Here is a 60,948-nt window from a genome sequence, read left to right as displayed (position 1 = left end):
ATTAGGACTGAGACCGTCTTATGTAAAGGATATGACAATACTCATTCTGTTCTTACAAAGAATCCGTAGGGATTTTGTGGATTGATTCAACCAACTTGCGGAATTTTAAATATTTTATGATGTTGGTTGACACGCAAACACACCGGTCACGTGTTGTGCCATTGTCCACCTATAAATGCTGCTTATGCTACACTCCTAGCACATATCATATGACAACGAGCTCACTCCCCAGATCATCATATTCAGTCAATTGGATTTAACTATGCTAGAGAGTTTACATCAAAAGACTTTCGATGGATATTGCAATGGGCTTGATGTTGGACATCACATTCCCATGTACACACCCAATTGGTCTCGCGGAAATGACTACGATGGTAGTCCTAACATTGGTAATGCGCACCAATCTTCTTACATCCGCTTGGGGTGATGCAATATCGCATGCAGCTATGCTAATTCGTCTACGACCTACCGCCACTCAATGTACCTCTGCGTTACAGCTAGTGACTGGGTACATGTATTTTGTACTTACGCATATTTGAGTGAGCCATTTATGTGCCCATTGCGCTGCTATAGCGCACTATGATAGGTCCTTATAGCCGAATGGGCCACTCAGTTGGATTTGAGACTCCAACAATCGTCCGCCACTTAATGCCCTTGCAAGGCGATCTTATTACCGCTAGATTTGCAGGTTGTCACTTTGATGAGACAGTCTTCCTGTCGTTAGGGGGAGATAAGAACACGGATGTTCAGCAGGAACGACAGAAATTGTCGTGGCCTGTCCCCACTATGTTTCATCTCGATCCCTATTAAAGTGACGAGATCACACAAATATGCTGCAAACATGCCTGCAAGGAACGACGTCCCTACGAGAGGATGTAGGACCACCCTACAAGGAGGTAGGCATGGTGCCAACGCCAAAGAGAGTGGCACTATGGCGTTATAGGCCATGGCCCCAGCTATGATGCATGGGAGGCCCGTGGGTTCGAAGGATACATTGGCATAAACCAATCCTTGAATCATCGACACTCAAAATCCGTCTCATGAGAATCTTCCAGGTTATGGTTATCGTTGGGGGACACCCCAATGTCAGAACCTATTCCTGAGAATATAGAGCTCCATGAAACTTACACTAGTGTACATGAGACGTGGGATAGAAACTCCATCATAATTGATGATGCAGTTGCGTATTTCGTTGCGCATGAGTTTGTTGAGTCTAATGATATCGAACCACGCTCCGTTGATTAATGAATGACAATGTAGAGAAATTTGGCCTAAATGAAAAGATGCGATCCAGGTTAAGATGGATTCTCTAACGAAGAGGAAGGTTTTCAGCTAGAGATGCCAACACCTCATAACATAAAACCTGTTGACTAATGGGTCTCCGTTAGAAAGCGTAGTGAGAAAAAGATATGGTAATCTCGCCTTATGGAGCAAGGCTTCTCTTAAAACGCCCGGAAATCGACTACAATGAGACATATTCTCTCGTAATGGATGTCATTGCACTCCACTACCCTGTCAGTTTGGTAGTTTCTGAATAACTGAACATGAAGCTTACAAATGTGGTCACTACGTATCTCTATAGGGATCTAGATACGGAATATACATGAAGGTTCATGGCGAACTTCATTTACCCAAGTCAAGAGGTTGTAGACCACGGAGCGCGTTTACAATAAGGTTGAAACGCTCACTAAAGTGACTACTTGATTGGGAAGGGATATGCCCACGCGTTTCTATAACAAGTTTCGGATTCTATCGCGGTTCATGTTGGACATAATCTTCATTAGAAGCCCTTAAAGAGTTAAGGGAAACCGCTAAACACTTGAAATCTGAGTTTGAGATGAAGGATTTTGGGAGAACACGATTATGTCTAGGTTGGAACTTGAGCATCGTGTCGATAGATGCTTAGGCATTTTGACAAGGTCAAGCCTTCAAGCACCCCCATGATCGTCCATAGTCTTGATCCTGAAAATGATCCTATTCGTCGAAAGGATGATGACGAAGATGTGCTAGAGGCAGAAGTGCCTTACTTAGTACAATAGGCGCATTATTGTACTTATCCCAATGCACAAGACCGGACATCTCATATGTTGTGAACTTGTTCGCTAGATATAGCTCTGCGCCAACGCGACGCCATTGGATTGGTGTAAAAGATATCTTTAGATACTTAAGATGTATGAGTGATGTGGGCTTGTTCTATCCCTACAAAGAGATGATGGATTCGGACCCATCACACACCAGGAACGCCGCCAACAATGGCCTGCGTCCATTATCCCCATCCCAAAACGACATGCGTTTTGGAAGGTTTTGCTGATGTTGGGTATCTCTTTGACCCACACAAAGGTCATTCCCAATCTGGTTAAGTGTTCACCATGGGAAAAGACAGTGACATCTTGGAGGTCTACAGAATAGACCCTAGTCGCTATATCTTCGAACAATGCAGAGATCATTACTCTTCACGAAGTGGTTCGTGAATGTATATGGATTGGATCCATAATTACGCATGTTCGAACAATTGTGGTTTGAAGTCTACCACAGATGAGCCTACGAGCGTTTAGGATAATGCTGCTTGTTTTGAACAAATGAGGCAAGGCTACATCAAAAGCAACAACACTAAGCATAATCAGCAACAACAGACTCTCCTCGAGATCAAAGTGAACTAGATTCAATCTAAGGACAATGAGGCAGACTTGTTTACTAAGTCATTGCCCAAATCCACGTTCGAGAAACATGTGGCAAGAATTGGCTTGCGGAAATTATCTGAACTCCCATGATCGTAGTCATCAGGGGGAGGCGCAAACATCAGGGGGAGATGTCTACATGTTCACCTCGAAATGTGAAGGGTGTGTTGTGCTCTTTTTCCCCTTCGACGGAGGTTATTTTTGTCCCACTGGGTTTTTGTTACTCGGCAAGGTTTTTAACGAGGTAACGAGAGAAGCACCGCGTTTGGACAACACAAGGGGGAGTGTTTAAGGATATCTTTATTTGTGTTTAATCCAAACTCTAGGTTGCTTGACCTAGTGGTAATAGGGTTCAATTAAAAGAATCTAGAGATTATCTTTCCTTGTATGATTCTAACTCTATGCACTGTAATCCTCTATATAAAGAGGCCCCTATTATCAATGAGAATACACAGCAAATTCCTCTCAATTCTCGTTTCCCTAAAACAATATGTAATTTGTTAATAAATGAAATGGCGGCTGCTGTCAGCCCTAAAACCCCCAGAGTCTCTTACGCAGCCGCTCTATCTGATGCCTCTCCCCTTCCATTTGCAATAGACACTCTGCCTACTCCCTTCGTGGAGGATGGAATAATCTCCATCAGAATTTCAGAAGAGCCGTTCCTCCGTGGACTTGAAAGTTGCAAAAACAACTTGGTGGGTCGTGTAACTTCTCCTATCAAGACACCGGATCTGATCCAGCAACTGAAAAAGGGTTGGTCCTCCCTGAATGAATGGACTGCTGCGCCGCTTGGAAAAGGGTTTTTCATGCTTCAGTTTAAAACCCTAGATGATATGCAGCGGGTATAGGCAATGGGTTCAGTTCGTCTGCAGAACGGAATGCTCCGACTTATCAAGTGGACACCATCTTTCTCCCCTTCGACCTATAAAAATACCTTTGCACAAGTCTGGGTTCGTTTTTGGGACTTGGGTTTTGCCTTTTGGGATCAACACACTCTCTATGAAATTGCCTCAGGAGTTGGTACTCCATTGAAACTGGATCCCCGTACAAAAAACCGTACTATTGGTTTGTATGCCAGAATCCTTGTGGATGTGGACTTTTCACAATCTCTTCCGGATAAACTCAGAGTCACTAGAGCTAATGGTGAAGTGGTAGTCATTGGAGTTGAATTCGAGTCTATGCCGGTGATTTGCAGTAAATGTGGGATTGTTGGCCACGTAGCTTCTTCTTGTCGAGCTGTGGTGAGTGAGGACGCAGTCCCATGTGTTCAAAAGGAGCGTGGGAGATCCATGGTACGCTCTAGCAGCAAGCACCGCAAGCCGCGGTCTCGCAGAAATCATGCCTCGGCCCAAGTTACGGTACATCCCTCTCCAACGCAACGTCCGCTTCATCCACTGAAACTTGGGATAACATCAGGCTCTGGCAACCCTACTGTGCTTGAGAAACCTCTGATAGAGGTTGACATTCCATCAACAAACCTAGGGCACAGTGCTCCCTCCATGAAGGCTGTGGTTCAATCATTTGACCAACCTCCCATTGGTCATGTTCTGGATAATACTCAAGTCCCAGAAAAGACTGGGCAAACGGAGGATATTCCAATGCGGCAAGTGGAAGAAGTTCAGGCTTCCTCCTCGCTTAGTGTGCCTCCAGGTTTTCAAAAACCTATGCTGGTAACAGAACAGGTGAGTAATTCATTAGATGAAGTGAGTACAGCTGGTGTTAACACGATAGAATTGGAGGAGGTAGAGTTCACTCCAGTCATCTCCAAGAAAAATAAAAAACTGCTTAAAGTGGCTACAAAGCCTAAGGCAGCAACACGTAAGCCTCAGTCTGTGTGTGCTCTCTACAAGGGGGCAAAACAAAAACTTTATCAATGAATGTTATGTTCTGGAATGCCCGAGGCTTTGCAAACGAAGACACACATCGGGCCCTAAAAAATTTGGTACGTTTATATAAACCGTTCTTAGTTTTTGTTTCTGAACCTTTTGTGGTCCCTGAAGTACTTCCCAGTTCTCTCTGGAAATATTTGAATCTTAATTTATGTGCTACTAATGATCGGGGGTCACAAGCTCCCAACCTTTGGTTGTTATGTCCTATTGATGTTAGGCCCGTTCTGCTCTCGGCAACTGATCAGCAAATAACGGTATCTTGTTCTCTGGATGGTATACACTGCACCGTTACAGCGGTTTATGCTAAAACTACCATGCAGGGTCGCCGTAAACTCTGGCAAGATTTATCTGATATTCATCAAAATAGAATTCAAGGGCCGTGGTTGATGCTGGGTGATTTTAATTGTGTTCTTGGTGCGCATGAGAAACGGGGAGGGAGAGTTCCTAATGCAATTGCTTGTCGGGACTTCCAACAAATGTGCACTTCTTGTGGCATGCTGAATATTGACACTAAAGGAGTGTACTATACCTGGTCAAATGGCAGAACTGATGTTAGACTTGACAGAGCTTTTGGTAATTCAGACTGGTTCGAGGCATGGGCAAATTTCGAGTGTCGTACGCTTACAAAGTCTTCTTCTGACCATTATCCTATCATGGTTTCTTGTTCTCGATTGGATTTTGTTCCTCATGCTCCTTTCCGATTTCAAGGTATGTGGTTTAAGCATCCAGGTTTCTTTGCAATGGTAAGAGAGTTTTGGACCAATAAAGCAGTTTATGGTTGTCCAATGTATATCCTTGCAACTAAACTGAAAGCTCTTAAAGCTATGCTGAAGGTTTGGAATGCCGAATCTTTTGGTGACATTAATCTGCGAGTTAAAGCCTCCAGAGCAGTGCTAGATAGTATACAACAGGAGATTTCAGATTTGGGGTCTTCAGAGGCCAGACTTAGACTTGAAGACATGGCATCCTTGACTTACCAAACAGACTTATCAATGCAAGAATCTTTCCTGAGAAGCAAAGCGCGTGTTCGTTGGTTAATTGAAGGGGATCGCAACACTACGTTTTTACATAATATGGTGAAGATTCGTCGAGTTCATAAAACTATGACGTCAATTAGAGTGGGGTCCCAAGTATTTCATAGTCAAGATCAGATTGCATCCCAAGTGGTAGATCATTTTGAGGCATTATTCAGTAGGGACTCCAGTATCATTGACACAGGGCTAGTGGCGCGCACAATTCCAACTCTAGTAACTGAGGCAGAGAATTTAAGTCTTACCTCTAAGCCATCAGCAGAGGAGATTCATAAAGCAGTGTTGAATTTAGATGGTTCCAGTGCGCCAGGTCCTGATGGATTTGGAGGTATTTTTTTCCAAGATTGCTGGGAATTGGTAGCCTTGGAGGTAATTGCTGCGGTAAATAGTTTCTTTGACAATGGTTTTATTCTCCCCCATTTCAACTCCACCTTAATCATTTTGATTCCTAAGAAGGAAGAAGCTGATAGTATCTCAGATTATCGTCCCATTGCTCTGGCGAATTTCATTTTCAAAGTAATCACGAAAATTTTAGCTGACAGACTTGGGTTGGTTGCTTCTAGGATTGTTTCCTCTAACCAAAGTGGATTTATCAAGGGTCGTTCAATAGTGGACCCAGTTATTCTTACATCTGAATGTGTGAACCTTCTGGACAGAAATGGTAAATGGGGTAATATCGCTATCAAACTCGATATCAGCAAGGCTTTTGATACATTAGATTGGGGTTTTTTACTGCGAGTTCTTCAAGCTTTTGGGTTTGATTCATTATTTATCAGCTGGATTCATAATATTCTTAAGTCTGCTTGGTTGTCAGTTTTAATAAATGGCAATTCATGTGGTTTCTTTCAATGCTCAAGGGGCGTCAGACAAGGGGACCCTCTTTCGCCGCTTCTCTTTTGTTTAGCAGAAGAGGTTTTAAGTCGAGGTTTATCAACATTGGTCTCAAAGGGCAAAATCTCCCCCATTGCAGCTCCAAGAAAGGTACGCCCTCCTTCTCATGTATTATTTGCTGATGATGTAATGGTATTTATGCAGAGCAACCCTCGTGGTCTTCGTGCTCTTATGAAATTCTTGGATGAATATGCAATTAATTCGGGTCAGGTTGTGAACAAAAGTAAATCATCTGTTTTTTTGGGGAAATATGCTCAGCGGCGCAAAGTTTACATCCAACATGTTTTGGGCATCAGAGAAGGATCATTGCCCTTCACCCATCTTGGTGTCCCTATCTATAAAGGGTGTCCGAAGCCATCCTATTTCAGAACCATTGCAGACAAAGTAAGATGTAAACTCTCTTCTTGGAAGGGTAAGCAACTCTCACAGGCTGCCAGACTTCAGCTCATTTCTTCTGTTATTCACAGTCAGCTCTTGCATAGTTTTCAAGTTTATGCTTGGCCTAGGTCTATTCTTTTAAAAGTGCAGCAATGGACACGGAATTTTTTCTGGTCTGGTGACCCCCTAAAGAAAGGCTCGGCACTTATTGCTTGGGATACATGTTGTCTTCAGCTTGAGCAAGGAGGTTTGGGTTTAAAGAATTTATTTCATTTTAACCAGGCTTTGCTCCTAAAGAATTGTTGGAACATAGTCAATGGCTCATCCCCTTCAGCAGCCCTCCTGAGAGAGCGTTTTTTTTCTCATGATTTGCTCCCTATTCAGTATTATCAACGCTCCTCAATGTGGCCTGGTCTTAAAAAATTATGGGGCTCTTTCTACTCTAATCTCCAGTGGTTGGTGGGAGATGGTAGCAGAATTTCTTTCTGTTCGGACAATTGGTTGGGTGCTTCCATCTCTTCCATTCATCAGATCACGCCAGTGGTGCAGTCCCTTATGCCATCCAGAGTTAGTGGTTTTATTAAAAATAAGCAATGGGCAATTCCTCCTATCTTTTCTTTTTTCTTTCCAGATCTTGCTTCAAGAATTTCTAATGTGGTGTTGCCTCTGGAAAATGAGAGGGACCAAGTAATATGGCCTTCTAATGCAGCTGGAATGTTGACAACCAAAGATGCTTTCATGTTTCTCTCGCCACCTAGGCCTTTAGTTCCATGGTGCAATTTGATTTGGAATAAGGCTTTACAGCCCCGCAAGAGCCTAGTGACTTGGAAGGTCTTAAAAAAGAGGATCTTAACTGATGACCTTTTAGCAAGAAGGGGTTTTTCTCTCTGCTCTCAGTGCTCTATTTGCCGAATTCAGGGTGAGTCTTTACATCATCTTTTCTATGAGTGTGATTTAATCCATGTTTTTTGGAGTTGGCTTGTTCCTTTTTTCCACAAAAGAATTATGCCGGGTACATCTCTTGTTGATCTTCTATCACCAGATTTTCTAAATGGGATGACTAGTGCTTCAAAAACTCTATGGAGTTTTGCTTTTTGCAATGCTCTGTGGTGCATATGGTCGATGAGAAACAAAATTCGGTTTCATGAGGCTACTTTTAATTTAGCACTGTTTAAGCATTGGTTTCTAGTTTCCTTGAAAGAGTCTGCCTCCATTCACTTTATGCCATGCTCTAACCCTTTGAGAATGCAAGGCCTATTTGATGTGCTAGGTCTTTCGTCCTTGACTGTAAAAGCTCCAAAATATATCCCAGTGCAATGGATCCCCCCCCCCCCAATGCATTGGTTGAAGGTGAATACAGATGGTTCTTTTCGAGACAATAGCACAGCTGGATTTGGGGGGATATTTAGAGATTATGAGGGTCAGTTTAGAGGAGCTTTTGCTAAAAAAGTGGAGACTCTCAGTGCAATTGATGCGGAAGTGTTGGCAGTTATTGAGGCTTTGAGGATTGCTTGGGTTAAGAGTTGGACTCACATCTGGCTCGAAACCGACTCCATGCTGGTGGTTCAGTATTTCAAAAATCCAAAGTTAGTTCCATGGAGGCTACGGAGGGCATGGTCTAACTGTTTGTCTTCCATCCGTATGATCCACTTTCGAGTCTCTCATACTTTCCGGGAGGGGAACACTGTAGCTGATGCTCTTGCTAATCATGGTGCTCTCAATGTGGGTTATAGCTGGTGGGATGACCTTCCATCCTTTATTGCTGGTCATTATGGGCGCGACCTGTCTTCTATGGTTTATTATAGATTTCGGTGATGATTTTGTTTGTCTTTGTTTTTTGTCTTTTACTTTGTTTTTGCTTGTTCTATGCAAGAAAGGCTTGTATTTTCCTTTTTCCGGTTGGGTTTTGGTTTGGTCCCCCCAACTATGTTGTATTTTTTCTTATGTTTTAATAAATTAAGGGGATTGGGGGTGGGTTCCCAGAGTGTGGCAGACCCTTCTCCTTAGGGATTGAGGGTGGGACTTGTTCCCTACATTGTCTGCTTCCGAGGAACTAATATCGCCTAATCCCTTTTATTTTTTTTTTTAAAAAAAAATGGTAGTTTTTAAGTCCTAGGTATTCTAGGATTCTGTGGATATCTTGGAATAAAAGCTCTTTCCTAATAGAAGTCTAATTAGGGTTGTTTCTGTTTAGTTTTGAGATGTTGCCACTGGTTGTATACATATTGCAGGAATAGACTCGACAAAGGGTGACTTTGACAGAGGCAAGAATTTTGGTTTGAGTCTTGCATGTTTGTTTGAGTTTGTATCTTCACAAAGAGTCAAAACACTTGATCCATGTATAAGTGTTTTTGATCATAGTTTCATATGCATAATACTCTCTCGAGATCAGTAGGGAGACTGTGAAGAAAGAAGAACAAGATTTGAAGATCGTTCAAGTGAAGGAGTTCTAGAAGGAAGACAAACTTTGTATTAGATTTTGTGTGAATCTTATAGTCGAGCTAGTGCTATTCAAAGTTTGTAAAATAACATATCCTTTTCAATATGATGATCTTTATTTTGGGTTCTCAAGAGTAAGAGCCCCGCAGTGTTTTTAAGTTCATACTTGAGGTTTTCACTGCGTAACCAAAATTTGGTGTTTAGTTTGTTATTTTTGTTTCTGCTGCCCAGTAAGAATTGATCAGCACTGCAATCCTCGTTTTCCAGAAAATCATATTATGTCCTTGTATTTTCACACTGAATACCCAGAAATCCAGAATCAGTTGCAGGCCGCACCAACTCGCCAAGACGCCAACTCCAATTCTCTGAAGTCAAAATCAAACAATCCCACGCTGAAACGCACAAGCAGCGCTGCAGCAGGTTTGCCTACAAAACCAGAAACCAAGAAATTTAGAGTAGATTCATGGGATGAGATTTCCCTTAATTGAAATTTAAATCTCCATAAAGAGTTGAAGATGAAGGATAGAGTAACTGTACCTGTGAAGCAGACCCCAAATCGGAGTATTCAATCGTTCAAGTGTTCAACTCACTTAAGTCACTCCAACTAATCAAGCTGTCACTGACCTAGTGACCAGCTGCGGCTGCTATGGCCTCTGTTGGAGATTGAGAGTATGCGATTTCGGATTTCCTACGGTCTACAGATTTTTTTATTTTTTTTTTGCTGGTATGGGCTGAAGGGACATATACTTGAAGGTTTTTGAGCCAAAATGTTATCTAGGCTATAGCCCATATAGCCTTCCATGTAGTTCTGCGCCTCAACTATAGACTCTTCTCAATCGAATCGTCAAGTATAGACTCTGCTCTGTGTATTATCAATTCTGGGTTTTCATTTTAAATTGTCTTTTGGGTTATTTTTGTGATGATTATCTTTTGCATGTGTCCCGGTTGTTTTTTGTTTAAAGTTTTTATATTTTCATTTCAATCATTTCATTTTAAACCAAAAACTGCAGCCGCTGTTTTATGATTGGTTATGGTTGTTCTCTAAGTTTGAATCTTGAAGTTGATTGAAGGTTCTGTCCCTTCTATTTTTTTTTTTTGACATTGTGATTGCTATTTCGTCTCTCTTTTTTACTACATAGATTAGTGTTATGGCAAACAAGATTGATCTGTTCAATAACAACGGCCAGAAAATATGTCTGCAAATATAAAGAAATGCAAGATGAAAATCTTAAGCAATGTTTAAAGTACTGTATAAAATTGAGCTTAAATTCATTGAAGAAAATATATATACCAATCAAGAATTTATGAATGAAAATGAAATGGGACCAACAAAGTAATGTCGATGGCCTCTGACATTAACAACCCAGATATTATAAGATTCCCCAACATTTCTGATACAGTTTTGTATATTTTCTTGGCAGCCATCAGTGTTCTGTTCAAGATGTCATGCCAAAGTCAGAAACAAAACAAAGAAGGAACTGATATTCATTGGAGAAAAAGTCTAAAGCTGTGAAAGACTGAAAGTGATGCTCAACTAGAAACTAAACTTGGGGAAACCGAAAGCTAATCAACTCTTTGTTTTATTCATCAGCTTATATGTTTACTTGTATGATTTACAGTTTTCTTTCAATTTCACTTTAGACCTTACTGGAACATGTTGTGCATTTTAATTTACTAACAATGAACAGAAGCATGGCCTTCATAAAAAAACCTGTTGCATTTCAATTTCAATTTTACAACTGATAGTACCATTCAGAAGTGATGAATGAAATTAGCATGACTCTGTTTTTGTGCTAAAATTGATTGTACCAGCAACAAAACTCTACCAAATCTTTGCTGAAAAGGTCAATCAAAATCTTTGAATTGATTTAAATGTAATTGTAGCTACTTGGCCTTAATGGTGCTCTTAATTCTTCATTGTTGCAAGGCAATGCTAGCAAGTCAAATTGTCCGCATAAATTCTTTTTGGAGCCTAAAGACTACCGCGGTGGTTAGAGTGAAGGTTCAGTTGATTAACCCTCAAGTTGGGAAGAACGAGGCCAAGCTTCTGGACTGTGTTGTGGTCACTGAGCTCCGCGAAGCCCCTCTCTGCTTACTGCAGGTAAAATTAGCTCAATTTAGTTATTTAGTTCAATTTTCTGATTATTTTAGTTCTCCACAGATCAAACTTTTGGAGAAGAAATGATGTGTGATTGAATTGTGAAGGAAATAATTGTCAGAAAATTTTGTAAGTTACTGATAATAACAGGTCTATTCATATTAAAATTAAATCTTTGTTCTATGAGATATTTGTAGCAGTTTATTGACAAAGAGTTGAAGTCCTTCTCAGCTCCATGTTTTAAATTGGCAGTTCATTGAATGAAGCATCCTTGATATATCTACATCTTATAGCCGGTCTGCATAATATTAGAGCTTTGTTGGTGCTTATGTTTTGCTTCATTGATATTATTCAGAGGATTTTTTGTGAAAACCAATGTGATACTAAGAATGAAAACTGACTAGACATATCTTAAATGGGTCAAGGTCATATTTTCAAGCTTTCCCTAATGTCCTTCAACCACAACATGTGCTTAAGGATTTTCGCTTGAGATATTGGGAGTTAATTCAAATTTATTCAATTTTGTTCAACTGATTTGGGAACTTGGTGTGGAAATGGTAGTTTAAAGTTGAAGCCTTTGTGACTAAAAAGACCACTGTTGTCTCAATCTATTTTAATCTAATGCCTGGAGTGAAGTAAGATGCAGATGTATGTCTTGCTCGATGACTGTAGAGGAAAAAAAGGGTATTTAATTTTGAAATTTGTGTGATTGCTAGGAAGGTTAAAGCCTATCGCATATGGATTGATTGGTCGTTCGCAAAAGCTTTAGTTCTGTTCAATTCATGAATTCAATTAGCCATTTGGTGTATTCTCAAAAAAAAAAAATTAGCCATTTGGTGTAGAAACGGGAGTTGAAAATAGTACCATTCTTCTTTCTTTTTCTTTTTTTCCTTTTTTTTGGGGTCATTAAAGTTGAAACCTTTAAATTATGAGTTTCTGACTAGATAGTAGAAACAGGACATAGCCTCATCTCTGTTCTGTAGCCATATCTATGAATCACTTGAACCGAGACATAGCCATCAGCTATTGAACTAGATGGATTGCATTTACTTCACTCCATTTGAATCCCATGTTATCTTCTTAAATGTGTGTAAATGCGTAGTGCGGAAGGCTTTTTAGTTTAAAGTTTTGATACTGCGGCATGTCCTACTGTTTTGCTTCAAACAGACTACTCATAGGTTTCATCGAAAGAAATTTTCGCTTAAAAAAGGCTAAGGTTGATATTGTAGTGACTTTTGAACCGGCTATGATGTTGCTTTTTGTTTGCTGAGGATGGTATTAAGTTGTTTACACTTGCACAATTACATATTATTAACCCACACAACTTCTTAGGTTATATGAACCTCAAACAGTTGTCTCAATGCACATTTTGAGTGCGAAATAATATCCATACTCAAACGATGTATATGCATTGCACATAGAATACCCTACTCATTATAATGCTCCTACATTGGTTAATGAATTATCTAACAAATATTGGGAGCTTATTGATAGATTTGAGTTACAGGGAAGTGGTGGTTTGGGGAAAGGACATAACTTGGTAACTAGCAGCAGTTAACAGCAGCTTATGATCTTCCGACGTTGCAAAGTGTAGCTGAATAGTCTGTTGCTGATTTTTGTCTTCTTTTTTTTATACTTTTTTTAATTTTTTTTTTAAGGTTATTGAGAATGAAAACTGTATCAGTATGGTGCTCATTTCAGGTTTTGGGTAGAGAGTTTACTTTTTTTTTATTTGATATCAATACTTTATCTTCACATGGTTTCTCTGTTTTGTGTACAACTCAATTTTCATATTTAGGTTATAGGCAGGGAGACTGTATTATGAAATCAATAGCAAAGCTTATGAGATTCTATGAACATAAATCTTTGTGTTTGCTAATCAGTTATCCTTATCTTGAGAAAAAGTAAAGATGGGTCAAGATTTGTTCCCCAATCTTCTATTCTTTCTTTGACAACTATCCCTAACCTTCCCTGCTTTTGATTGATATGAACCCGCAGTAGCCTAGTACCATATCTAAAGTCAGAAATACAATTAAGAGGGATCATAAATTTTCAACAATTCTTACCCTTAGATGAGGCACACACCAGAAAAAAAATAATTGCAAATACAGTATATGAAATATTCTTCTACAAGTTCAACAATGGTTTAAAAGCCAAACTCTGGTGTGATAAAATTACATACAATCATGAATTGAGAAGTTCTGTTAGTTGCAAAATTAGTTTCTAACTAGCTTCTAGTGAATTATGGTATGGTGGATATGCTAATTTCTCAACTATAAGACTCACTGGTGTATATAAACGGATGATGATGTGAGCAAACCTGTATTGCTATAAATCATATCAAACTAAGATGCTGATGCTGATTTCCTATGTACGTTGGGTTTGAGAGCTGGCGTCCCAGTGCGAGAGGTCTTCAAAGCTTCTGCATATTTCACCAACTCAGATTTCTCTGCAGAATCAGAGTCATGATCAAATTGATCTTTTGGAGGGGAATCAGTAGAACCTTCCCCACCCAAGATAAATCTCTTATACCCTGGGAAAACTCCCACATCACTATGTCTCTGAACACTGCGTGTATCCTTAGAATCATGTTCCTTTGGACTCCTCCATCTGGGAAGATCTAAAGAAGCTCGAGAAGAACTATGAGATGAAAATATGTTACTCTGACCCTCAGGTCCACCATAAGCTGCTACTGATTTACTTGAACTGCCATATGGAGAATAGTTATCTTCTGAATGGTGTTGATCATGGGTGTCTTTACCCCGTATAATCCTCCTAAGCTTGCTGAACAACTTATGCTTACTTGAGGTATGAGTTTTTGTAGCAGATGAATGATCAGCGGAAAAGTCATCATACTCTCCCGAGTCTGTAAGAAGGGAAGTTGGGGATGTCCATCTATCAGATTCAAAATCAATGTGACTCCCCTTATCCCCTGCCCCTTCAGTGTTTGCATATTCAAGTATTAGCTGCTTGGCTTTCTCTTCAGATTTATGGCTTAGTGATTTACTCAAGTCCCTTGCCACAGTTTTACCAGTTGGGGGCTGATAATTCCGCAACTCATAACGTAAGCAAGCATTTATCCACCTGAGGTAAACTAATTCTTCAACATCAGAACTTCGATCAACACGAAGTTGCTCAATTTCCTTTGCCAAATCTTCATTTTCTTGTCTAAAGCGCTCCCTCTCTTTTTTCAATGCTTCTGCCTGGAAAAGAAAAAAAAAGCATACACAGTAATATATGTCATTAAACAATAATGATCAGAGGGAGACAGAAAACAATTAGTAACATATGATGAAATTCATACCTCTGGCACTTCCAGAATAGAATTTGCTAGGATTTGTGTGGATTCCAACCTCCGAGCCAACTCAGAATTTTGCAGTTGCAACCTCAAATTAGATGCTCTCAACTCTTCTGTTTCACCCTCCAAATCTTTTAGCCTTCTCAGCTTTAATTGAATCTCTAAATTAACGGCGGCAGCTTCATTGTCTTGCAAATTTTCAACTCTTTTCTTAAGACTTAAGATCTGTTCTTTGTTGTGTTCAGCTTCGGATCTGAGTTTCTTTTTAAGCATCTGAATTTTTGCCCTAGTAGCCTCAAGCTCAGCCACCACTTTTGCATGATTAGAAGCTTGTCCCTCTAGTCTACGGTTTTCTGCCTGTAAGGACTCGATCTTGAGACTAAAAAGGTTAGCCTCCATACTGCTTATCTTCAACCGATTTTGGAGCTCCATTACAGCAGTCTCCTGCTCTTTAAGGCCATAATACTCTAGCAACTGGACCTCAAGATGCCGCTCCCTCTCTCGAAGCTTTCTAACCATGTCTCTGAGGTGTCTGATTTCTAGCTCATAATCGTCCTTTTCTAAAGTTCTAAATGCCCTTGGAGTCTCCACATCTGACATAGGAATTTCAACATTCTTCATTGGAGAAAATCCAGACTTGGGGCCAGCAAAGTCAAATTCATTCACAAGATCATTGAACTCTGGCAACAGCAAACTATCTTTAACCCTAATATGTTTATTGCTTGGAGAAATACTGGATGTGCAATCATCAACACTGACCTTTGGCATGTATGTGTCTTCCTGGTAAAAAAAATTAAACAAATTAATGAATAGTCCACTGAAATTGAATCCAGTAGCAACATGACCATTGATTTGATTCTTCATACTAGGCTGTAAACTCATTCCTAGTCATTTCAAAAGACATAATTTGGACTTTGAACTTTTGAAGTATGTGTTATGAATATATTCCCTCTTGTGGTTGAGAAACAAAAAAAAAAATGGAAAATGGAAAGTTGCAATAGGATGTGTGTGATTAGTAACTACAAGATGTCAGAAATCCTAATTTTCAGAAGTGGCAGACAGACAGGAACATTTGAAATTTATCGCATGAACGAGTTATGTACTTGTGATCAACACCTCAACCTTCCTGTTTGGTTGCAACACATATCAGGGGAAAACAGAGGGTAGAAGGAATTAAGAAAATCCTGCATATTTGATTCTATAATTGGAAATGTGACACAATTATTTAGGATAGTCATTAAGCAAAATGAGCTTTCCTGGCTTTTCTCATCCTCTGTATGTCAAAAATAAGATGTAATGCTAGCAGCACCAATCAAACCAATCATTTTGTCTTTTTGTTTAAACGAAGCTTTAAAAATCTGTTCATCTGTTCATGTGTAACTAAGAATTTGCTTCTGGTATAAACTTGAGTCATAAAAAACAAAACTAAGCATTTATGTAATAAATAAACTTGATGATCCAGCTAAACATACATATTTTTCTGATGCAATCCTAGCCTTGGAAGAACTGTGTGCTTTCCTGCTGGCATTATTAAGGACATCCTTCTGCCGAGGTCTTACTCCCAAATCAGCTTCATTTTCTGTATCTATACAGAAAATATAACCAAAACGTTGACTAAATCAAACTCATATAATAAAAGGAGAGCTCAACTGAAACAGAACAAATAAAGGTGAAGACGAACCCGAAGAGCGTGGAGGAGGTTGAGAGGGCTTGATCCTTCTGGTTCTGAGACGAGAATAGAGAAATCCAGCAAAAGACAGAGCCAAGGCCACCCCAAATTTCAGTAGAAGAGGCTTTATATCGCTGCTCTTTACCGCCATTATCATTGAAGACCTCTAATGGAAACTAAACTCATTAACCCACAACGAATGATCACGAGTCCTCTTCTTCATCATCCTCCATCTACATGACCACAAGCAGAAAGATATCCCATAATCATGTCAGATTAACCCCTAAGAAACTAATAATAAGCAAAACCCATATATATACTAAACCATAACCCAAAGAAAACATTAACCTCATCATATTGAACAAAAAGGAAAAACTTTTAATGGAAGTAAAAGACTGATATTGGTCAAAGGTATATACCCAGAAACAGAATGAAATTCAAGAATCACATAACCCAAAACAGATTAAGCCAAAAAGGATCACAGGAAATCAAAAATAAGCAAAACCCACCTCAAATTCCAAAGCTTTATACACACCCATATCAGAGAAAATCTCAAATGACCCTTGAGAGATTAACAACACTCTTAAAACATAGAACAGCAAACTAAGCAACACCCGTTTAAAATGAAACGAAAACTTACTATATATTGAAGGGAGCGTTACCCAAATCAATAACGATCAAAAGGGCGGCAACAATTTGATCTTGCTTACGGTTTGATTATATATCAGTTGAGGATTTGCTTGTCTCTCTTGGGCTGATGAAACAGTTGGTAAAGGTATGAACAAAACTGTAGGCCAAGAAGCTTTCTTTATGAACACTGCCACTAATATTTGTCTTATGTCATGGTGGATGGTGATGTGCAAAAGAGAGAAGGGAATGAGATTCTTGATTCCAGGTGGACAATCCAAAAGGGAAGAGAGAGTTGGTTTGGAAACCTCAAATGGAAAAGGTTTTTGGTTGGTTTATTAAATTTAGAGGAGACTTTGGTCTTCAAATTCAATGGAGGGCCTCGTTAAGCGCTCTCTGTTCTTTCTTGTTTTTTACGGTTTTCTTTTCCCTCCATTCGTGTGGGAGAGGAGGAACTTCGAATAAACTATCAAACAAGGACCAAAAATGAGCTACCTCAACTTGTATGGAAATTCTGATTAAAATAAATAAATATAGAGTTTACCATAACTTGTATTTAGTTTACTTTGTGATTTATCAAAGCATGTGGCTCTCTTGGTTTTAAACGAATTTATGAGTGCAAATAAACAAAGACACAAGTCACACAACAACGAGGGAGAAAGTTCAGCTACTAGTCCTAATAATTTTACTTATAGATGCTAAAAATTTATTTGTAAATTTGATGAACAATCGGCCATGCATTAAATAATTTTAGCAATTTATGCCTTTAATAATTGAAGAGAACATTTCGATATAAATTCATATGTTCAATTTCTTAACCTTTATTGGACAAATTTCTAATTTTGATGTTGCTCTAATTTATAATCAGTGAATAACTCTAATCTAGATATCTTCAACACATCAGCGTGTGTCGCTATTTTCAACACGTACTAATGGTTTTTCCAGTCCATGAAAAGAATTCAAAATGGAAGTCGGCATTATTAACAAGCAGTCAAGTTGTATGAAGTAGCCTAGGTGTAGAACTCGTGAAACGAATCATGATCGAAGACTAGTAAAGCTCAGTTTGGTTGACTGATCCTGGGTTCCAAACTTATGATACAGATGGTGATAGGTTTGCTTTTGAACTGGACGAGTCTGGATGTTTCAGTTTTAAAACACATCCTAGTTCATTTCCACGTGCTTGGGAAACCAACATCCAGCTACAGCCAGCATACATTAACTCTCTGCTAGCTTCATTACATAGTGTTTAATTATTGATGCTAAAACACATGCTTGCCCCCTAATTGTACTCAAAGTTAAACTCAATATTTAATTTATTTTTATTTAGTTTCTTAAGTGCACTTACATATTTTATACATTGCATACAGATTATTTATTTTTTACTTTAAAAAAAAAACTATAAATTTTATTCACTTCACTTATATCAATGAAATTCAAACTTGTGACCTCCACAATATTGATATGCGCCTGACAAACTCAAAATTGAGTATGATCCTTAATAAGACAGACTCAAAGTACGTGATTTTCTGTAATGATGATGTCATACTAAGTTCGATCGTATCGTATAAATTGTCAAATACTCTCCATTACTTCATACACAAATTGACCCCAAGAAAATGAAAATACTAGAATACGTACGCAACTGTTGGAGGTCTGAACAGATCATGAATCTCTAGATTTGTCGGAGCAAATAACTACTAAATATCTATACATAACATCCTCACCAACCTCTCCCTCTCATGATGGCAACTCTATCAATTGAATAGATATTGGTCCAAAGCCTCCTTTGAATGTCTGGATGGTTTAAAGTTTGAACACGTTGAGGAGCTCCTCTTCAAACATCATTAGAATAAAGTGTTAGTTAACAATAGTTCATCCCATGAACCTTTCACCTTCATTTCTCTCTTATATCTTCCCCTTTTTTAACAAAAAGACGAGACCAAAAACAAAGCACTACAAGCGTCTATTTTAAAGATTTAGTTGATTACATGGATGTTTGAGATTTTTGTTGAAGCTAAGGCTTAGTTTGGTATTGAGGTGAGAATAATCAGTGGTAGAAAAACTCAGTGGTGAGAATAATCAGCTAAAAAAAAACTCATTTATGTGTTTGGTAAATTGTAAATTTAAAGGTAGGTGATTAAAAAAAACAATATCAAAGTGTTTGATAAATAAGTGAAGTAACCATGTATAATGACTAAAATAGATATAAGACTGCTGTTTTTTCTCATATATTTCATGATAGACCACAATATTTCAAAGTTTTCAGTTTCTCGTACTAATATTTTCGTTAACGATAGAAATGAATAATTAGCATGTTCATGCCTTTTTCTTTGCTCATTGATTCCTCTAGATTGAATTAGACTTGTCCTTTATCATTCTTTCAGCTATGGCTATTAATTTTATGAGTTTTAGTCTTGAATGGAAAATGAAATGAAGTTTTAAGAGGAAAAAAATTATCAAGAGTGATGGCTATTATATGCAGATCATATATAAAATTCCTATACAGCATCTCATCCACCACCACTTTTCCCTTCTTCCTTTTGCCTTATCTTGAGTACCCAGATACCAAATTGAAAATGGGTTCTCAGTACGAGAAAATACTTGGGACACAGATACAAGACCACGAAATGAAGCAGAGAACCCAATTCAAATAAGCCGTAAGTGAGTGCAAGAGCCATCGATTGGATATCGGAGTGGTCATGGCGAAATGAGTCGATGGCGAAGGAGACCCAATTGAAGACACGGAAGTCGAAACTGGTGAAGGTGGGGGATTTGAGGACATGGAGAAAGTGTTTCAGCTGTGAAGTGAGTTTTTTTATGTTGGTTTTGATGCGAGCTAGTGGCTAGGAGACGGTGAGAGTTTGGAAAGGTGGGTTATGTGGTTCCATTGGGAGGGTTGAATTTGGGAATGGAGAGGAATTGTAAAGTCTGAGAGTCGAAGAAGAGAAGAACTGGAAAAACAAGGTAATGAAACATAAGATGTAAATTGTAATGTTCCATATGGGTGTTTTGGGTACAAAAAAAATTCATTTAAGTTAGGCAGCTTTCTCGGTGCGTTCCGTAAACGCCTAAAAAAATAAGCAAGGGTGGAGCTGCTTATCATTTCCGCGGTCAAAGATTGCAAAATTAAATAAAACTCACATTTTAGGAGTTCACCAAACGGGTTAGCAGCCTAGAATGGTAAATATAAGCAACTTTTTTCCTGAAAACTCAATACCAAACGGAGCCTAAAAGTTGCATGGTATGCTTTTCCAAATAGAACTCATAAGATATTTAATATCTCTTAGAGCAAGTTCACCCGTTGGGTCACCAGGTCACCAGGTTACTAGGACAAGAAATTGTTCATTGCCACTAGACCTTTATTTCCACTCGTTGGGTCAAGGTCACCAGTCAGTTACTGTTCATTGAATATTTTATTAATTTTTTTAGTGTAAATGAGAAATGTATGATGAACATTTTGGAAATGTAACCGAAGAAAATTTTATGGGTAGACAAATTCTATATACACCGACAATTTTTTTTTTGTTAACTCCACTGATACTCATATCACATGTACACCACCGACAAAGTTTTTGAAAAGAGTGAAAAATTTGAAAACTTCACCGACACTTTTATCACATGTACACCACCAACAATTTTTTTTTAAAAGAGTGAAAAACCCACTGACACTTTTATTTGTATGAAAATTTTCAATAAATAGACATGATATTTAGACTACATACACACACCATCTGAGCTTAATAAACCTTCACCTTTTTCTTATTTCTAGCATTACACATTTCCTCAATTTCCCTCATTTCAATGAATAGGTTGTGGGATAAAATTCGATGGTCTATGGATGAAGAGATGATGGCCACCAACGCCATTGTGATCGCTGCAGTTGCTAAAGAATCTGGAAACCAAACTCGAAGGCGGGGTTCTCATTCAAGTCATGCACCAAATGAGGAGAGACTTAGAGAAGAAAGGGCAAAAACTTGATGGCCGACTACTTTGTCGATCGACCAGTATTCAAAGATTGAGAGTTCCGAACACGTTACAAGATGAATCTCAATGTCTTCAAGCGTATATCTACTGAACTTTACCAATATGATCATTACTTTGTTGAAAAGTCAGATGCTACCGAGAAAGTTAGACTACTTCCAGAGCAGAAGATGACAGCTTCCTTGCGAATGCTTGCTTACGGTGCTGGGGCAGATCAGTGTGTTGAGTATTGTCGGATGGCCAAATCCACCTCCATTGCAGCCCTTCAGCGATTTACACAAGGAGTTGTTGATCTTTACTCAGCAGAATAGCTCCGCACTCCTACTGTTGTCGACCTCAGATGACTTATTGTCAAAGCTGAGAGAAGAGATTTTCCAGGAATGATTGGGAGCATCGACTATATGCATTGGCAATGGAAGAATTGTTCTTCTGGTTAGGCTGGAGAATATAGTGGTAGGAAACATATCCCCACTATCATCTTAGAAGCAGTCGCATCTTACTACACATGGATTTGGCACACATTTTTTGGAATGCCCGGGGCATGCAACGACCTCAACGTTCTGGCAAAGTCCCCGTTGTTTGATGAGCTTACCACCGGTAGAGCACCTCAGATCCAATTCCAAGTGTATAACAAAATTCAAATTTTAGGCTACTATTTCGCTAATGGTATTTATCCTCGATGGGCGACTTTCTTGAAAATAATTTGAAATCCTACACACCCTAAGGAAATCAAGTTTGTAAAGGCTCAAGAGGGGTATAGGAAGGATGTGGAAAGATGTTTTAGTATATTACAGTCACACTTTGGTATTGTTACAGGAGCTGTTCGTGGGTGGGGTAAAGAGAACCTTTGATACATCATGTTGACTTGTATTATATTACATAATATGATTATCGAGGATGAACGACCTGAAGACATCCAAGATGAGTTGGAGTCCGATGATGAAGAGGATAACGATATGAGGCCCAGGATTGCGGAAGTATGGGAGGGACCCACCGGTAGAGACTTTGATCATGTTGGTAGAGATGGTCATAATATGATTGGTTTCATGGACCGATACCAACAAATTAGATATGAGTACACTCACTTGAACCTCCAGGAAGATCTCATTCAGCACTTTTGGGAAGTTCAAGGCAATAGGCGTACCTAGATGTGCTATTTGAATAATTGGCTACTGTCTGGTTGTGTGTTTTTAATTATGTTTGTGTGTTTTTCATTTAGCTTTTATGTTTTTAATTATGTTTTTGTGCTTTTCATTTAGCTTTTATGTTTTTAATTATGTTTTTGTGCTTTTCATTTGTAAGTGTATTATTGCTTGAGGACTTCCTTCCAATGTAACACATATTCAAAAAAAAAATTCATTTCATCAATCTAATATTACATAACTGGAAAACCAAGCATTGGAATAAGAACAATACAATTATTTAAAACATATTTCTCCCTAATTTTCCTCATCCTCATCTTTAATAGGAATCCAATTTGTGTTGAAGGGGTCATCATTACGGTTGGAGTTGGTGGATTCACCCGAAGAGAAAGGCGATGAAGTGACACCACCAGTGAATGGTCCGGGTTGGGGGAAGCCACCAGTGAATGGTCCGGGTTGGGGGAAGCCACCTGTGAAAGGAGGTTGCGGATAGTATCCATCGGTGAATGGTGGTTGTGGGAAGCCACCGGTAAATGGTTGTTGTGTGAGAAGCCACCGATTAAAGGAGGTTGTGGATAATATCCACCGGTGAATGGTGGTTATGGGAAGTTAATTTGATCCACCAGTTGCATCTTCATCTTCTTTCTCCGCTATCTTTTTTTTCTTTCTTTGCCAATATTTCTTTTTGGTTGGCATCATCTTACTTGTGTCCATCTCCATAATTCGCTCTTCCCGCTCTTGAATTTTAAATGCCTTGTTTCTCATATCCATTTGCAAACGTATATAATCTCGTTGTTGTTGGTCATGGAGATGTCGAGCATATTCCTCATCGCGTTTCTCCTTGGCCGACAACATTGATATTTGATTGATTGTTATAGTCTCCACAACAGATGTCAGAGGATTAGAATCATTAGATGCCTTCTTTCCTTTCCGGATAGCTTCTTTGGCAACTTTCTTTCCTTGAGGCCTTACCGAATGATTGGGAGTTACATCGACATTTACCTCATCTGCATATATGTCAAAGTTGACATGAGAATCAGGAACGGATTCTTGTGTGCGCATTCGTTCAGTTCCTCCCCTTGAGGCTCCTCCAGTCAAAGAGGTATGGCTTAGAATGTCACTAAATTGTTGAAAGTCCTTAACAATTTCGTAACATTCTAAACTAATGAAATCACCACTTTTTGGCCTTCCTTTCGATTTAGTCATTGCAGATCTCCACAAATCTTGTGCTTGATGTTGCTATGTTAATTTTTTTTTAAATATAAATTTATTAGTACAAATATAAACGAGGTACAATGTATCAACTAATTAAATCCACCTAAATCACCTAGTAACTTTAAGTATAAGCTGAGTATAATGTATCAACTAATAATTTTAAGTATAAAGTATGATTATGAACTACTAATTTGAAGTATAATGATCAACTAAATATTAATATGTCAACTAATAATTTAAAGTATAATTATCAACAAAATATATCAACTAATAATTTAAAGTAAAATGTATCTACTAATTAAATTTTAATATAAACTAAAAGAATCATAAAAATTAATATTCCTATTACACGTACTACAAATTCATACCTCATCAATCGTATTCGCACCACTCTTGTACTAAGTTTTCACTTGCCGTAACGAACAATGCCAAGCATAAAGTTCGATTTTCAAAATTTTCCACCTCCCTTGAAAAGTTTGCAATGATTGGACATATCCATTCCAATGTTCGGCTTAGTGTTCGCATAAGTCTATCCATAGATCATCTTTTCTTTGTTCCATACCCTTTGCAGGATTTTGGCTAACAGCTCTCCAAGACTTGCACAATTGAATGTCTTCCATAGGCTACTAATGTGTCCCGTCAATAGTTGGATCTGCTACGGGTTGTATGCTCATATTGGCTCATACGTTCATATTGGAATCAAAAAATTTCAAAAAATGAAAGCTATGAGGAGAAGGAACACAAAATTTTGAGGAAGTAAGAAAGATGATTTTTTTGGTGTGAAAGGTAAAATAGGAGGTGAGGTATTTATAGAAAATTTTGTATATATATTTTTTCTTACAGTTGTAATCTGCCCCCTTTTTTTTTTTTTTTTTACCTTATACAACTCCTTAATTATTCACCGTCAGATCCATTTCATAATCAAAACCAAAGGTCCAAATCGTGGACTGTTGTGTTCAAATATTCAAACATCCAACGACTACATCACACGTCATCAGCCACTTGCCACTACCAGACGAAACGCTGTCTCCCGCGCGCCTGCAGCTTCTGCCCTGCTAGAAGACAAGCGATTAAACCTCAGATCCTTAGCCAGACACGTCTGTCCTCTGCACTAGTATTTGGGCCACACTAGAGCCCTCGATCACAGGCTCGGTCAACTTCATGCCCGAGCTGATGTCCTGGGTCATCTTTTGTTAGGGAAGCCAAGCCCGGTGGAAGGAGGAATAGTCCTTTTTTGGTGACTTGGGTCACCATTTGACGTGGAGCCCAAGCTTCTCTTCTCCCGATGGACTTGCTCTTAGGGCATGACAATTTTAAGATGCTAATTAAGCAAACCTTTCCATTACAACATTATCTACCAACTTTATCGTTCTCCTTTCGACCTAGCAAGTATTATATTCATGGTCCGAATGAATTGACCGAAGATTATTTTTGTAAAGTAAAACTACAAATTATCTAGTCTTCCCACGTTATCTTTAAAGATTATTTTTGTAAAGTAAAACTACAACATATCTAGTCTTCCCACATTATCTTTTTTTATTTTTTTATTTACTTGCAATGAGTAAAAACCTTGGTCATATAGATATTCTTGTAGCTAAAGCATTGGCCCTCTGTGAAGGTTTAGATCATCTTTCACGCATATCTTCTCGGTCTCTTATTGTAAAAGGAGATTTAGAGCTCTTAATGATCGAACCTCAATTCCTTGAAAAATCAAGTTTGTGATTCAAGATATAAAGGAGCTTGCACGACACTTTGACTTTGTCTTTTTCTGTTGTATATGGCGTGAGGCTAATTTTTTAGCTGATAGTCTAGCAAACTTAGGGCACTCTTATCCTTCCTCTTCTCAGTCTTTGTGGTTCTATCAGTTGTCTCTTTTCTTCAGCCCAACCTTCCACTTTGATCTTTTTAGGGGTGGTTATTTTCAGGGGCTTTGTCTGTAATTTTCTTTCTCAATGGAGAAAAAAAAAGGGCTAAATACAAATTACTACCCTGTGGTTTAGGTCTAAAATCAATTCAGTCCCTGAATTTCTAATTTCATCAAAAACACCCCTGCACTTTCAATTTTGATTGAATAGGTCCAATTTGTTAGTTGTCAGACAATTGAGTTATTTAACTTGTTAACGTGGCTCATATATGCCTATGTTTTATGATGTGGTGTCGAGGTGGTCTGCATAGTCAATTTAGGAGTGAGTCATACTATTAAAAATAAATAATTTTTCAACAAATAATTCAACTATAAATTGAACCCATAACAGAATATTAACGAATTGGACCTATTATATCAAAATTGAAAGTGCAGGGGTGTTTTTGATGAAATTAGAAGTCTAGAGACTGAATTGATTTTGGACCTAAAACCACAGGATACTAACTAGTATTTAGCCCAAAAAAAATATCTACTTTTTTTTTTTGTGGAGAAATATGCCAACTCGATCATGTATAGATCAGCAAAATAACACATAACAATCCACCCCAGTAGGGTTGTCAAAAAGAGCTGTTATTTAAGAAATTCAACATTTAACTAAACAATGAAGCATATCTAAAATTATCTTACACTGCCTATGACAAAAAACTCAAATGTGCATAGACACTGTGGGTATTCTTAGCGACATAAACTCAAGTCTGAGTTGAGCTAGGTGCCATCTCAAGCAGCAGAGTCACACCTTCTTCAACCTTATCCCGACCTCCCCCATTGAGGTCTCGAAAACTTCATCTTCAACCATTTCACCCTCCTCAACTCCCCGATTTCAGTCAAGCTTGTGTGGGAACCTCCTTTTTTTGGTCTCAGACTTTTGAGTAGTCGTAACCCCATTTTTGCACCCCTTCAGTCTTCCTCTTTTCTTCTTGGGAAAAAATATGAACCACTCCATTTTTATTTGAAAGATCAAAAAGGCTTCCATATCTAGCTAAGGCCCAGCTTGAACTACAGGTAGCTTGGATCGTTTACTCTGTCTAATCAAGGATACTGCTGCCTCACACTGCACTCTAGATATTTGTGGTGTCGGAGCACTCTCAGCCACCACCATCGGCGGAAGAGCCGCCACCGTCTTCTCCTATCCCTGCTTGGATTGCCTGCAAATCAATTGTGGAGAAGCCTAGAAATTACGCCAGCGAAGACTGCGCCGGTGTTATCATCCCTAGTCCAAGTTGACCTTCTGGTGCGCTAGGGTTGGAAACCCTAGCCTCTGAGTTCCCTCTATTCTAGGTCGAGTCAGCCCAGTTCGCAGCTTCGCGCTTGCTTTTAGTTCCTTACCATATCTCAATGCAAATAGAACCGCACAACCTCCTTGGCCACTTGTTTAACCAGAAATTGGGTGCAGCCCTCTACTTCATGAACAACGTACCATAAGCATGTAATAATCCCTATGCACCGGTAGTGTAAGTGATGCAACACTAAATATGCGATCTCAGTTCTTGATATTTGTGATCAACATTATTCTAAATAACTACCAGTGCATTTAATATTATCTAATTTAACAGTCGTCCATTCTTGTTGGTACGTTGGTATATGAAATTAGTGGAACTTTTAAAGAAATCTATGGAATTTAAAAATCTAGGTGTATTCAATATAGACTTTTAGCAGTCCATGAAAGTCTTGAGTTATTCAATTAGAATTTTTAAAGACTTCATGAATTCCACCTAGGGATGGCAATGGGGCGGGTTGGGGATGAGAATCACAATACCATCCCCATCCCCGGGGTCATTCTCTACCCCCATCCCCGCCCCAATCCCCAATAAAAATATATTGGGGATTCCCTGTCCCCATCCCCACTGGGGACTAAGCCTCCAAACCCGCCCCAAATCCCTAATAAGAATTTAATAAATAAAATATGTTTTTCTCATATTGTCTTTTTTTTTTTAAATCAAAATCTACAACAAATAAATTTAAAACATTATTAAATTCATAAATCATAATTTAGTGAGTACAAAAGTCAAAACACCATTAAGGTAAAGTAGTAAATGAATATATTTATTATTTATATTATAAAAAATATATATAATATATTGGGGCGGGTTTGGGGATGGGGATCACAATACCATCCCCGCCCCATCCCCAATCTTAGATAGCGGGGATTGGGGATCCCCCATCCACATTCCCCATTTGTCCCCGAATTCTCCCCCCATTAGGGGTGGGTATCCAATGAGGATTTTTGTCATCCCTATATAATTCCACCAAAATCTAGAGATATTCAATTAGAACTTTTAAAAATGAATAAAAGTACAAAGGTATTCAAAATATCATTCATACTTATGGAATTAAAAAAATCAACCATACATACCAAGCTCCAATAATTTTCCAGCCTCCAGACCAAAGATTTGAAAAAGTCTATCAAAATTCTCTCTTAAAAAGAAAAAGAAAAAAAGTCTATCAAAGTTCTGCTCTCTGCGTGCGAAGAGGTTGGTCCTTCATCATCTCTTTTTCTTGATTTTTTGTTTTTTGTCTAATTTTTTATGATATCAACGTTTTTTGATACCCAACATGTTCATTGTAGTTGTTGAATGTGATTTTTTTTTTTGTTTTTCAATTGTGATACTTCGAACACTAATAGCAATAAAAATAATTTATGAAACCCTAAAACCCAAATATTGTGGTTTACCCCTAAAACCTTGAACAGTGTTGCTATGACATACTACATTTTATCTTATTAATTATTTTCATTGATTTGAATTTATATTATGGTTCAAAGAATGGTTGAACAATTGAATTTCAATTGATTGATTATACATCAAGACATTGACCAATATTGTTACGTTATATGTTAATCGGCGAAAACAATTGATGAGAATAATTAACCATAAACATCAAGTGATCTATATTGTATATTTATATTGTTGGGAGATTAGAAATGAGAACAAACTAGCTAGACAAAGTAATAATCATTCATTTGAATCAATTTCTATTAGAAGATACTTGAGCATTGAAAAGACAACCAGTTATTATCTTATTTTGTATTTGAGCTGCATTGGTTTTGTTTTTGGTTTTTATATTTTGTACATGCTATGAAATCTGTAGAAGTCATTCATAATAAAGTATATAGATTTTCATGAATCAATAAAAGTCTGTTGTTAAAATCAATGATTTTAAGAAATCAATAACAGTCTATCAACTTTTTAAAGAGTCGGTAGACTTTTCAGAAAATTTGTCAATTAAAAAAAGTTTGCACAAATTCAAATACAATAACCCCTAAAATATTAATAAGAAAGAATCCAAAAGAAAGCGAAAGGAATTGAAACCCAGGTTTTCTGGTGACCCCTGTGACTGCAAACAAGTCCCGTCCTTTGAACTTAGCGCGGGTTCTTATACATATTTTAACCAAAATTCCAAATTCCCCTAAAACCCTCAAAAACCCTACAAAAAAATTGTCCCCCCTTCAACTTTGAGCTCTGTTGATGCAAGTATCAGACATGAGAGCTCTCAGAGCGATTTACACCCAGCATCGCCTTCTCAAACCCACCACCACCACCCACAAATCCCTCCCAAACCCATCTCTCATTTCCTTCCAATCCCTCCAAAACCCCACCTTTTCCCGCCATTTCCACTCCACCGGCCATCTCCGCCGCCCCGGAGAACCCAACTCCACCCCCGGCGACGAAGAGCCCCGTCCCGTGTGGTCCGTCTTCGCTCGCTCCCCGGCGACGCCGAAAGCCTCAATAACAAGTGGTGGGGGAGAATCAGGCAGCGAAAACGAAATGGGTCCGTCGAGTTTGGTCAGTGCGGTCAGTGAGATTGAGAAGGGTAAGGCTGATAGGAGCGTTGGGAAGGTGAAATCAGGAACTGGGTCGGTTAGTGGTGCGTCGAAAAGTGGCAAAGGGAAGGTGAAGACTAGTTGGGTTTGCTCGGATTGTGGGGAGGCACATGGGCAGTGGATGGGCCGGTGCCGGAGTTGCGGCCAGTACAACACATTGAAGCAATTTTCGGAGAGAAATGACGGCGGTAAGGCAAGTGGGATTGGGGTTTCGGAGAAGGTGAGGTCTTGGTTGCCGAGAGGGGAGGATCAGCCTGTGCCGTTGAGTGATGTGAACAGGGGGATTAGTTGGAAAGATCGGCGGATTCCATTGTAAGTTTTGTATCAGTTTAATATTAGACTCTGTTAGTTTTTGAAAGAATGTTTGGTTCCTATTTGAGTTGGGAAAATGATTTTGTGGTTGATATTAGGCATGGAACCTTTGGAAAAGAAGTTGCGACGGTGCTTGGTGGTGGCATTGTACCAGGTGTGATCAAATTATGTCTCTTTTGTTTACTAGTAACTGTTGAAAGTTAATTTTTTTTGTCCCACAATTCTTCTTGACTATGAGGAATATTTTAGCCTTGGCACTTGAGTAAGTTTAAGCTTATACTCTGTGCATGTTGACTTCACACATACCTAATCTTTAATGTTTGAATGCATACATGTTTTCCGCTGAAAGGTAAAACAGAGAATAGTTAAACTTATACTTTTTAATGATTTGGTTATCAAAACTGATAAATGGTGATTTGTTGTGTATAAAATTACTATTAATGCACCATTCCTCTGCTCCAGCTATTAAGCTGGAGTAGTATATGAATCATTGAGTCTTCATGTCCTGTAATTTGGCTTATGTATTTGGTTGCTTCTTATAAGAGCTTTTGGTATATAGTTTATCTTCTTTTTGTTCCCAGTGATCTAAGGGGATAGTTCAACTTCTAAATGTGCGCTTTTTCTGGCTTTTGAAGGTTCATTGGTTTTAATTGGTGGTGATCCTGGTGTTGGCAAGAGTACTCTTGTATTGCAGGTGCTGCAATTTGAGCATATGTAGCTTTACCTTTGCAGCTTATTCAGAACCTAATTATATGTCTGTTATATCTTTGATTTTCAAAATGTTAGTCCCCATATTGACTATTACTCTTTTCTTTTCTCTTTATCAATGTATTATACTATTGAATTGCCAGATTGCGGCACTTATAGCTGAAGGACATGAGCTTGGTAAAGCATCCCGTGTTTTATATGTCTCCGGTGAAGAGGTTAGCGCTTTCCTAAGCCTGGTATTTTTATATAGTCATTCTGTTCTAAAGGTTCACTGATGCAGTGTCTCTCCAGCTATCTATTTCTTGTATGCAATAACGTTTTCTATGGTTGCTGATCAGCTGGATCATAGATTGTGTTTAGAGAATTCTTTTACATTTTTTTAATGTTATTATATTATTCACTGTTTAATGCTTATCTGAAATAGGTAACTGAATAATAATTTTATTTCAATAAAAAAAATTAATTGGTAAATCCATTTAGATTGAAAATGTGGCTGAAAGCATGAAAGACTTTGGTTGTGGAGCTGAAGTAATATGAATATGGTGGTCAACAAGCCTAAAACATCTCTGGTTTCACCATGCTATGATATGTCTTTAGAAAAACATAAATAATAATAATAAAAAAAAAGAACGATAAGATTTGTAGTTTAATTCACATTGCTGTCCACTAGCAGAGTATTGAGCAAATTGGGAGCCGAGCTGACCGTATGGGGATTGAAACAGAGGATCTTTTCTTGTACTCAAGTACTGATATTGAGGTGCGTAGTTATCAATTCATGCTGAGTGAATTTTATCTTGGCCTGTTACAATACTCTTATTCAATTTGAGGTAAATATTGACAGGTTGTCTTGACTCAATTTTATTTGACACACCATCCGGAATTCCTTGGGCTATTCTGAAAGTTTTGTTTATTTCTACTGATTATATCTTAATCAGTCTCATGCACACTTGTTCCAAATTCCGCATTTCTGTGCAATGGCAAAAGACTAGTGGAGTGGTGCTGCACCTACCAGTTTTCATGACTTTATTACAGTAATTCTATTATATGTATTTCAAACATAAGCGCACATACACATTCCATGCCTATCGTATCATCACTGAGCAGCAACGCATGTTACTTGTCCTAATCTGGAATATTTTGAATAAAGCTGAACTATTGATTTTCTTGCTTTTCCTCAGGATATATTTGAGAAAAGTCAGTCTATAGCTCCTCAGGCTCTAATTGTTGATTCCATTCAAACAGTTTATTTAAAAGGAATGGCTGGAAGTCCTGGAGGCATTGTTCAGGTTGGAGTTTTTAATTGTAACATACCAAGCATATGATGAAATTCTAGATGTCTGACCCTCATTGGCTGCTTTGGCTATGACACCTTTCGGGATAGTCAAATTCATTACTTGAAAACTTGTTTTCTTTTGACAGTGTTTGCATTGCATCTGAACACCCTCACTTTTGACTATTAGGTTCTTGACTGTGAGACACCTTTATGTAGTTGTTTAATTTTCAAACTCTAAACCAACTAGGTTGAGATTATCAAAAACACTAAGCTCACTTTATAATAACATAAGACGGCTTCAGGACTGAAAGTGCTGAGCTCTGGCAATTCTATTCTGTGGCAGGTGAAGGAATGCACGTCACAATTGCTGCATTTTGCGAAGAGGACTAACATCCCTGTTTTTTTGGTGAGCTAGCACTATCCAAACTCTGATTATTCACGTATTTGCTTTCATTATAACACGAATGCTTCTTTGTCCTCAAAAATAAAAATATGCACCTTTTCATTCTTTCATATTCTACGCAAAGGCAGATTTCATACATCAGATTGGGTCAACAAAAACTGATTCTTTTACCGTTTTAAGGAAAAAAGGTAGATGAAAATACCAGGGACTTCCATCTTCTAAGTTCCGAGTGTCTGTAAAAGATTACAGATTCCTTTTTAATCCATTCTCAATATTTATTGCAGTTTTTGAAATATTGTCACTGCGTAGTAACTAATTCACGGTCTTTTGTCCTTGCTCTTTTCCGTTTGTATATCTCAGATTGGGCATGTAAACAAATCTGGAGAGATTGCTGGACCTCGTGTTTTGGAACATATTGTTGATTCTGTGCTATACATGGAAGTTGGTACCTCGTTACATTGACTTTACTCGACTGTTGGTAGCATTTTGAGTCACTTATCCATTGTGAATCTTTAGATCACTGATATATCACTACTCAGGGGGAGAAGCACTCATCCTGTCGTTTACTTCGATCTGTGAAGAATCGTTTTGGATCCACTGATGAGGTATAATGGTAGCGCAGCTGTAGCTTTCTTTATCCGTTAATTTATTTCCTGTGTATCTCTTTTTTGCCAATCGTTGAGTTATTACTATTTGTTTGTTCTGGTGTTACTAACCTTTTCTTTTATAGGATTTCAAAAAAAAAAAATTTCTGTTTCTTGGATGCTTTTTTGAACAGTCTAGTACCCCTTTCTTATTTTTTTTCAATTTATTTGAAATGGTGAAATTTCACTCCAGATATCGTCAGTTGCGCAATAGACTAGTAGTATGATTTTGTATTTTTGTTACTGTATCATGTTTCCTGCTCAGGTCAAACCATCAAATATATAGGTTATGGGGTGAGGAGTCGATGCAATTCTTAACTATTTAAGCAAACAAACTATTGCTGTTCAGGTCGTTCTACCTTGGTAGTAGCAGTTTTGTATTAGTTATGCATCCCAGACAACTTTAAATGGGGATAAAGTTGACGTGTATTGTCTTGTCATCTTTTGAAGTCAAATTTCAGTTGGATAACTTCTCCAGAGTAATCACCTCTTAGTCTGTAACTGATAGGACTGTTTTTGGTCCCTTTGTCTCAGCTTGGAGTATTTGAAATGTCACAATCAGGATTACAAGCTGTTTCAAATCCCGGTGGGATGTTTCTAGGGGAACAGTTCTCAGATTCAGAGTATTTGGCTGGTATAGCAGTTGCTGTGACAATGGATGGATCTCGAAGTTTCCTCATTGAGATTCAGGTCTCTTCTCCACTGCCTTTACACGTATTTCTGTTTGGGTTAATTTACACATTTTAATTCAGCACGTTGTCCACTGGATTAGATAAGTTAAATTTTTGTGCTAGAGTTGTTTCCTTGAGTTACATATGATTTTGTTCCTGAAGAAACGGATGGGGTAGTATTACATCTCTTATTCTTGTTAAGTTAGAGCTTCTAACTGAAAACCAACTGGCAATTGATGGAAAGGCACAATAATTTATATACCGGAGATGTAAGGCTTCAATCCACAATAACTCATTTTATATTTCTTAACATGCGCCTCATGTGTGGTCGGCTTGAGGAAATATATTGGGTGATCTGGAGCACATACGGCCAGTAGCCTGACACTTGGATAAATTGTCTTTTCATTATTTGTACTAAACTTAAAGCATCCAACCTATTGTCAATTGGCAATGCCTGGAGTGCCTCAATATACCTATAGTGAGATGCAAGGCTTAGTGCCCCATTTCTGATTTTATACTGTCAACATTTATCTAGTGCCACTATTGTTTCAAATTTAGCCAACTGGTCTGCTCAGTCGAGACTGTACCCAAATAATTCTTAGGAGCAGTGAGATAGGTTAGTATTTTACTATACTCTAATTCAGTATTGGGTATGAACCATTTCTTGGGCTTTCTTTTATTGAGCACCTAGCAACTAGGACCATATTTCCTCCTCATTTTTATGGCTCATAATTGCCTTTTCAAATAAATCATTTGTTTTTCTGACATTTTTTTTTTGGTCCAATTTTTATGTAGGCATTATGTGTATCGGGTCAAGCAGTATTACAGCAAGTTAATGGAATTCAAGCTGGTAGAGCTTCCATGATTATTTCAGTGAGTAAATATTAGATTTGTATGTGTTGTGGATTTATATGTTTTATGTCACATACAGAGTGACCTAATGTGTTGCTCTGTTGAACAACATGTGAATCATTTCCATCATACTTCATGCATTTAAACTTAGAGCCATTTGATTAAGGGCGAGTTTCACTTTAATGTCTCATATTTTAGGTACTTGCAAAGCAAGCTGGTCTAAAGCTCCAAGAGAATGTAAGTTGAAGCTTAAATCATGTTTGCCTTTTATTGTAGATTAGTTTTCTGTTCAATTTGTTTTTCTTTAACCAAAATGTTTCTATCATATTAGGCCATCTACTTAAATGTTGTTAGTGGGGTGATGCTGAAAGAAACTGCTGGTGATCTTGCAATAGCCGCAGCAATTTGCAGCAGGCATGTATTATTACTCTAACTAAATATGGCATTATTTACTAAATTAAGTTCTTTTTTCGGATCAGTGTTTTATCATGTGTTCAAATCAGAACCAGACAAGGGGACTCCAATTTTGTTAAACACCACCTAGAACAAATTATTTAAAGTATTTGTTTACAAATACATATATTTTAAATGCACGAATTGCTTGTCCTTGTTTTCTTCAGTTTCTTGGAGTTCCCTATTCCCAATAGCACTGCGTTCATTGGTGAAATTGGACTATGTGGTGAACTTCGCCCGGTAAGCTTATTATATCAGTCTTGTTTCAGCATTTTAATCTTATTTCAGCATTGTTCATATATTTTCTGAAAGCAAGTCTGTAACTGCATTTAATATTACCCTCCATGAACAATAGCATTTACCAATGGATTCTGAATGGTGAAAAATATTTTTCAGCTTAGTTATGAGAGGCTGGATCCAATATTTAAATTATTGGATTTGAATATTAATGGCACTTATGATCACTGATTACTGAAAGGAACAGCTTAGTACAATGTCTCACTCTCAGAGGTGGATCAGAGTTTTATAACCTGCCCAATCATTTAAAATTAGATCTTTTAACTTTGGCTCAATGTGGATGGAACTGTATCATTCTCACTTTATTTTAATAAAACAATGGTCCTTATAAATTAGCGGAGCCAAATGAAGTTATATTTCATGTATTACACGTCTGAACAACATTGAATGTCACTTATAAATGTCCCTTATCTGTGTTGCATTTGAATACACTTATAAACTGACAATTTTTAGTGTTTCTTAGACAGGGATAAACATAGAAACCTTTTTCCTATTCTATCAGGAATAGATTTTGACTATTATTACCATGTTATATTAGGTTTCTGCAATGGATAAAAGGATAAATACAGTGGCAAAACTGGGTTACAAGACGTGCATTGTGCCAAAGTCAACCGAAAAATCTCTAAGAGGAACTCCAGGTTTCGAGGATATGAAAATCATAGGCTGCAAGAATCTGAAAGAGGTCATCAACAATGTGTTCAGATCAAACTGATATGGAGGACATGATTCGACTTTGTGCATAAATTGTAGGTAGTTTTGTGTCTCCATTGTTTTGTTATCGGAAATGGTGTAAAAATGCAAATCGAATGTACTTATTAGAGTCGATCATGGCAATTGGTGAGTACCTGCCTCAATTTTGGCTACATCACACAGAAATGTGTTTACACATTGCTGTGAACAAACTAATGTAACAACTTCAAAACAAAACTACATTGGTAGTTTCTATTAGGAAAATTTTGAAGAACAATACATAGGTATTGGGCGACTATTGGCCACTCCGAATTAAGGTTTTTCTACTTTTGAAAACCTCACAATGGTTCCTGGAATTGAAAACCTGACGCAATTTAGGTACATGTCATTAAAAATTCTGTTACTCTAGCATATTTTCAAGGGTAAATATGTCTCTTCATTGCACTTACGGGGAGCCGCCTGCGAGTAAGAAGACCAAAAATACTATTCGAAGCCAACGAAAGAAGGGAGCCCTTCTGCCATCAGCCCCACTGTTGCCAGAGAGAAGGTAAAATCCACCATCTCCGGCCAAGATTCCAGCACCACCTTCAGAAAACCCTAGCGGCCTGCCTGCTTCTCTCTCTAAAGTGGAGAGTGTTCCATTGAGAAAATTTAGCTATGGATAGAGTTGTGTAATGCTAGAGTACAACTTTTTTTTTTTTACTTTGTCAAGGGGAACCTAAAGGCTTCCTAGGCCTAAAATAGATCCCTTCGGCGCATATGAAATGCTCCAACTATGCATTGCAGCACAGTGCCTGACCACTTTGACAGCTTCGGGGTTCGAACCTAGGTTGGGGAGCACACCTAACTAGGCAAGATCCACTAGACTACTTGCAATACAACTTAAGATTAGGTATTTAACTTTATCAATTTTTATATGTAGCAATTAAATTTACTTGTTCTAATGAGATGATTTTAGATTGTACAAAAAAATTTAATTTATTTATTTTCATCTATTTCAAAAATTTTATCAAATGAAAGTTTATATAGATGATGATTTGTAATTTGGTTCAAAGTGGAGTCCTTAGTTAAGTTAAAAAATATAAAATTATCTATAATATTATTAAAGAATAAGGGTATGGATAATTTTACCAAAATATCCCTCAAGTATTTAAAAAATATTTGAATTAAAATATTTGAGTAGGACAAAAAGGCTAATTCACAAAGTAAAAGAAAAAGAAAAGAAATTTAACCAAAAAAAAAAAAAATGGAGCAATTTTCTCTGCATGCATGATGTGAAATAACTGCCCACGTAATCATTCATATCCATTGGGTGTGCTTGGCGGGTACTATAAGAGCGGGTTCTTATAAAGTCTCAGTCTTTGAGCTCTGTTCATGCAAGTACCAGACATGAAAGGCCTCGGAGCGATTTGCACCCTGAAACGCCTTCTCAAACCCATCTCTCATATCCTTCCAATCCCTCCAAAACCCCACCTTCTCCCGCCATTTCCCCTCCACAGGCCATCTCCGCCACCCCGAAGAACCCAACTCCGGCGAAAACAAAATGGGTCCGTCGAGTTTGGTCAATGTGGTCAGTGAGATCGAGAAGGGTACGGCTGACAGGAGCGTTGGCCGGGAAGGTGAGATCAGGAACCGGGTCGGTTAGTGGGATTCGGGTCTCGGAGAAGGTGAGGTCTTGGTTGCCAAGTGGGAAGGTTAAGCCTGTGCGGTTGAATGATGTGAACTGGGGGATTAGTTGGAAAGATTGGCGGATTCCATTGTAAGTTTTGTGTCACAGTTTAATATTAGGCTCTGTTAGTTTTTGAAAGAATGTTTGGTTCCTATTTGAGTTGGGAAAATGATTTTGATAATTCTGTAAATGTTTTTGTGGTTGATATTAGGCATGGAACATTGGAACCTTTGGAAGTGAAGTTGCGACGGTGCTTGGTGGTGGCATTATACCAGGTGTGATCAAATTATGTCTCTTTTTGTTCACCAATACTGTTGCAAGTTAAACTTTTGTCTTACAGTTCTTCTTGACTATGATGAACATTTTAGCCTTGGCTTATGGAGTATATGAATCATTCAGTCTTCGTGTCCTGTATTTTGGCTTATGTATTTAGTTGCTTCTTTTAAAAGCTTTTGGTATATAGTTTATGTTCCTTTTGTTCCTAGTGATTTAAGTGGTTGTAAGTTTTTTTTTTTTCTTGGTTTTTGAAAGTTCATTGGTTTTAGTTGGCGGTGATCATGGTGCTGGCAAGAGAACACTTGTATTCCAGTTACTGCAATTTGAGCATATGGAGCTTTTCCTTTGCAGCTTTTTCAGAACCTAATTATATGTCTGTTATATCTTTGATTTTCAAAATCTTAGTCCCCATATTGACCATTACTCTTTTGTTTCTTTTTTCCCACGTCAAATTATACTATTAAACTGCCAGATTGCTGCACTTATAGCTGAAAGACATGAGCTGGGTAAAGCATCCCGTGTTTTAAATGTCTCTGGTGAAGAGGTTAGCGTTTTCCTAAGCCAGGTATTTTTATATAGTCATTCTGTTCTAAAGGTTCACTAATGCAGTGTAGTGGCTCTCCAGCTATCTAATTCTTGTGTGCAATAGCGTTTTTTATGTTTGCTGATCAGCTCGATCATAGATTGTGTTTAGCAGATTCTTTTACATATTTTTAATGTTATTATGTTATTTACTGTTTAACGCTTATCTGAGATAAAGTAACTGAATAATAATTTTATTTCAATAAAAAAATTAATTGGTAAATCCATTTAGATTGAAAATGTGGCTGAAAGCCTGAAAGACTTTGGTTGTGGAGCTGAAGTAATATGAATTTGGTGGTCAACAAGGTCAACAAGCCAGAAACATCTCTGGTTTCACCCTGCCATGCTATGTCTTTAGAAAAACATACAAAGAAAGAAAGAAAGAAAGAAAAAAAAGAGGATATGATTTGTAGTTTAATTCACATTGCTGTCTGCTAGCAGAGTATTGAGCAAATTGGGAGCAAAGCTGACCGTATGGGGATTAAAACAGAGGATCTTTTCTTGTACTCAAGTACTGATATTGAGGTGTATAGTTCTCGATTCATGCTGACTTAGCCTTTCACAATACTCTTAATTTGAGGTAAATACTGACAGGTCATCACTCAATTTTATTTGACACACTATCCTGAATTCCTTGGGCTATTCTGAAAGTGTTTATTTCTAACGATTAGATTTTAATCAGTTTCATGCACACTAGATCCAAATTCCACATTTCTGTGCAATGGCAAAAGACTAGTGGAGTGGTGCTACACCTTCCAGTTTTCATGACTTTATTACAGTAATATGTATTTCAAACCTAAGCGCACATCCACATTCAATGCCTATCATATCATCACTGAGCAGGAACGCATGTTATTTGTCCTATTCTGGAATATTTTGAATAAAGCTGAGAGACTGATTGTCTTGCTTTTCCTCAGGATATATTAGAGGAAAGTTGGTCTCTGGCTCCTCAGGCCCTAATTGCTGATTCCATTCAAACAGTTCATTTAAAAGGAGTGACTGGAAGTCCTGGAGGCATTGTTCAGGTTGGAGTTTTTACTTGTAACATACCAAGCATATGATCAAATTCTAGATGTCTGACCTTGATTGGCTGTTTTGGCTATAACACTTTTTGGGAGAATCAAAATTGTGTACTTTGAAACTTGTTTCAATCAATTTATACTTGAAAACTTGTTTCCTTTTGACAATGTTTGCATTGCATCTGAACACCCACACTTTTGACCACTAGGTTCTTGACTGTGAGACACCTTTATGTAGTCGTCTAATTTTCAAACTCTAAACCAACTAGGTTGAGAAAAAACACTATAGTTAGCTAACCTCACATTATAATACCATACAATGGCTTCAGGACTGAAAGTACTGAGCTCTGGCAATTCTATTCTGTGGCAGGTGAAGGAATGCACATCAGCCTTGCTGCGTTTTGCGAAGAGGACTAACATCCCGGTTTTCTTGGTGAGCTAACACTATTGGAAGTCTGATTATTCATGTATTTGCTTTCATTATATCACGGATGCTTCTTCTTCCCCAAAAAGGAAAACAAGCACTTTTTCATTCTTTCATATGCTAGGTAAAGGCAGATTTCATAATCAGATTAGGTCAACAAAAACTGATTATTTTACCGTTTTAAGGAAAAAAAGGTAGATGAAAATTCCAGGGACTTCCATATTCTAAGTTCTATGAGTGTCTGTAAAAGATTATGGATTCCTTAATCCCTTCTCTATATTTATTGTAGTTTAAGGAATATTGTCACTGGGTAGTAACTAATTCACGGTCTTTTTTCCTTGCTCTTTTCCGTTTGTACATCTCAGATTGGGCATGAAACCAAATCTGGAGAGATTGCTGGACCTCGTCTTTTGGAGCATATTGTTGATGTTGTGCTCTACATAGAAGTTGGTACCTTGTTACATTGACTTTACTTGACTGTTGGTAACATTTTGAGTCACTTATACATTGTAAAATCTTTAAATCACTGATATATCACTACTCAGAGGAAGAAGCACTCATCCTATCGTTTACTTCGACTGTGAAAAATCGTTTTGGATCCACTGATGAGGTATAATGGTAGTGCAGCTGTAGCTTTCTTTATCCATTCATTTATTTTCCTTTTATCTTTTTTTCGCCAATCTTGAGTTATTACTTTTCTTTTTTTCGTTGTGGTGCGTTAGCTTTTTATTTTGTATGGTTTAAAAAAAAAAATGTTTTCTGTTCCTTGGATACTTTTTTGAACTGTATAGTACCCCGGCCTTATTATTTTTAGAAAATTACACACAAGTGTTATTTTAAAACTTTAATTAGTCATAAGGCCACTTCATATTTTTTGTACACATAAGGCCACTTTAAGGCTTAAAACTATCAAATTATTTTTATGTTATACCCATTTTGCCCTCACCATCAATTCAAATTAGATCAATCTCTCTCTTTTCTCCGATCCAAATCTCAAACCCAAATCAATAACAACTCAGCCCTCACCGTCTCAACCATTTTTGACTCCGACAAGGCTTCATCGCTTCCAACGCCTTTACTCCGTTTCCAATTCGCCACTCTCCTTGTCCGACGATCTACACGTCAAGCCGTCTCTACTCTCCATAACCGCTCTCACGGAGTCCGTTTAGTGTTCCGGCGTCGGCGTGCACTGAGAACCTTTTTAGGAAGAGGAAACGTGTCGTTTTGGAATGCGGACATCTCTAGCCTCGTCGATCAACTCCAGGAGAAGCTCGGCGTTTCCGTCGCAGCTCTCGTTCCTGCGGGTCTCCCTACGGTAAGTGTTTTCCCCAATTTGATTTGTGTTGGTAAGTGACTGAGATATTTCTGTTGGTTTGATTTGATCTATATTGGAATTCTGTGCATGTGTGGCTGCATTTTGTGGATTTATGCTTATTGATATGTATGAAATTGTTTTCAGATCGATAAAGTCCATTTTGTACAAATTGATCCACTAGGTTTTGAACGGAGTAAGTTTTGAATGGAAGTTTTTGATTTGAGAGGTTTTGATGTTCTGGTTTTTAAAATTTGGTTCATTTTTCAGTTGTGTATGGTGGAGGACTGAAACAGTAAAGGTATATGCTTTAAATTTGTGTCTATGGCTGTAGTGTAGTTCAGATTTGACAAATAAAGGTACTAAGAGTTTTTATAATCGACTATGGCAGCAATATACTGGTCTTAAAAACAAGAAAAATAACTTGCACATTCAGAAAAAGGAAACAGAAAGAAATAAAAAGGCACTTTCTTATTGTTGCATAAACATTTTATATTACAAGCAATCTTGGCCTACCAAATATTGTCTAATTTGTTTATGTTTTTGATCAAGGCAGAAGCCTACCATCATGTTGATGATGTAGATTCTAAGATGGCCAAAACAAGGCAATAGGACTTCTTCAAATAACTACATGCCTGTAGCTGGCCAAAACACTGAAAACTTCATTACGGTATATTTCTCCAACTTTATCTTTTCTATATTCCTCAAAATGTTCACTACGGCCCAATTAGATTACATGGAATATCTAGCAATAGTAGCTTTCTATCCCTATGTTAGTATATTTTCAAGCTGATGTTAGTAGGTTTTTAGTTTTAATTTTGATTGATTTCAATTCAGTAGCTCTCTAAAGTTGTTATAGTGGCTTTTCAACATAGTGATAGTAGTTTTCTATCCCTATGTTAGTATACTTTCAAGCTGATACCAGTAGGTTTTTAGTTTTAGTCAGTATCTCTCTATAGTTGCTATAATGGGCTTTCAACATAGTTATAGTAGCTTTCTATCCCTATATTAGTATCTTTTCAATCTAATGTCAGTAATTTCTTTGTTTTCATTTTGATTGATTTCAAGTGGTCTTTTCTTAATAGCTTATTAAATTAGAAAAACATGATTATGAATGAAATTCATTTTTGTTCTTGCTGTGATTTCATAACCCTAGCATTTCTTGTTTGGGATTTGTTTCACACGATCAACATGTATGATGAGCTAGTTTTGTGTAATCAATATCTATGTTAGTAGGTTTTTATTACTAGTTCAGTAGCTTTATACATGTGTTATAGTAGTTTTATGTACCTATGTTAGTAGTTTTTTGTTACTGGTCCAGTAGCTTTGTAACTGTTTTTCTAGTAGTTTTATGTACCTATGTCAGTAGCTTTTTATTACTGGTCCAGTAGCTTTGTAACTGTTTTATAGTAGCTTTGTACGTGTCTGGTAGTATACGTGTGTTATAGTATTTTTATTTCATAACTAATATTTTATTGTATCTTTGTTCTTGCAGAATTCTTCCCTTTTGCATTTGTAGTAATAGATTTCGAAAATCATGTGAATTTGGATATTGAAGTCTCCATTGGCCAAGAGATTATTCGGCTAACCAAGAAGTGTTGAAATGAAGTCTTGTGCTGAAGGTGGCAATATTATGCCTATGGGATTAGGACGTCACCATTGAAAAATAACAATAGCATTACAACATTGACAGCAGCTTTATACAACTATTGTAATTGATTTTCACAACTATATTAGTGACTTTTTACACATATGGAATTAGCTTTTTACATAGTTATATCATTATTGAACCTTGGATACTTTTTGTATCATTGAATATGATTTTTTTTCTTGATTGTAGTAGCATTTTTATTTTTGTTGTATCCTTTACATTTCTATAGCTTTGTTAGTATATGGGAATAGCTTTCTCATTTTTTAGGAGTAGTTTTTGTTATCTTGACAATAGCTTTTGTTGGTAGGGATAATAACTTTTGGTTTTGGGGAGCGTAGCTTTTGTTAGTGACAATAGCTTTTGTTGCTGGTGACAGTAGCTTTTATGATCTTGTTGGAAATCTCACCATCGTAGCTTTTGTTTGTGACAGTAGCTTTTGTTGCTGGTGGAGGTTTCCGGAAATCTCATCATAGTAGCTTTTGTTGCTAGCTATAGTAGCGTTTGTTGTTAGCCATAGTAGCTTTTGGTGTTAATGACAGTAGCTTTTGTGGTTGCTGGAGTTTGTCGGAAGTTCGCCGGAGACCAGCCGGAAGTTCGCCGGAGGTCGGCCGGAGACCCACTGGAAGATGGCCGGAGACCTACCGGAGTTGACCGGAGACCTCACCGGGAGAAGAGAGAGAATGATTGTTGACTTTTTACTCTAGTGGCATTCATGTAAATATGTTAGTTTTTATATCCTAAATATAACACCCTTTTTAATCTAGTGGCCTTATGAGGGAAAAAATTAGTTGGTGGCCTTATGGCTAAAAAAACATCCAAAAATGCACTTATATGTAATTAACCCTATTATTTTTAAGTGGTTTGCCACTAATATTTCCATGGAGAGGCAAGGCTTGAATCCGCAATAAGTCATTTTATATTTCTTAACATGCGCCTCGTGTGGTCAGCTTGAGGAAATGAATGGATCATATTGGATGATGTGGAGCACATACGGCTAATAGCCTGACACTTGGGATAAATTGTCTTTTCTTTATTTGTACTGAACTCAAAGCATCCAACCTTTTGTCAATTTTGTAAATTGGCAATGTCTGGAGTGCCTCAATAATCTAATAGTGAGTTGCAAGGCTTAGAAAGCCCCATTTCTGATTATATTATGTCAACATTCTTCTAGTGCCACTATTGTTTCAGATTTAGCCAACTAGTCTGCTCAGTCGAGACTGTTCCCAAATAATCCTTAGGAGCAGTAAGACGAGTTAGCATTTTACTATACTCTAATTCAGTTTTGGGTGGGAACCATTTTTTGGAATTTCTTTTCTAACCCATTTCTTTAGCACCTAGTAACTAGGATCATATTTCCTGTTCATTTATATGGCTCGTAATTTCCTTTTCAAATAAATCATTTGTTATCTGACTTATCTTTTTTCTTCAAATTTTTATGTAGGCATTATGTGTATCAGGTCTAGCAGTTGTACCTGTTGTTAATGGAATTCAAGCTAATAGAGCTTCCATCATTATTGCAGTGAGTAAATATTAGTTTGGTATATATATGTTGTGGATTCATATGTACGTTTTATGTCATATAGAGTGACCTTCTGTGCTGTTGAACAAAATGTGAATCATTAGCATCATACTTTGTGCATTCAAACCTAAAGTCATTGTGATTAAAGGCCAGTTTCATTATAATGTCTCATATTTTAGGTACTTGCAAAGCAAGCTGGTCCAAAGCTCACAGACAATGTCAGTAGAAGCTGATAATCATGTTTTCCTTTTATTGTATATTAGTTTTCTGTTCACTTCATATTTCTTTAATCAAATTGTTTCAATCATATTAGGCCATCTTCTTAAATGTTGTTAGCAGGGTGATGCTGAAAGAAACTGCCAGTGATCTTGCAATAGCCGCAGCAATTTGCAGCAGGCATGTATTTTTACTCTAACTAATATGGCATTAGCATTTACTACATGAGCTTCTTTTCCTAGATCGGTGTTTTACTATGTGTTTAAATCAGACCAAGAGACTGCGATTTTGTTTCTATAATATAAAGCACACCACCTAGAATAAATTATTTCGAGGGTTTGTTGACAGGTATATACATATTTTATATATATATATATATATATATATATATATATATATATTTACCACATGAGTTGCGTCCTTGTTTTCTTCAGTTTATTGGAGTCCCCTATTCCCAATACCCTCGTTTGTTTTCTAGCAGTTTGAGCTAGTTTTCTTCTTTCCTTTGCTTTCCTTGCTGGGCCTCTGGCCCCCCAATGTACCCAAAAAAAAAAAAAAAATACCACTGCATTCATTGGACTCTGGTGAACTTCGCCTGGTAGAGCCTATTATTATTTCAGTCTTATTTCAGCATTTTAATCTTATGTCAGCATTGTTTATATATTTTCTGAAAGCAAGTCTGTAACTGCATTTAAGATACCCTCCACGAACAATAGCTTTTACCACTGCATTCTGAATAGTGAATAATATTTTTCAGTTGAGTTATGAGAGGAATTATTGGATTTGAATATTATTGGCACTTATGATCACTAATTACTGATCGGATTGGCTTAATACAATGTCTCACTCTCAGAGGGGGCATCGGAGTTTTTGTAATTGCCCAACCATCCAAACTTAGATCTTTTAACTCTTAACGGCCCAATGTGGATGGAACTGTTTGAGCCCAAAAGTAATTTTGCCAAAATCCTTTGGTGGGTCTGAGCCAGTGGGCCGATATCTGCGGCCCAAAAATGAGACTATACAGATTTGGGTTGTGGTGTTGCTCATCCCGTGTTTCATAAGAAGATATTGTCCTTAATTGAGCACTCGTGGGGGCGTAAAGATATATTTGCAATTAATACGTGAATATCCTACTGCTTGCATCCAGCGATCGTATCTAGGATTTTCACAGAGGCAATTAATCCTTGCCTATATTCTAGCGACGATAGAAGAGGATAGTTATCACCCATAATAATAATATCAATGCTATCAAGAGTTTTGATTTGATTCAAGGCCAATAACTGTGGCCCAAGATATAGTATTCCATTCCTAGTAGGGAAGTGAATCTACAGTAGCCTATATATAGAGGCTAAAGACGATACAGAAAAGCACCGCTCTTTCATCAATCAATCCCAGCGATTACAAAGCCTCCCAGGAGCAAACCCTCAACCTCGTTGAAACCCGGTGACCGCCCGCCAGTCCTAGTCTCCTCGCGAGCCGACTGTCAGCCTCACCAGATCAACCCGGCGACCGTACTTCCAGTCCCAGTCTCCCCAGGAGCCGACTGCGAGCACAACCGCCACTGTTACTTCCAGCGAAGCAAGGGTAACGCCCTCGCAACCCAGCGAAGCTAAGGTCACGCTTTAGCAAACCCGTGCTTCTCTCAACTTCCCAGTGATTGCTCTGCTTAGTCTACAACACTAAGTATCGATTCGGTGAACGCAAAGAGACCACAACCAAAGCCCTTAGCCGCGTAAGGCAAAGAAGTCCTTTTCCGGAAGGCAAGAAAAGAACCCTGTGACGAGGTTGGTGCTCTCCTCGTCCACAGCGCTTGAATAAGAAGTCAGGTCACGGGACTACCCCAACGACTGCACCCCGCGTTGCTGGCACGCCTGCGCAACCACTCGCTCAAAAGAGACTGTTTGCACACCAGCTGGTTTTGGAGCCAAACAGGAACTTGTACCATTCACACTTCATTTTAATAAAACAATGGTCCTTGTAAATTAGAGGAGCCAAATGAAGTTATATTTCATGTATTACATCGGGATAAACATAGAAACTGGTTTCCTATTCTTTCAGGAATAGATTTTGACTATTATTACCTTGTTATGTTAGGTTTCTGCAATGGATAAAAGGATAGATACAGTGGCAAAACTGGGTTACAAGACGTGCATTGTACCAAAGTCAGCTGAAAAATCTGTAAGAGGAACTCTAGGTTTCGAGGATATCAAAATTATAGGCTGCAAGAATCTGAAAGAGGTCATCAACATCGTGTTTAGATCAAACTGATATGGGACACACGCTTCTTTTTGTGCATAAATTGTAGATAGTTTTGTGTCTCCATTGTTTTGTTATGGAAGTGGTGCACAATGCAAGTCAAATGTACTTAATAGTCTCGTGGCAATTGGTCAGTGCCTGCCTCAATTTTTGCTGCATCACACAGAATGTGTTCACTGTGGCCTTGGCCTCACATTGCTGGGAACAGACAAACGTATCAACTTCAAAAGACAAAACTACAATGGTAGTTTCTATTATGGCTAGTATTTGGGTCTTTATTGCAACCACTGTATTTGGTACTGCAGCTTTTGTGCTTGATTCTTGCTCTGTCTTGCATACTGTACTTTGGTTCCCATCCCAATCAAAATTACATCAGATCAAAAAATTGCATCATGTTGCTCCGTATTCCATGTGTTTTCATAGCTCTTGGTTTGACAGTTGGTTGTGGGAATCAAAGATAAAATGTCCTTCATGCACTTGTTCGGTCATATTTCCCATATGTCAGCGCGAGGCATATCCTCATTCCTATCAGGAAGCATGGATGGTTTGTGTCGCAGATGTAAGTAAATCTACAACGCTTGAGACATCTCAGTATATTCAACTTTTTGTAACTAAAACAGTACGTATAAAAATAATCTATTGTTAAAAAGGTAGTGGACCACTGTTGTACTGATATTGTTCAAATTTAATCACGTTATTAGGTGTTGGGTTTTAACTAAAAATGTCTCGGTACAATTGAAAGTCACACTTGAGAACTTATAAAGGGACCCAGGAGGTTGTTGCTGACTAATCTGGGCTCTAGTTCTAATTTGGATTGGAGACTTGGATTCACGGTTCTTGTTCTTGAGAGATTGATTGCAAATGTTTAAGTTTTTGACACCCTTAGTCGCCTTTGTTCTCTTGGGGGCCTCACCTCACTCTGGTATTGAAAATTTTATTGGGGTATATCTTCTTGATTACAGTTACGATCCTGGTTGCGGTTCCTTCTACATTTACACTGTTCAATTGACATATATAATGTAGTTTGATGCCTTTCGGCATTTAGTCATGTTCCAGTTACTCTTTAATTTTCAACGCCTATGTGCATCTCGCTTTGCTTCATTGTTTATTGTCTATGCTTTTGCATTGCTCTATATACTCTTCAGTTTCAATTAATATAGTTTGTCATCTTTTCCCTAAAAAAATTACAAAAGGAGAGCAAATTGATGGTGTATGATAGAGAATCTTAGAGGAAATTTGTTGCCAGCAGTGTTGCAACAACTTTAGTGACTAGAAACTATTGATTGGGACTTATGCGGGAGTTTTAACTCTATTAGTAAAATACGGAACGTATATATTACAGGATGTATTATTATTTGGACAACTGAAAAAGTTAGTTGAAAAATACAGCAAAACATTTGTAATTAATTAGTTTTTAGATTCTAAAACATTAATTTATATTATTTTTATTCAATGTGTGAAAAAGGGGTCCAATACATGTATAACCCTTCTGGGTCTAAAATATGAAAAATGTATCGAGTCCTCTTGAAAAATATGAAGTACAAAAATACTTTCAAAAGATACAAAAATTATTTGCATATTGTACGAGAGTAGTAACATACATCAGGAGGAAATCAAGGACCATGAATTGCTCGTGGACTTCAATTTGCAAGCTGATGAGGTTGATCTTCCATATGGAAAGGTGTCGAGGTGCTTTGGAAGACAATGTCAAAGCACCTTTTCAAGGTATGCATAGTTAGTAATTTTTCATATTATACGCGAATAAAACACATACTTACGGTTTTTTTCAAAAATACTTTCGTACTTCATATTTTTAAAAGGGACTCGTTAAATTTCCTGTACTTTTAAAACCAAAAATATTATACATATACTATACACGATTCTTACGTTTTTTTTTTTTCCATATTTTACACATTATTGAACAAAATGAATATAAAATTTTTTTTTTTTAATTATTTAATTAATTAAAAATATTTTGCCGAACTTTTCAATGAACTATTTAATAAAATGTCCAAATAATACACACAATACACACGTACGTGTTCACGTACTATACACGTCCCGTTTTTTACCAAGTACTAATAACTATGGTAATCAACTAATCATGGATGTAATCAGGGGCATTTTTGGCAGGAGGCATAAACTAGTTGGATCAAGTTCCAGCAAATGCTAGTGAGATTATATTATTAACTTAGCCATAATGACCTCCTAAAATAAAATCTATAAATTAAAATAAAATACAAACAAATATTTACCGACCGTCTTGAAAATAAGAATTATGCCATGTATTTCTGCTACAACAAACTCTAATACTTACTCCCTCTTTTCACTAATGTACATGATACTTGTGTATCACACATAAGTGCATAACCTCATATATTGATAAAATGGTCTATTCCCAATGAAACCTGAAACACCACTTCAGTGGTGCTTTTGGAAGAAATGATATTGAACAGGCAGCTGGAGAGGAGAGAGAAAATGAAAAGGCTACCACCAAGGGACGCAATGATCTTCAATTTCCAGAATAAGTTGCTTGTTGGTTTCCTACTTCCTTTGGCGTAGCCGAAGCAGTTTCCTCCAAATGGTTTTCCCCATTGACCAGGTGGGTTTCTGTTTCTTCCCCCTTATTTTTAGCTACTTCCTTCGGATCCAAGAAACTTGGCTGATGAGTTGATGATAATAGCCGTGCCCACATTCTGTCAGTAATCACAACCTTGTTCTGTCTCTCCGTCACCCGCTGCAGATGCAAGTATAATCACGTCAGCAAACAATCCAAACACAAGAATAACAATCCACAGACATACAACCAACTAAACTATAGCCTGTGCTCTTGTCAATTTTCTGCAGATGTTGCCTCATATATCCCGTCACATTAGTGAACTAATCTTGTTAATGGAAAAGCCAGATGTTAAAGGCCTGCCTCACCTGGACTAATCCCAGCAAACAATTGTCAATATCTAATTCCCCCCATCCCCCCACACTTTTGAGATGTATGCTTCCTTAATTGACTGACAATTACTACTAATTAAATGAAGAATAACCTACAACTTACATGGAAAGGAATATAAGCATGCCTTCCATTAACAGAGCCGACGGTGAAGCCGGTGTATCCTGCCATTGCACCATGAACCACACTATGAGCAAGGAGCGTGCAGTATACATTATCAGATGCATTGCTTGGAATAGCACGGATCATGTAAGTAGGATCTGCCAAGGATGCAGAACAATCATTGGTTATATAGTCTTTAAAGGCTGTAGGACAAGCATACAAAGAATAAAACAGTACCAAGGTAATGCTTCAGTAGAACTAACCTATATATTTGAGATTTATAGACATCTTGTTCAGTTTTGAGAAGTGGTCCTGCAAAAACATAATTAAAACCAGTGAACATAGTAAGAAACTGCCATGTCAATGATCAAGTCACTCAAACCCTATGGGTAATAGCACATAAATACCGATGAAAACAACCAAATAGCACCTCTAATTTCACATCCTACAAAAAATAGGGTACATTGACCTTGAAATTTTGAAATCCCACTTCACTGGATGAAAACAAAATCTAAAAGCACCATGGTGGTATTAGGACTACTTAATTGCTCACTAAGAAAATAGGACTTCTAAGCAATTGGTAATTGAAAATGTACTGGCAAGTGGTAACTGAACCTTAATCTTCTGCGATAACCACAGACCAGAATCTTGTAGAAGCTTATTTCCAGAAGCGTCCTGATGATTCATAGCAAGCCTGCTTTCAGCTAGAAGCTCTTGTCCTGCGCCTTCAGCTATTACTATAACCATGTGGCCGTTCTCTTTAAGTCTTTTTTCAATGTACTCAAACAATCCACCTGCTCCTTCCAGATAGAAAGGCGACTCTGGAATCAGGCAACAATCCACATCTCGGCTGGCAAGAGTAGCATACATAGCTATAAATCCTGTATGACAAGATAATATCAGATAATAAGGACTACATAACTAGAATACAAATTCCATTGTTTGCCAGACAATAGGAATGGATGGTGGCTTCACAAAATCAAGCCTCCCTGAAACCATTGCTTATAAAATATTAGCTTATCAGAGTCTGCTTGTTTTTTTTTTTTTTTAAATGTAATTAGCAGGAAGATTTAGAATTAGTTGTCAATACCAAGAAGACCAAAGCCAAAAAGGTAACTGCAGGAAAGTAGACCTTTTCAACACCACACTCTTGTGCATAGTTATAAATGACTATGAAATGACTAATCAGATCTTACTAACACCTTAGAATGACCAAGGACGATTATATTTTGCACGGACGCATGAAAATTTTTATATATTGAGAAGGACCAAGTGTTACCTTTCCATAGAAAAGAAACGGAAATATTGCATCTGACTGAAATTAGAAAGATTCAAACTTCACAAATTCATGTAACATTCAATGATTTTTCAACAAACTAAGTGTTACCTTTCCACCCACAGAATTAAATATCACATAGGATTATGGAATAACAATAAAGACAATAAGAAAGTATGATGAAATAAAGAGTATAACAGGTGTGTTAGATACAAAAATTGCCACCGCCCACAGAACGATAGCGACTGCTTATACTACCCAACACTAGACACTAGCTAGTCTCATCCTTGGATGGAAACATTAGATGTATCTTTCAATATTCATTCAATGTCTAGTTGGAATGTAGAGGGCAGATGCATATATAGCATTAGCAACAAAATGAACTCGTTCAGGATAAAATCAAACCAAAAGGGAGGGATAAGACAACAACAGGAGGCATACCCCTAAACATAACCTTGTGATCCCCTTTTCAGTTGATGTTCTGTAAAATACTCTTAAATTGGATAACTTGAAAGATTCTATAGAGAAATAACATTTTACCACTGTAGCGACCCATTAACTTGACAACGCCGATACCATTCTCAATGCTTTCTGCTTCAACATGAGCTGCATTAATGGCTCGTTGAGCCTCCTCAACAGCAGTGTCAAAACCAAAGGACTTGTCTATAACCTGAATAAAAGAGTAAGCATAGATTAAATGAAGACTGAGTCCAGGAGAGAATGCTAGCTTTAAATCAAATATATCAAATTAATTAAGCCTGGTCTCATAAGTACCGGAATATCATTATCAATGGTTTTTGGAATTCCTGCCACTGCAACATTGAGGCCACGCCTCCTGCATTCCTGCATTGGACAGTGGTACATACGTAAGTGTAAATTGTCCTGATATCACATACTTGATGACTTCCATATATTTTGGCCAAATATTGCTCTAACAATATTGAATTATTGAAACTACTTGCGTCTGGTTAGCACCGTTCATCAGTGCTAGTGGTGCCACCTAGCCATATTAAACTGCATTACCTCAAATATTACAGAAGCTCCTTTCTGTGTACCGTCTCCCCCAAGTATGTAAACCTGAGGTGCATAAGCAGACAAGCTATAGTCCACATGCAAAGTTCATAAAGGAGAAGCAACAGCATACACAGAAATCTATCAACATAAACAATCCAGATGATACTTACCTGATTAATTCCTCTGTCCTGAATGCTGTCCACAATCTTTGAGGTATCATGGCCACCTCGTGATGTCCCAAGGATGGTGCCACCACGTTTATGGATGTCATTCACAACCTTTGGTGTTAAGGGAATTGTATTTCTGGCATAAAACCCTCTGTATCCGCCCTATGCATAGAAAATAAACCTCTATATGAGTTCATGATATTCTTCTACCAATTATCATCTTTGTAATTCATAAAATGGCCCAACATCAACTCTCTGGTAGGAAACAATCAAAACCAAAATGACTCATGTAAGAACGTCTACTTTTTTTCATCATAGAGAAATAGTATGAGAATGAGGATTAATGAAGCATTTTCTTGTGCATGTGCACTTAGCATTATAAAGTCTCTTAGTTTGCAGTATCAAAATGGTGCATTAGAATGTCTTTGAATGCACATAAAAGATGCCATTACTGACCTCTATTCCAAGAATTCGGTGGACACCATACATGTAGTACAACCCACATACTATTTCTCTAATTACTGTATTTAAGCCTGGACATAAACCACCACATGTCACAATACATGCACGAACATCATCTGGTTCAAAATAGACCTGAGAAACATTCCACTTACATGTCATCCTTCTGGAATACATAAATATAAAAATAAGAAATAAAGCACAAAATTGCAAATGCAGACCTTCTGACGAGGTCCAGCACGTCGAAAATGTATGCCTCTTGGACTATCTTTCTGGACTACAATCTATACAAAAGAAAAACATCATAGAATTAGAAAGTGGGGAAGAAACATTAGGTGATTTAGGTCCTAACTCCTGAAATTATGCAATATATATTTTTTTTTCACATCACAAGGAATTTGCACGAGAAATCTTTGAAAATTAATAGAGCAAACACAAACTACTCACCGTCTGGGCAACACTATCATCGACATTAACGAAATACTGCCTGGTGAACATAAGATCAATACCATTAATTGGGAGTCGAAACACATGCATTTGCTGTGAAGCAAGGGAAGAGTGAAACTTACTTAACAACTGAATAGGAAGGATTGTCCTGTAATGGATTGGGATATGTCTGCAAGTTATCATCAAAAAGTTAAAAAAAATATGCATCAGACATCTCATTTTCTTTAATCCTTGCAGTTAATAAACTAAACGAAGCAAGATAGTTGGTTCTGCACAAAACCAAGTCATGCCCACCCCTGAATATACCCCTCAGAATGCTATTAAATAATATGGTCCTGAAAATCATTGTACCTAATCTCTACTACTATAAAGGGAAGCCTAATTTTAGTGTCAAAGGCTTCACCAAAATTTAAAATACCTAAAATAACATTATCAATATTTTTTTATTTTTAAAGGTTAAAAATGTAAAATATTCTTTTATTTTTAATTATTAGGTAAGCATAAAATGAAAACAAACAAAATTAAATGAACAATTACATTATCACACGTTACTCTCTTCAATTATCCGTGTAAACACATGAACAATTACATTATCACACTATCACACGTTACTCTCTTCAATTATCCGTGTTTACTCTCTTCAATTATCCGTGTAAACACGCGGGTTAAAAGCTAGTAAACTTAAAAGCAATCGTCTAAAGAATTTATTCCATTTTCTTAACCAAAAAAATAATAATAATTAATTAATTAATAAGTAAATCACAATGATTTCTCTTTAGGCAAAGCTCATCAACAGTTATAATAACTAAATAAACTGACTGATTGCGAAATTTAATAATAATAAAATAAAACCAACAAATGGACTCTGCTTCAGTGGAGCTAGAAAGTTACAAAAACTTTTGTCCAAAACAAAAAAACCGGTTTTTTTTTTTGGCAAAAAAAACAAAAAAAGAGAAGAAAGTTAAGAAACTAAATTACATGCAATCAGAAAATAAAAACGCAGATATATTCTCCGATTCGATCATCTCAAAACTCCGCCTTTCATCCACCAAAAACACCAAATGCAAAAACATGAACCACAAAAAAAAAAAAAAAAAGATGGATGACATGCAAGTAATTGTGAGCGAGTAGCGTGCTGAGAATAGCGAAACGGAAGATTTAAGAGAAAGAGAGAGTTGCTACAACATACAGGGAGATCGGGGATGTAATCTGACAAGTGAGGGACGTCTTCGAGAACGTAGCCCGCGTCGCCGGTGATGATCTTGGGCTCGGAGTTGGCGGAAATTCCCATAGTGCCCTTGGAGTTGTTGTTGTTGTTGTTGTAGTACCTGGGAGTTGAATTGGAGGTGGTGCTGAAGCGGCGGGGGTGATCGGGCGTCGCAGCGTAAGAGTTGGTGGGGTCGAAGCAGCGGAACCGTGGAGTGGTGGCCATTCTTATTCGGATTGTCGACACTCTTTAACAGTATACTTCAAACTGGTTTACTAGATTGTTGGGACCGACAGCAAAAGGCGTATTTGTAGCCGTCGGATGCTTCGATCACTCGGCTCCGAGGTGTTGACTTGGTGGGAATAAGAATTTACTATTATTCCATTTCCATTAATTAGTTCTCTAGAACTTGTAAGAAAAATAGTTGAATTTTCTTTCTTTTGTGTGATTTGATTTGTGGCCAGAGGCTTTTTTAACAATATTGGTAGGTCTCGGTGTTTCTAGAAGGAGGAAAATTGAACTTGACAAAAGAAAACATAACAGAAAGTTGACACTCGTTCATAGGTAGAAATGTTTTAATGATAAAATGTAAAATAGCGTAATTAAATTAATTTTTTATTAATCGAACTCACGATCTCCGAATGGTAAAGAAGAGATTTATACATCAAATGGTATTAGCTGTAACTAAATACATATCACAATGGACAATTTAAGATATGACATGTTAAAATAATATATTTTCTTAGAATTATCATGAGAAAAAAAATATATGTTTGTTACTAATTGTCACGAAGTTGAGCTATATTTTGTTATTTAATGTATGAACTCGTGATTCTTGACACAGTACATTCAAATGAGTTACAAGCAAATGGAATAACGGGTAAAAGATATATCATACCACAAGATATAAGATTTTAGATATTTTCGCTCTTTATATGCTAATGAATGAATTGAAAAGTTCATTTCTAATAATCTAATATTATGAAAATAAGAGGTAAAAGATATTAGAAGGGGAACAACAAGCAGTGGATGAATTGAAAGTCGGGCACCTTTGTTGGAGGAGAAAACCAGAAGAATATTCTACAGTGGAAGAGTTGACGCTTGTCTCCTAATATATATCACACACATGAGCATCTTTCACTCTTTATTTCTTTCAAGTACTTGATTTTTTTTTTTATGTAATTATACATAATTAAACATTTTAGTACATGATTGATTACTAATCAAAAAAAATTTGGCCAATAATTATGCAGTTTATCCACCGTCAGATTATTTTCTATATTTATAGGTGATCCATGCCGGTGATTGATGACATAGAAAAGCATGCTTGTTAATTTTTTGGGGTGGTTAGTTCCACGGAGGAAAAAGGCGCATGGACTAAGACCCCCTTTCGTTTTCTGTGTGCTAAGCTAAGCAAGCAAATTGGTTTCCTGCCTTTCTTTATGGAAAGGTAAACAAAGCAATTATTTCAATGGGTGACGTTGTTGGAGTCCCACATGGCCATGGCAAAGCTTTATATTTTAGACGTGATTCGAGAGAGAGGTCAAGGTCGAGAAAAGCGACTCGAAAAACAGGATGTTTATGTTTGGCTTCCAATACAGTAGTCTTGCTCAAAATGGTGGGGTTGACTAAAGGGTTAGGACATATGGGTAAAGCAAAAATATATTTAACCAATGCAGTAGTCATGATTACTATTGAATTGCCTTGACTAGACTTCACAAAATTGAATGCAAACGAGAAATTTCGTGTTGTATAAGTCTCGTTAGGAAACGGTTTTTCTAGCTAACACGATAAAAATAGTAAATGAGCAGATTTGAATTTACATGCATATGAACTGATTAATAAATGGGAACTAATTGTGAATTGATCAGATATTTATGATTTTCATCAAATTGTCTATGTAAGGTTGTTGTTGTTGTTTTTTTTTTTTAACATCCCATCAAAGAGGGATCATTAGAGCAACTCAAACAGCTTCCCTATAACTTCTGTATAATAAAGAAGCAAAAGTTAAAGCTTTAGCATATTTTTCTTCTCCAACTTCAACAAATTCCCTATTTTACAACAATCTCTAAAATCTCCATATTATTCCTTAAAATTTTAGAGATTGCTGTAAATATAGGGAATTTGTTTTCTCTTTCCTCACTTTCCCTAAAATAAGGAAAGTTATAGGGAATCTGTTAGAGCAAAAGAGGCTTTTTTTTCCCTAAAATTGAGAAAAATCAAAATATAGGGAAGCTGTGGAGTTGCTCTTAGTTCATTACTGTATGATTTTATATTAGGTTGCATGTTCGAGCCTTGGTGGGGGTTGCTTATTTAATTTGTTTCGGAGCACCCTTCAAAAATTGACATAAATAGCCTTAAAATCTGACATCTCCATGCAGCATCCCCAATTTGATAGCAATATTTGGAATCAAATTTGCTCACCACAACCCTATTAAAACTTGCCACGTCATATAGAATTCATTTAATAATTAAATTTTTTTTTAATAAAATATCATGATTAATTATTATTATGTTTTACAACATATGACAATTTTATATTGAGTGGTGGTATTGGTGGTGAGCAAATTTGAATCCGCAATATTTGATGGCTGGGTAGTGGGTACTATTTTTTTTTTTAAATAAAAGGTTAAATATCATTAGATAACCAGCCAAAAGCCAGAGTCTAACATACACTTAAAGACAGAAAAATGGCGACATAACAACCACGCTCCTATCTAAGTAATGTAAACTCATTACAAGACAATTTTAAGCCCGCTTTGTAAGCGAACTCATAAACAAAGAACAACTTTGTGTCTTCTAGGGCAAAATCATTGACTAGCTTCCCAATTAGCCAGGCGCGCAATTGGGTACCAATAGAGAGCTACTTCCTAGCAAACAAATAGGAGCAAATCCTTATCCATAAGCCGCTTAAAAAAATGTCAATCTTATTCCAGATAATTACCAACTCCCGAAGCAGTCCTGATCCGAAAATGATTGAACATTAAGAAAATAAAAGAAAAAATGGGCTCTGTCACCCCCCAACAATCACCACAGGCCCGATCCAGCAGAAAAGGCAAAAAGATAACCCACATCTCCGGGCCCAACCCAAACCCTAGTGTGAACTGTGAGTTCCGGCCGACACGGAGACGCAGCCCTGATCCTCCCCTCCCTCCCAGATCAGCATGTAGAAAATCGTCGGAAGAGCAGTGACCAGTCACCAATTTGACGGTCGGCCCCTATCTCCCACCATGGCAAAAACTTGGACCTCGACCAGGACTCAAGCGACGATCAAACTACTTCCGTGAGAAAACAGCCCTCCTCCTTTCTTAGGTGCTGCAACGGCGGTGAAATGGCTGTGACCGCAGACCCCAACATGACCTCCCCGCTCGGATCCACGGCCACCCAGACGCTGCCGATCCCAGCATTGACCAAACTAGTTTAGAAACGAAAACCCGAGACATGATCGAAGAGACCCTCGAACGGATGCTTCTCACCGCAAAAAACAAGATCAACGCTCGAGTAGCTGCCCTGCGACACTGTACCCTGCCGTACCACGATCGCCACCTTGCCCAAGGGAAGAGCGCCACCGCCTCGTCGAAACTGAGTTTCGAAAAAACCGTAGGTTGCCCCGAGAAGGTCGGAAATGCCTAGCCTTAACTTTTTTTTGCTTACTGGGTACGTAGTGGGTACTATATTACTATCGGACTTAAAAATAAGGAATGAAAATACAAAAAATTGATATTTCTCTACCAAAAAAATATTAAATTTACTAACACTCCAACCTTTTGACTTTGTAGGTTTTTTGCAATGCACTTTATAACACGTTTACTTATTTGGAATGAGAATAGAAATGAAGGGAATGATTCAAGTGTATGAGTTTTCCTGCATTTACTAACATATATAAGTATTGGGATAAGTGTCGATCCTACCTCATTGTCAGAAATTGATTAATAAATAACCCAAAATTTGATAACCAAGGGTTTGGAAATGAAAACCTCAAGAATGCTTTTTTTTTTTTAACCCAAAACATCCTTATGTATTTTTAATAACTCCAAATTACCCATAATCCTAGAAATATATATACATATATACACCTCTTTTATAGGGGTATTTTAGTAATTAAATTAGTTTTTGATTCCGATTCATCAACATTAGTAAACAGTGACAATTGTAATCAATTGCATTCTTATTCTTATTCCTTATGATAAGTAAACATTTTAATGGAAATGAAATATTCTCATACCGATTCTTTCTTTCTCTCATTCTCGTTGTCTCTGATTTATGATTTTTTCGTTTCAGATAAGTAAACATTTAGTGTTATAATATGTTTAAACTCTTTTTTTTTTTTTACCCCTTTCTTTGTTCAATTATGAAAATGAGAACAAGGGAAACGAAGTATCTCTGACCTAGGGTTCGCTCTAGGGTTTGCTTCTGGGTTCTCTGGTAAGCTGGTTCTGGTAGACCATGAATATGGACATTCTTAGTTGAAATTACAGAGGAATTTGTAATAATACAACGAAGTGGGCATTGAAGGATCTTATTTCCCAGATCGTCCTCAAATTGTGTTTCTTTGTGAGACAAAGATTAGTCGTATGACCGATTTTTTGGATCTGCATCGTGCACTTGGTTTTCATCACTATAAAGAGGTGTTGAGTGAGGGTAGTTCCTGGGGCTTGGTGATGTAAACGAGGAAGTGAGTATTTTTACTCGATCTTCCTAAACGCATCATATCGATATGGTGGCGTCTGGCAATCCTAGAGAACCACAATGGCGCTTAACAGGATTCTATGGGTATGCATAAACTGGGGACTGGGACCGTTCATGGAAGTTGTTACGGAATTTGAGCAATCTGGATTCACTCTCGTGGGAGGTAATCAGTTATTTTAATGAGATCTTAAATAGTAGTGAGAAGATTGATGGTCCAATTAGGGCAGAAAGGCAAATGCGAGGATTTTGTGACACTCTCGGTTATGGGGAAATGTGTTATATCTGCTCTTATGGGCCAATATGTACTTGGTGGAATTCTGAAACACAACTGCGTTTGGATAGGGCTGTCTATACTCCGTCATGGTGCGACATATTTAGCCATGCTAGGGTTCGCAATCTTCCTCCTAGCAACTTAGATCATGCTCCTATTTTGCTGCAGGCGAGTACAATTCCTATAATTCAACGCCCATGTCACCATTGTTTCAAATTTGAGGTGTATTGGGTGCAACATGTTGAGTGTGATGGGGTGGTTCAGGAAGCCTGGAATACTGATGTTACAGGAACGCCGATGTTCTATGTTACGAAAAAAAATCATGCATACTCGTTTGAGCTTGGACCGTTGGTAGAAGAAAACTTTCCGAGCCAGGCAACTGAGTATGCTCGGTATCCAGTCTCGTATGGAGGAGCTGATGGATGTTCCAATTTCAGAGGCTGTCCAGTTTGAGAAGAAAGCTTTGTTAATTAGATCGTCTCCAGGTTTTACTGTCTCAGGAAGAGGTTTTTTGGCAACAAAGGTCTAGAGTAACTTGGCTCAAAGAGGGGATCGCAATACCAATTTTTTACATCGTAAAGCATCGAATAGGCAACGTAAAAATGTGTTGCAGGGGCTTTATGATGAAGAGGGAAACTGGTGTGAGGATGACAAAAGCATGGAAGACATTGTTACCTCGTATTCCTTTAAGATGTTTATGGCTCAAGATTTAGATTATGAGGCTATAACTACGACTCTTGCTGCAATACAGCCTTGTGTGACTTCTGAGATAAACAGTTAGTTATGTGCTCCATATAGTTAGGAAGAGATCAAGGGTGCTTTGTTTCAAATGTACCCCACTAAGTCACAAGGCCCGGATGGTATGCAACCTTTATTTTTTCAACATTATTGGGATGTGATTGGAGAAGATGTTACTCTTGCGGTACAAAGCTTTTTGCAATCAAGTCAGCTGCTAAGGCAAATTAACTTCACTCATATTTGTCTTATTCCAAAAGTTAACAACCCAGAGAAAATATCAGACTTGAGACCAATTGCACTTTGTAATGTCATTTATTAGCTTTGTTCTAAGGTGGTGGCTAATCGTCTGAAGCTCATTCTGCCTCATGTCATATCTCCCTTCTAAAGTGCTTTTGTTGCCGGTCATTTGATCACTGACAATATCTTGGTGGCCAATGAAATAGTGCATTTTGTCCATAATAAGAAAGAAGGCAGTGAGGGCTTCATGGCTTCAAAGTTGGATCTTAGCAAGGCCTATGATAGAATGGAGTGGTCTTTTTTGTCCTTCTTCATTTTGGATTTGCTCATGATTGGATTGAGATGGTTATGCAATGTGTAAATTTAGTTTGATATTCTTTTCTAGTTCGGGGTAAGCCTCGGGGATATGTTGTTCCAAGTCGGGGGTTGAGAAGTGTCTCCTTACTTGTTTCTCTTAGGGGCATAAGGCTTTTCTGCCTTGCTCCAGCAGAAACAGGAGCTCAGACTTCTTCCAGGATTAGAGGTTTGTGATTGTGCTCCATTTATTAATCATCTATTATTCGAAGACGACATTATGTTATATGCTCAAGCATCATTGGAGGTTTGCTATGAAATACAGGATATTATAGAAACCTATGGAAGAGCATCCGGACAGTTGGTTAATTTTAATAAAAGTTCAATTTTTTTTAGTAAGAATGTCTCGGAGGTGTTGAAGGAAGAAGTGTCTGAGTTGTTGGGTGTGAAGGTGGTAGCTTCACATGAGAAATATCTTGGTCTACCTACTTATGTAGGGAGGAAGAAGACCACCACGTTCCAATATATCAAGGATAACTTGGCTAAAAAACTTGAGACTTGGCAATGGAAGATGTTGAGTGGAGCGGTGAAAGACATTCTAATTCGGGTTGTTTCTCAAGGGTTGCCTTCCTATGCCATGAGTGTGTTCCAATTGACTAACAATTTTTGTGGTGATTTAGAACAAATGTGTGCTAGATTTTGGTGGGGTTCAACTCTTGACAAGAAGAAGATTCATTGGAAGACATGGAAAGCATTATGTAACCCAAAAGTGGAGGGCGGACTAAGGTTCAAA

The 60,948-nt window shown here is 37.6% G+C and overlaps 4 protein-coding genes, 1 long non-coding RNA gene and 1 pseudogene across 12 annotated transcripts; 4 read left to right on the top strand and 2 right to left on the bottom strand.

Moving 5' to 3' along the window:
* The first annotated feature begins 3,529 nt into the window (after positions 1-3,529).
* Positions 3,530-8,682, top strand: LOC112184631. The gene is made up of 2 exons (XM_024322882.1): positions 3,530-4,496; positions 4,679-8,682. Exons 1-2 carry the CDS (start codon positions 3,530-3,532, stop codon positions 8,680-8,682), a joined length of 4,971 nt encoding a protein of 1,656 aa, XP_024178650.1.
* Positions 8,683-10,316: 1,634 nt separating this feature from the next.
* On the top strand, positions 10,317-13,371 carry LOC121051761. The gene is made up of 3 exons (XR_005806843.1): positions 10,317-10,376; positions 10,728-11,407; positions 12,912-13,371. It is a non-coding gene; the product is annotated as an uncharacterized LOC121051761 (long non-coding RNA).
* Positions 13,372-13,491: 120 nt separating this feature from the next.
* LOC112187491 (protein CHUP1, chloroplastic) lies at positions 13,492-17,348 on the bottom strand. Of its 4 annotated transcripts, none has more exons than XM_024326313.2 (5): positions 17,012-17,348; positions 16,384-16,604; positions 16,175-16,281; positions 14,709-15,482; positions 13,492-14,607 (listed from the first exon to the last, which is right to left on the bottom strand). In XM_024326313.2, the coding sequence occupies exons 2-5, from the start codon at positions 16,526-16,528 to the stop codon at positions 13,750-13,752; spliced, it is 1,884 nt and encodes a 627-aa protein (XP_024182081.1). In that variant the 5' UTR covers positions 16,529-16,604; positions 17,012-17,348; the 3' UTR covers positions 13,492-13,749. The 4 variants fall into 4 exon arrangements, with proteins under 4 accessions (XP_024182081.1, XP_024182078.1, XP_024182077.1 ...); XM_024326310.2 differs by having other exon boundaries at positions 16,175-16,287; positions 17,034-17,344; XM_024326309.2 differs by having other exon boundaries at positions 16,175-16,287; positions 17,012-17,343.
* Positions 17,349-28,492: 11,144 nt separating this feature from the next.
* Positions 28,493-35,516, top strand: LOC112190845 (DNA repair protein RadA). Of its 4 annotated transcripts, XM_024330345.2 has the most exons (15): positions 28,495-29,392; positions 29,491-29,546; positions 30,028-30,086; positions 30,244-30,315; positions 30,774-30,857; positions 31,279-31,386; positions 31,717-31,779; positions 32,137-32,217; positions 32,316-32,381; positions 32,955-33,110; positions 33,887-33,964; positions 34,142-34,180; positions 34,275-34,357; positions 34,564-34,636; positions 35,232-35,516. In XM_024330345.2, the coding sequence occupies exons 1-15, from the start codon at positions 28,725-28,727 to the stop codon at positions 35,403-35,405; spliced, it is 1,860 nt and encodes a 619-aa protein (XP_024186113.1). In that variant the 5' UTR covers positions 28,495-28,724; the 3' UTR covers positions 35,406-35,516. The 4 variants fall into 4 exon arrangements, 2 of the variants coding, with proteins under 2 accessions (XP_024186114.1, XP_024186113.1); XR_005807490.1 differs by lacking the exon at positions 34,564-34,636 and having other exon boundaries at positions 28,493-29,392; positions 33,887-33,941; positions 35,232-35,342; XR_005807489.1 differs by lacking the exon at positions 35,232-35,516 and having other exon boundaries at positions 28,493-29,392; positions 33,887-33,941; positions 34,564-34,639.
* Positions 35,517-36,813: 1,297 nt separating this feature from the next.
* Positions 36,814-40,083, top strand: LOC112184630 (annotated as a pseudogene).
* An 8,425-nt stretch (positions 40,084-48,508) lies between these two features.
* LOC112189773 (ATP-dependent 6-phosphofructokinase 6) lies at positions 48,509-54,340 on the bottom strand. Of its 2 annotated transcripts, XM_024329125.2 has the most exons (13): positions 53,909-54,338; positions 52,842-52,888; positions 52,720-52,759; positions 52,494-52,556; positions 52,270-52,407; positions 51,817-51,975; positions 51,656-51,709; positions 51,407-51,475; positions 51,173-51,302; positions 49,972-50,237; positions 49,620-49,668; positions 49,360-49,514; positions 48,509-49,044 (listed from the first exon to the last, which is right to left on the bottom strand). In XM_024329125.2, exons 1-13 carry the CDS (start codon positions 54,149-54,151, stop codon positions 48,820-48,822), a joined length of 1,638 nt encoding a protein of 545 aa, XP_024184893.1. In that variant the 5' UTR covers positions 54,152-54,338; the 3' UTR covers positions 48,509-48,819. The 2 variants fall into 2 exon arrangements, with proteins under 2 accessions (XP_024184893.1, XP_040371528.1); XM_040515594.1 differs by lacking the exon at positions 51,656-51,709 and having other exon boundaries at positions 53,909-54,340.
* Between the last annotated feature and the right edge of the window lie 6,608 nt (positions 54,341-60,948).

This window comes from Rosa chinensis, chromosome 2 (genome assembly GCF_002994745.2).
Source record: "Rosa chinensis cultivar Old Blush chromosome 2, RchiOBHm-V2, whole genome shotgun sequence".
In the NCBI taxonomy this organism is placed as follows: Eukaryota; Viridiplantae; Streptophyta; class Magnoliopsida; order Rosales; family Rosaceae; genus Rosa; species Rosa chinensis.
This window is presented reverse-complemented; position numbering and strand designations above follow the sequence as displayed.

Bases quoted from the DNA above. Each gene is read 5' to 3' on its own strand.
- LOC112189773 (XM_024329125.2), bottom strand. From the start codon at position 54,151: ATGGCCACCACTCCACGGTTCCGCTGCTTCGACCCCACCAACTCTTAC. The intron at 51,476-51,655 runs GTAATGCAGTTT...TGTCCAATGCAG, and splicing joins GAGCTTCTGTAATATTTGAG to GAATGCAGGAGGCGTGGCCT. The intron at 49,515-49,619 runs GTTAGTTCTACT...CATCCTTGGCAG, and splicing joins TATAAATCTCAAATATATAG to ATCCTACTTACATGATCCGT.
- LOC112190845 (XM_024330345.2), top strand. From the start codon at position 28,725: ATGCAAGTATCAGACATGAGAGCTCTCAGAGCGATTTACACCCAGCAT. The intron at 30,087-30,243 runs GTGCTGCAATTT...TTGAATTGCCAG, and splicing joins AGAGTACTCTTGTATTGCAG to ATTGCGGCACTTATAGCTGA. The intron at 33,965-34,141 runs GTGAGTAAATAT...CTCATATTTTAG, and splicing joins GAGCTTCCATGATTATTTCA to GTACTTGCAAAGCAAGCTGG.
- LOC112187491 (XM_024326310.2), bottom strand. From the start codon at position 16,528: ATGATAATGGCGGTAAAGAGCAGCGATATAAAGCCTCTTCTACTGAAA. The intron at 16,288-16,383 runs GTTCGTCTTCAC...TTTTCTGTATAG, and splicing joins ACCTCCTCCACGCTCTTCGG to ATACAGAAAATGAAGCTGAT. The intron at 15,483-16,174 runs GTATGTTTAGCT...TTTTTTTACCAG, and splicing joins GGATTGCATCAGAAAAATAT to GAAGACACATACATGCCAAA.
- LOC112184631 (XM_024322882.1), top strand. From the start codon at position 3,530: ATGGGTTCAGTTCGTCTGCAGAACGGAATGCTCCGACTTATCAAGTGG. The intron at 4,497-4,678 runs GTAAGCCTCAGT...TGGTCCCTGAAG, and splicing joins AAAGCCTAAGGCAGCAACAC to TACTTCCCAGTTCTCTCTGG.